At 43.2% G+C, this 60948-nt stretch overlaps 1 long non-coding RNA gene across 2 annotated transcripts; it reads left to right on the top strand.

Annotated features, from left to right (window-relative positions):
• The first annotated feature begins 23560 nt into the window (after nucleotides 1–23560).
• On the top strand, nucleotides 23561–26190 carry LOC131908406 (uncharacterized). 2 transcript variants are annotated; one of them, XR_009378581.1, is made up of 3 exons: nucleotides 23561–23865; nucleotides 24809–24991; nucleotides 25824–26190. It is a non-coding gene; the product is annotated as an uncharacterized LOC131908406 (long non-coding RNA). The 2 variants fall into 2 exon arrangements; XR_009378582.1 differs by lacking the exon at nucleotides 24809–24991.
• Nucleotides 26191–60948: the final 34758 nt, after the last annotated feature.

The raw sequence follows: 60948 nt of genomic DNA, 5'->3' as shown, positions 1-60948 counted from the left end.
GTTGCCACTGTGTTCATGCTTAGGCAGTTGAATCGATTTCTTTTTACTTCAGCTTCTTCGGTTTAGAAATGCTGTAATATTCTGCACAACGATGCTGTCATGGAACAGGTATGGTGATTCTTGTATCATGTCTCCCATACCTTCCCTAGTGTCTTAACATTTGATCTGTCCCACACATCATCCCATCTGTAAGTATCAGTTACAGTATTCTCCATCATCTGGGTCCTTCATGCCATGACCTTGTACAAATGATCTTGTCCCAGGAAACTTCCAGGGTGGACACTGCCCTTTGACCTCCCGTAGATGACGGGACTTAACAAGCACAGATCTTGCTTTTCCTTGTGACGGAATCTCATGGAGCTCCCCAGTCTGGCTTCAGACTTGCTACGTAGCCAAAATTGACCTTATTTTCTGACTCTCCTTCCTCCTCCTCCCAGGTACTGGGATTACAGGTATACACCACCATGCCAGGTAAACATAGCTCCTCGAGAGCTTGACGGTCAGTGCTGTCTCCTGAGTTTCTCCACGAATTGGCATCAAGTTTCAACCAATCTGCTCAGAGTCTTCCTATACTAGGATGTTGTTACTGAGGCCAAGAAGCAATGTAAGAGAGTATGTAAGATACTGTATCAGTGTAAGATAATGTAAGACAGGGACTCACAATCTTCCTTTAGTGCAGGGATTTGGTCCTTTTCAGCCACATACCATGCATTCTAGTTTGCTTTCTGTTGCTATGATAAACACCATGACCAAAAGTAACTTGGAAAAGGAATGGTCTTATTTCCACTCTACAGTTTACAGTCCATCATGAAGAGAAGTCAGGACAGGAACTCAAGTCAGGAACTGAAGCAGAAGCCATGAGAGCTGCCCATTGACCTGCTCCTCATGTCTTGCTCAGCCTGCCTTCTTATACCTCCCAGGACTACCTCTCTAAGGATGGTACTGCCCCCACCCCCGCCCAGTAGCTGGATCCTCCCACACCAATCAATAATCAAGAAACACCCTTTAAGTATATTCATAGGACAATGATGGAGGTTCCCTCTTCCCAGATGACTAGTTTGTACCAAAAATTGACAAAATTAACCAGCACACCATGCTATGATAGATCTCCAGTGTGTTTCTCCCTTTGGCTAGCTCCTTTCTACTTTAAGATAAACTTCAAATTTCTTTGGTCAAAGAGTAAAACCCTTCATGATCTGGCTTTGACACTTACTTACGACCCTCGGCTGCACTCACGTTAACCCATCCATTACTTGCCCTGTGCCCCAGCCCCAGGACTTCTACCTTTAGGTCCAGGTCAATTATGACCCCTTTTGGCTTTAGGGTGTTTTTTTCTGGCATCTTTCAGGTGGGACCAGACTCTCCTCTATACCTGTGACTAACTACCATGCTTACCTTTCTTCAGAGCAGTTGTGGCTGTGTTTAAGCATGACCTCTGTGTGTGTGTGTGTGTGTGTGTGTGTGTGTGTGTGTGTGTGTGTGTTGTACACATGTAAATGCACATGTTTATGTGTGCACATATGCATACAGGTGCATGTTTGTGGATGTGGAGATCAGAGGTCAACACCTTATTTATTTAAACAGGGTCCTACTGAACCTGGAACTTATTGATTGATTAGGTGGCTGACTGGCCAGTGAACTCAGTGATCCACCTGTCTCCGCCTCCCATAGCACTGTGATCACAGATGTGTTTTGTATTACAGATGCCTGGCTTATATATGGGTGCTGGGATTCAGACCCAGATCCTCATTCTTGCGTGGCAAGCACTTACTGACTGAGCCATTTTCCCACCCTCATAGCCTCTCTTATGTACCATGTGAGCTTCCTGAGAACACATCATGATTCATCATTCAGCATTTCCAGCACCCCGTGAATACCCGGAATGTGGTAGCTCCTGAACTGGGGTTTAAGTGGAATCTCTCACATTATTCTGTATTAAAATTAATGACCAAGAACTTGGATGGGCATTGTCTTTAAACTCCACTCCAAAAGACAGGAGAACATTGAGAGTGCCCACTGGCCCGTGAGAGAGAAGACAGGCAAGAAAACAGACCTCTTTTTTCTTGTGAAGGCTGAGTGCTAGGAATCTGACCAGGGGTGAGTCAGTTGTGAAAAAGGACAAACAGACAGGAAGTGTTCAAAGAAAAGCTACCACCAAACCAACAGAAAGGGAGTGCAGTCTGTCTTCAGAGAGAACCCACGGCCTGCCAATGCATCCAGTCCCAGAACAAATAAATCCACATAAAGAAGACATTATATGAAAAAAGAATTTGTTTTTTTTTTTAGGCTCAGAAACTAGGAGGGATGGTTCATAACTTTTGGATTGCAAAATAAAGTCAGAAAATCAATGGCATAGTAGCAAAGAATGTACAGCTTATTATGGAATGCTTTTAACCCAAAAAGCATGGTGGTTCAGTCAGTATAATAGTATATGGTTGGTAGGATCAAAGAAAATATTAATATCTGGAATTCTTTCTGAGTTATCAGCAGTATGTGTCAGTGCCTACCAGCAGCCTGGGCACTGGTGGCACTGCCTTGCTGTTTTTCCCAAAGATGGTGTTGACTTATAGGTGTGCTAGGTTGCATGAGGGCAACAACAACTGGAGTTTATACGGTGTTGTGCCCAGCAGCTCCACCCTGATGCCAAAGGATTAATGATAAAAAAAGCCCACGGGTATAGAACTGAATGACACTGAGCATTGTTTTTACAAAACTCCTCAATGGTAATGTGAGAATGGCAAAGAAGTCCCATTCAGGATGTGATCCTCATTGTCATGGACTCAGAATCCAGACAGCATTACAACTTCTCATCATTACCCTTTTGAAGGGCCTAGCAAGTCACTTTCCAAGCAGAGCTGTGTTTAGTTTGCTGATTCTCAATGGCCCTGGTTTTACAATGAGCAAGGATGTTGTTCTTCCTCTGCCAAGATCCTGCTCTGCTGGGATCAGGCTCAGTGAAAGGTGCCTGCTTCTAGGAGACTCAGGTTGGTGGTCAGGACAGTGGCTGTTTTGAGAACCCCCTGGAGAGCCTTTTTCTTTTCTAATTTCTTCTGGGTCATTCTTCCTCATCTGGTATATTCCCTCACCCAGTATCATCTGAGTATTTCCCACCGCAGAGCACCTCAGTACACAGATAGGTCAGTAGTTGACAAAGACATCCCAAGCTGATCATGTTATCTTTGAACACAAGCTATCCCAGTCTGTACCATTTCTCCAAAGAGCTTGTGGTTCTCGATGGTTCTGTTGTGCCCTGGATAATGTGAGGGAATCTGCTAAGAGGAGACAGGGAAACTGTAGCCTTGGTCGTGTTCTCCGGTTGCTAAACTGATTCTCACACAGTTCTCTAACCTTCTAAGTGTGCAAATGTCAAGAGCTTTATCCTGGGATATGCTAATTATTTTGTGTATTTGGTGGTTAGACATACATAGTCCAGCTCCAGCTAGATATGACACAGGTCATTAGTCTCTATGCCTTTTTCCTCATCTAAAGTGTAGAGGTCATAACTGTAATATCTACTTCATGGAGTTATTGAGGACATTAAATGAATCAATGCATGTAAAGTGTTTAAGTGTTAAGTAGTATCATTTTTAAGCCCTTTTGGCATCCACAAGTTCTCATATTGTTACACTTACAGGAAGGTGCAGAGCCTAGAGATACAGCTAGAAGAAGCACGATGGCTCGGTTGACCAGCTGCTCGTTTTTAAAGACAAGACAACTAAAGTACATGGGGGAGAGGTCTTTTCTCAAAGTCATTTGGCTGGTAGAAACAGAGGGAAACTATCTCATACAGACAGCTTACCACCTGCAGCAACCTTTCAGCAGTGCATGGTTGTTGGGCAATGCAGAGATGGTTTCTATAGACAAACATCCCTACTTCCTATGTTAGTCCAGCTTGCATACGTTTTATCAGTGGGTATAAATTGAAGGACTTTAAGAATATAATATGGGTCAGTCATGGTACCTCACATCTATAATATCAGCACTTGAGAAGCTGAGACAAGGGGATTACTGAGAGATCTAGACCAACATGGATTACATAGTGAGTTCTAGTCCAGCCTGAAATACATAGTGAATTCTAGGCCAGTCTGGGTTACAAAATGAGATCCTTTCTCAAAACAAAATACAGTAGAGCAAAACAAAAACTTTTATTACCAAATATGCAAGCATTTAGGAGGCTGAGGCACAAGGATCATGAGTTCAAATTCAGCCTGGGAAATGGAGAGAGACTCTGTCTCAAAAACAGCAGCAACCCTGTATTACTATTGTACTTAGAATGTAATTGGCCCCCATAAGCTCATAGGGAGTGGAACTATTAGGAAGTGTGGCTTTGTTGCAATAGGTGTGGCCTTGTTGGAGGAAGTGTGTCATTGTGGGGGTGGGCTTTGAGATCTCCTATGCTTAAGCTATGCCCAGTATCACAGTTCACTTCCTGTTGCCTATGGTTAAGATGCAGGACTCTCAGCTCCCTCTCCAGCACAGCAATAGAAACTCTAACTAAGAAAGAGACTGGTACCAGGGACTGGGATATTGCTGTGATAGGCTGGACCATGTTTTTGTTTGGAGGAATATAGACTGTGGGACTGTGGATTAGGAGAGCAATTTAGTGTTTTAAGTAGGGCATAATGAGCCAGCCTGGTAGGAACATGGAAGACAGTGGTGCTGAAGGTTATTTGAACTGGGGAGGGGGGGGGCTGACTCAAGAGGGGAAGAATGTAAGTATGTGGCCTAGATAACATTCTTGTGATATTTTGATGGAGAATATGGCTGCTTTTTACCATTGTCAAAAAAGTCTGCCTGAGGTTAAAGTGAAGAATTTGGAATTAGTTCCATTAGCAGAGGAAATCCCAAACAGCCTGGTACTGACTCTGTCGTGTGGTTATTAGTGGTAACTCTAATGAAGATTTATAATGAAAAGGAACAAGCTGAGAAAGGAAAAACACAAAATGTACAATTTGAAAAGAAAGGGAGCACCAGGGAGTGGAATGGAGCTAAATCCTGTGTTCAAGGAGTTAAACAGGTTAAGAAATGGAATAAGCCGGGTGGTGGTGGCGCACGCCTTTAATCCCAGCACTCGGAAGGCAGAGCCAGGCGGATCTCTGTGAGTTCGAGGCCAGCCTGGGCTACCAAGTGAGTTCCAGGAAAAGGCGCAAAGCTACACAGAGAAACCCTGTCTCAAAAAACCAAAAAAAAAAAAAAAAAAAAAAAAGGAATAAAGGGAGTAGTGACCCAACCAGCTAAAATTCCAACTTGTGGAAAGAGATTAAATAAAAACTGAGAGCTACATATGGTGGTGCATACCTTTAACCCCAACATCCAGGAGGCAGAGGCAGGAAGATCTTTGAATTTGAGGCCAGTGTCTGGTCTACAGAGCAAGTTTCAGAACAGCCAAGCTTAGGCAGTAAAGGAAATTGTTATTGGTTGGTTTTTACTCTTTTTTTTGGGGGGGGAACATGCCACCCAGCTCCCAAATAAATCATACATGGAGGCTTATTTTTAACTATGAATACCCAGCATTAGCTTGGCTTAGTTTCTAGCCAGCTTTTCTTAACTTAAATTATTCTGTCTACCTTTTGCCTCTGGGCTTTTCCCATTCTCTGACTTCTGTAAATCTTACTCTTACTTTGTGGCTGGCTGTGTAGCTGGGTGGCTGGCCCCTAGAGTCCTCCTCCTTCTCTAGCTACTTCTACCTGATCCCAGTTTTCTCCTTCTATATATTCTCTCTGCCTGCTAGCCCCGCCTATCATTTCTCCTGCCTCACCATTGGCCGTTCAGCTCTTTATTAGACCATCAGGTGTTTCACACAGGCACAGTAACACAGCTTCACAGAGTTAAGCAAATGAAACATAAACAAAAGTAATACACCTTAAAATAATATTCCCCAACAGGAAACCATCGAAAACTGAAAGTTGGTGAAGATGTAATTGAACAAGGGGGCCATGTTACAGCCCCAGCAAGCAGCAGAACGTGGCAGTTTTGATCACATGGTTCTAGCTTTGGAGTCAAGGATAGAAGACAGGGGCTATGGAATATTCCTCCACAATTAAGGAAAGCCAATGAGGCCAGGCATATGTCAGGGGTGTCCCTGAATCGAGGTTCAGAGAAGCCATTGTGCGAAGCTGTGAAGGAGAAGCCTCTATTGCCCTGGAGACCCCAAGGAGTTAGAGATGCCAAGGAAGACTGCTAACAGGAAGTGGAACCAGCTCAAGAGAAAAAAGTATATTGCAGTCATGCAAACCTGAAAGGAGTTAGAGATTTGAAGAGTGTTTTCATATCAGTTAAAAGAGCTAGTGCGACAAGCATAAGCTAAGGCTGAGCATTCGTAATTAATAATAAGTCTCCATATCTTTATTTGGGAGCTGGTTGGTGGCCCAAAGGAAAGTGGTCTGACTACAGTGGTCATAGTATGTCTTCACAGCAATAGAAACCCTAACTAAGACAATTATCAGCTTGTAAGTCCATGAATTCCAAAGTAAATAAGAATTTCAAAGGATAAAATTTTAGATAACCAATGGCCAGCACCGCCATGCTGCCTTTACTTTGATGGTGGCTGGTGGGTGGATAGTAATCCGGGGAGGCTTCCTAGGAGGAGGAAGATGTATTCACCATCTCAGATAGAACAATGATAATAGAAAGATCTGGAAAGGAGGATATCGATCTGTTTGTAGAGTGTTTGCTGAGCACGTTAAAAGCCCCAAGCTTGATCCATACTTCAGCGTAAACTGAGCATGGCGGTGCAGGCTCGTAGTCAGAACACTGGGGAGGTGAGGAGGTGCAGGTAGAAGGAACAATGTCAAGGTCAGCCTGCCTGGACTAAAGACTTCGTCTTAAAACAACAACAACAACAACAATATTTTGGAGGCTGGAGCAATGGTTTAGGAGTTAAGGGTTCTTGCTGCTCTTGCAGAGGACCCCTGTTTGGTTCCCAGCACCCAAGTGACAGTTCAGGACCACCTGTAGCACCAGCTCTAAGGATCTAACACGTTTTCTGCCCTCCTTGCTTCCAAGGGGCACTCTCACACTCACATGTATTCTCACACACAGGCCCTCACATACAGGCACACATGCATAAATAAAAAAATTAAAATGGCATCTTGTAAGGAACAAAAAGAAAGAAAGAAGAGAAGAGAGAAGAAGAGTGAAAGCGCCAGAGCAGGTGCATAGTCAGTGGCTCCGTCTGACAGTGATGCTGCCTTTGCCACACACGCAGTGAAGCAGATGCCTTTATTTCCAACCTCCAGTCATGTCTCCATATCATCTGCACAAAATTCCCACCCTCTGACCCCAGGATCGTGATGCTGTCAGCCAGACAAAGTTAAGCCTTATGGTCTCTCTTTGCTTCCTCCCACCCCCCACCCTGCTCCTCTTCTCCTTCGAACTACTCTTGAGTTCATTAAGTGTACCTTAATCTTCATGTAAAGGTTGATGAAGGCGGGAAGTGTCACTGTATGAACCATCAGGACAGGGATAAAGGAATTCAAAATCACCCTTAGGATAAAACCCATCTACAGGATCAAGTTTAGGCAGACAAGAGCCGGGCTTTTATCTGAATAACTGTTGACTTTACTGATAGATGGTTCCCAGGCTAGGGACAGCTGCCCATCCCCACCCTCCTGGGAAAATCTACAGACTGTATCTTTTTTTCTTTAGTTTTTCCCATAGGGGTCTCTTCTGGGCTGGCAAGGTGGCTCACTGGATAACTGTGCTGGCTACCAAGTCTGATGACCTGAGTTTGATCTGTGAACTCACATGGAGGAAGGAGAAAAACACTGCCAGTTGTTCTCCGAGACACAAACACACACACACAATCATGCACACACACACTTGTACATACACACACATATACAGTCATGCACACACACTCGTGCATAAACACATGTGCACACACACACTCATGCACACACACATACACACTCGTGCACACACACACTTTCTTTTTTTAAAGAGTCTCTTTTTTTCCCTTGACAATATCTTCTGCTTATTGGAAGTTACAAGATTTTACCAATTAGTTACTCTTTCTATGTTACTGAGCCCAGAAAGACTGGGAAATAAATGGTGTTTTCTTCCAACTCATCTATCTGCCCTTTCCTTTGAATTAGGATGTGGCTTTAAGCATGAATCACCTAAGAAAGCATTCAGAGATGTGAATGAGTTAAAGAATCAGGGGGTTTCCCTTGCTGTTTTAGACAGAGAGGAACCTACTGCTATAAAAAGTTGTGTGAAAAGTACCACCATGAGGAATGCAGGGCGAGTCTAATGTCAAGCCCATTTTAGTGTTAGGTAAGTCCGTGGAGGGAATTCCCTCCCTTAAAAAATAAAATGAAACAAATTACTAGAAACCATTGCTCCTGCTGTCCTTCCCACACTCGGGTCTCCAGGGCTTTGTGAGCAGGCTGCTGTTGGAGGCTGACCCAGGAGACCACCTCCCTTGCAGCAAATGGTGGTGAGAATGTGTCACTTGGGACTTGGTACCTCTTTCTAAAGAGGGAAATCCAAAGGCTGTGATTGACATGAGCCAAGGTGACAAAGGCAGGAAAGTACACTGCTATCTCAGTAATGAAGGTGGGATCCAGAGTTCTCAGTGGGAGTGGCCCAGCTTTGACATAGTCTGCCATGTGCACGAGACAACCTAACTATCCAGGCTGTTCTAGAGTGTGACCCGTGTGTGACTCCAGCCTAAGGGACAGGGCCAGTGTGGTCTCTTGGTTGCCCAAATTCCCCGTATCTGTTTGATGAAAGAAATCAACCAGGCTCATGGCCTGGGCTAGAAACAGATTATTAAGTTGAGTGGCCCTGAAATCCTTCTTACTTGTCTGATTTCTTGAGGCCCATTGAATGGAAAACTTGGCAGCAGAAGCCTAAAAGAAGGCCCAAATTCTACACACCATCAGAGTCACCATCTGGTTGGTGCAAGTTCCAAAGCATTGTCCACACAGAGAAAGCTACCTTACACTCCACTGTGGCCGGCTTGAGATCTGTGGCTTCTTGTATTGTCTTTGCTGTTAAACAGTTTCCTTTTATTTTCTTCTTGCCATGGAAACCATAATAAATAAAGAGAAGTATGATTTTGAAAAGGTCTCTAGCTGCAGATGCATGTGGTTTGTGAGATCAGTCAGTAAGCACGTGCCTGCCCCGCACCCGAGGCAAGTTATAACTCCTGGGGATAAAGCAGGAGAAGGGGGAGAGAAATTGGAAGCACTGGTGGAGGAAAATAGGGACTTCGTGTCAAGGTCTTTGGGTTCCAGTTTCTAATATGTGGTGGTGTTTGTTCACAAGACTTTGTAGTGTATGCATTATGTAATTTTTTTTTTCTGGAAAACTGAGTTAAACCCAATGGAAGTTTTTGTTGTTAGTGTTTGATGGGGTTATTGGCTCTCCTTCATCTAACTTCTTCAGGGAGATTGTTTACAATTATGTTGGCACGGTTTCACACAGACTCATTCCAATGGAATCCAGCTAGGTGGTCCTAATGCTCTTGTCCCAGCTGTGGACATGTGTTTTGATTTATACAGTGCTTGGCTGGACCCCGGTACACTTCATTCCTATGGAAGATGTAATTTTCAGCAGAAGACTTGGACTAGCATCATGCCACCTACAAAGTTACTCCTTTTGAACAGAAGACTTCCCACTTAATCCCCAAATATAAATCCTTACATCTTAAGATCCCAGCTCAAGTAGTTTATCCAGAGTGGTTCTCAATCCTAGGTTTATAAACCTGCCTTGGTAAAACTTTAGCCACCCCCTCCCACCTCTATACTGCTTACCCCATCACTTTCAGAGATCTAGAATGCCTTGGATGAATGAGGTCATGTGGTGGTGGTGGTGGTGATGGTGATGTGTGTGTGTGTGTGTGTGTGTGTGTGTATGTGTGTGTGTGTGTGTGTGTGTGTATGTGTGTGTGTGTGTGTGTGTGTGTGTGCATCTATAAATACCACATGTGATTTTTGAAGTTCAACTATTGTTGAGAGTTATGGAATTAAAAAGATATGATCTTTCAAAAGCAATTTGCTTTAATGATGAATAATAGATGAGCCTAAGGCTAGGAAAGAGAGAAGATACAGAACTAAAGATAGTCAAGTACTGTCTGTATCCCTTTTCTCCATGGAGGCTTTTCTTCATGGTTATGGCCACCCCTTCCCTTATCTCATGGATTCATTAGGCTCTGCATAAACTTGAGTGCTTTAAAACTATACAGTTCTGGGGCTGAAAGCTCAGTCGGTAAGTGTCTGCCTTGCAAACATAAAAACTTGAGTTTGATCCCCAGGGCCCACATAAATAAGCTGGGCATGGTGGCATGTGCTTGTAATCTCAACACTGGGGAGACAGCGACAGGCAGATCCCAGTCTAGCATAATGAGTGAGATCCAGGCCGATAAGAGACTTTGTCTCAAAAATAAGGTGGACAACTCCTCAGTAACAATAGTCCAGGTTGACCTCTAGCCTTACTTGTGAATATAAAATAACTGAACACATGAACACACACACCATACACACACACACACACACACACACACACACACACACACACACCATACACACACACCACCACTCACCAGCAGCAGCAGCAACAACAACAACAAACACTATAAAAATCTCATCCATTTTGAAAATCAGAGGCATGGAGAAAAGTTACCTGTACATTTAAAATAATAATAATAATAATAATAATAATAATAATAATAATAATAATAAAATTAACAACAGATTGCCATTTCACTAGGATAATATATTGGTGAATTCCAAGTAAAGGAACTGGTTCTTGACCAGTACAGCTCCAACTGGGCTGGCTAGGACTTTATGAGGAATGTCCACCTCATACAACAGACACACATGCTGATAACGACTACTCATCATGTGCTCCACACTGTCTAAGGCTTTGCTTACCTCATCCCTAATGTAAGAAACGAGGCATAGATACTTGTTTGCATTTTCTCAGCTAGAAAGCAGGGATTGGAGCTTGGGTCTGTGTTGCTCAAAGCCATGCTGCATATAAGGCTTGGCTCCATGCCCTGTCCTGTGGAGTGGGTCATACTGGAACAGAAAAGACCATTAGCTGACTGATAAAGTAATTACTTCAGGGAAATACCTGCCACACATACAAGAATTTGTACAGAAGACCGTATATTCTGGTAAATGTGCCAGAGGTGACTGAGGAGCTTTATTGAAAACTTACTGAGCAACCATGAAAGAGGGCTAACCTTTGTTAAATCTGGGTGGTTTTGTTTACCTCTCTATCATTCTGTGGGTTTGAAATATTTCATCGCTAATTATTCTTGAGCAATGGGATGTAGAAGAAAGATGATAAGCTGCTTGGCATAATGAATTATTCAGGTGATTTTTACATAAACTAGAGGGCAGATAATAGCTGATATGACCTCACCAGAGAGATAAGGTGGAGAAGGGGGTGTTGTCTAATTAACTACAAAGGAGAGGGGAATGTGAGAAATAATTAAATCACTGGCTCTCTGTGTTCTGTTGTATGCATTTCCCCCCCAAGCTTTCTCCCAGTGTGACTCTTCCTACTTAATGACTAAGAGCCATTAGCCAGTCATACGCTCAAGAAGAAAAGAGACTTTAGTGTTTCTCTTTGGTGATGGTTTTTCCAGCAAAATAATAGTGTTCATGACCAGAGTCACTGCACTTCCCAAATTTGATGCTTTAAGACCAGACACCACCAACCCTGATCTGGCTGGTTTTGTTGCTGTTGTTTAGTGTGTAATGCACAAGTGTGCACATTTGCACTTGAGTGTGGAAGCCGGAAATCCTTGTTGGCCATCTTCCTCTATTGCTCTCCACCTCAGGTTTTGAGACAGAATGTCTCACTGGACCCAGAGCTTGTTGATACAGGTAGACTGGCTCTCGAGCCCTGGGGATCCCTCTACCTTCAGCTCCCCGGCACTGGGACGCACACTGGCATACATGGCTTTTCACATGGGTGCTGGGATCTAGACTCAGTTCCTCACATTCCCACAGCCAGCACTTCACTGGCTGAGCCATCTTCCCAATCCCAGGTTGTCCAGGTTTTGAAAGAATCTCACAGGCAACCTATGGCTCTGAGAAGAACCTTCTAGAAGCCAGCAACTATTGTTCGAAGGAAGGTGAATCTTGTTGACTCTTTATTCTCCAGTTCACTGTGACCCAGAAGATTGTCCTTTGGTTTTTGACTCTTGGTTCCTGAAATGAATAAATGGCATTTATTTATTTCTCTAGTCTTGCAGTTGAGCCAGCATTTGTTGTGTGTATACTAAAGAAGGGAAATCCATTTATCTCATCATGTTCTTGCTGTGGGCCACGAACGCATATGTCCTGCTAGCAGGAGCTGTTGGCTGTGGTGAACTTACCTCTATAAATAAGTCTTAACAGAAGAGGCTCAGCCACATTTAAATGAGGCGCTATTCCTTCTCTAATAAGTTAAAGCAGCTACTGTGACACTTCAATTTCCAGGACAAGTGGCAATAGGAAGAACAGTTTAAAACAGAATTCATTTTTAGGAATTCAGCACCATTCATACAAATGGAATCCTACTTTTTAGAGACATACATAACTACATAAATGAGAGTGGGAGGTATTCACAGTTGCTAACTCTCCCTTAAAGGTAACAATTTATGTTTTATTTCATTCCCCCCTTTTCTCTATGTGTTAAGTTTCTCTATACCAAGCCCGTATGGCTTGTTTAGCAGGTGACAATGTAGCAGATGTCTAAAGGTCAGAGGAAAAAAGAAGAAAACAAAGTGAGCATGCTGGAGTACACACGCACTTGGTACACCAGGCCCGTCCTGGGGGCAATCATTTCCAGTATTGTTCCTCACCTGACAAATGAAACTCAATGTTGTCCATGACGTCAGTCACCATGGCAGTTGATAGTACTCTCCTGTCAGTCTCTTGTGGAGGAGATCTGGACCCCTCTTCCCAAAGAAGGGTGAGTGGAGGCTTCATTAGGAAGGGAAAACATGTTGATAGGTGAGGGTGGGGTGTCTCCTCTCGGCTACCACAAGCAACATGAAGTAGGACACAGCATGCACATCTTGGCATCTCACACAAAACAATGCATAGTAAAACTGAGTGACATCTCTGTAGGACACCAGTGAACACCATGTATGACATCCCAAAGGCATTCGAAGAAATTTCAGCAGTCACTTGGCTTAGCAGGCTCCCTAGTTGCAGGCAGAATGTCCCAGAAAAACCCTCATAGGTTGTCCAGTCTCAAGTGATCATCCCTAAACATGTAGACATATGAGCAACACTAAATGGACTCTGCAGGTTGTGTCTACAGATACATATTTGCAATGATTGTATGAAGTCTAGAGGATGGCATTTTATTAACTCTTTGCCCTGTCTTCTGGCCCTTCTATACTTCCAGTTCCTTCTTTAGAAATGTTCCCTGAGCCTTAGAGGGGATGAGTTAAACGTCTTGCTTAGGGCTGAACTCAGAGCTCTCACTCGTTCCCAGCATTTGGGGCAGTCATGAGTCTCTGCTCACTGTCCACTGTAAAGAGAGGCATCTCTGATGAAGGCTGGGAGTAGCATTAGTCTATAGGTATAAGCATAGATATTTAAAAGTCCATGTGACACTATGCCAGCGTAATTAAGCAACAGTAATAAGTTCTCACCTATGCCTCCAACCTCCCCAGACCTTAAGGTGTTGGCCAGACTTACAGTATCTGGTAGCCATCCCTCCCAGCATGGAGCAGGCTTCAAATTCAATCAGAGGGCTATCAGTAACACCAACAACTGTCAAATTGCTATCGTAAATGTTGGCCTCGTGGTCTTTAGGGTGCACAGCTGGAGAAGAGCAACAATGCCTATGATAATGCCTTTTCTTCTCCAGCCAGCCACCCAGCACCCTCCTGTGTGTTAAATCTCTTTACATTGTCTTTCTCTTTCTTTCTTCCTTTCTTTTTAAGATAGGATCTTTTACTGGGATCTACAGCTTATTAATTAAACTAGTCTTGCAGACCACTGAGCCCCAAATAGTCCCTTATCTTCATCTCCCTAGCTCTTGGATCACGAACATGTGCCACTTTGTCTGGCTTTCTGTATGTCCTAGAATTAATACTCAGGTTCTCACACTTGTGAATCAAGCACTTCACTGGGTGAGTCATATTCCCAGCCCCTATAAAAAATGCAAACACACAAAATAAAATCATAAGTAGGGGGACTAAGGTTTAGAAAGTTTGGCAGACTTGGGGCTGAGATTTGAAAGCCCATAATCTTCTTGAATCCAGACCCAGGACACTATAGAATAAAACCAAAATTTTAGGTCTCTGTTGGAAAGCAAGTAAAGGGCCTAAATTAGCAACCATCTCACCCTGAGAAAAATTACAGAGAAAGTATTTGTGGTAAAGAAAAATAAATTCTTTTTCTGGTGAAAGTTTGAACTTCTTGTGCCAGAGGTGTCTTCATTGTAAGTGTGAATGCCCATGGCTTGGTTACTTCCTTCTCTACAAATTCCCATAGTCCTTGTAAAAGGCTAGATCCCAATTCCTGGGACAAAGCTCAGCAAGTGTCAGGCCAGGGCTGTATGTGATAAGTGAGTTCCTGAGCTAGCTCCCTTGAGCTGCCTCATTGGATGTCTCATTATAACTTGTCTCCATTGTTTATATCTAGTTCAGTGGCTTCTAGGGACAGATTAGATCAGTCCTGTATTCTGGGGACCTTCAGTGTTTAGCAAATGTGTGTTGCTGCCATGGGAATATGGAGGAGTCTGACACACAGTCAAGAATTTGAGTGGTGTCTCTAGGACTTTTCACAGCCTTTTACAGCCTCCAAGCCTCCTTGGGTCCTGGCTACTCTGGCAGTTTGCCTATCCTGCCTCTGGCTTTAGACTAAGCTGTGTAACTCCTACAAAGCACTACAAAGCACACCATGAAGATGTTGTTGCCCTATGGCTGGGGATGGGGAAGGGAGAGTGGAGAAAGATGTTAGACCCACTGACTCAACTCTCCTGGGCCCCCAGTAGCAGTGGGCAAAAGAGGAAACCGCGGCAGAAAGGGAATGATAGATTCATATAATGTATGGAAACTAAAGGCACCTCAGCAAGTCCCTGTGTGGTACTGCCAGTGACTACCAGACTGCAGATATAGACAGGGTTCCTCAAATAAGAGTAAACTTGACCCAGAGTGTTGGGACTGTTGAGGACCAGAAGTCTTAAATTAACCGATATCTTTTACAGACCAACCATAGTCAAGGTCAAATGACTTTCCAGCATTGTACTGTCAGTAACACCTCACTTATCCTCAACCCCCCAACCCATTGTCTTCATTACACATTCTGGTTCCCTTCCAAAATTCAAAGAATTTCTGTGTTGCAAATTCAGTTGTCTGAAATGGAGGTGTCCTTTGTTTTCTCCCATTTTAAGAGACATCTTAGTATCATTAGGTAGTGTGTTTCCAACCAAGGTCTTTAGAATGTGAGGCCATGCCTGATGTTCTGCTGCTACACCGTCCACACTGAAGATCTTACTGATAGCTCACAGCTTAGGACTCTGAGATGAAACAGGTTATTAGTTGACACTAGATCACTGAGCTGGCTTGTGATGGGGAAGGATAGATGAAGAGGAGACTGGGAAAGGGAGAAAGGGTCTGGGACTAAGTTTCAGCCCATATCAAACTTGCAATAGACCAAGATTATCTTCCCAGTGTAGAGGGCCAGAATCAAAGTTGAACTGGTCTCTGTAGTTAAGCAGAGACACAGGTCACAGAGAGCCGAGAAAACAAAGGAAATGAAAGTCTAGGGCATGAACAGCAGAGAGACTTCCTCTCTATTGTCAACACTGATCAACCGGTAGGAGCTCCCAGAGCAATGGATTTGTAACTAAATTCTGTTGGACTGTTCGATGACAGTCCAGTAATGTCTGCTCTGGAGGAGGGAACAATAAATGTATATGTGCTGTATACTTGAAGCATATGGCCATGTGACAATGGCTAAGTGTACAAGCTCAACAGATTGTCTCTGTCCCCTATGGATGATGACTGTGGAAAGGTCACTTCCTCTTCAGTGTCTCATTTTATTCCATTTGTAATTCTGGTGATATTCCTGATTTGGACACTTGCCAGGAATGCCTTGAGAGCATCTGTGTTGTGTAAGGATGTGTGTCAGATTTGAAGGCCATAGTAGTCAACTTTGGGTTAGTTGGACATCCTCCTTTACTGATAAAAACATGTAGTGTTTTGAGCTCATAGTATTTAAGACAAAACTTAAATGTGTGTTTTTAAAGCAGTGTGCTGGAGGTTCCAGAGTACTTTCAGAAAAATGTGCGTTCCATAAAAGCAGACTTCACCTAATCCACACGGGCACTAAGATTGGGCTTCCATTGAAATCACTCGAACCACTTAATTAGCCTGCTCTGTGGTTATTTTGTCTGCAAACTTCTGAAAATACTCCCTTCTCACTGGAAGTGAGGAGCAGGGTGAGAAAGAAGGAGCAAGAGAGGCTTGGAGCAAGCAGGCCCAGGCCTCGAGTTGTGTAATTGCCTTGTACAGATGAGGGCCAAGGAGTCAGTGAGTCCCCTCTGAACCCCACTCATCTCCCTAACAGGGACTCCGTGGCTGGAGTCCAGCACCTTGTCCTCTGGTCTCTGAATTGGTGGTTTCCCTGATCACACCTCTCGGACTTCAGGGTCAGGCTGTGGAAGAAGCGGCTTCTTGTGTCTCAGTTCTTGCCCACCTGTCTCTTCTCTGTCTAAAGTCCCCTCCCTGTTAGTCACATCTTAAGGACTTCAACCTCTATTTTCCCCTGTTGGCCAGACACCACTGTCACTCTCAATGACTCCACCTTCTGGTAGACAACCAGCCAAGTTCAGTTCAAGCTTTTCAGTTCCGTGACCCATCAACAATAACAGTTATTCCTCCATGCCACTCCACTCCCCAGCTCATCTGGCCATACTGTGGCTGCATCTCTTTAGGCATAACCTCTGAAATATAGATGTAGAGGCCACTCTCTCTGGTATCTTACCCTTCTTCTCACCTCCTCCATCACTCCAGATCTAACACAAGACAGATCCCCTGCACATCAGCCCTGTATTCACATCTCATCTTAGATTCCATGGCCCACTGGTATAAGCACTGTTTTGCAAACACCTTCAGCCTTATGGTGTCATCCTGTGTCCTATTGACATAGCATAACTCCAACTCCTCAATGAGTCCAATGGGAATTCTCCTTTCTGAACAATTAGTCATTGCAGGAGAAAACCAGAGACCAATTACCCTAATCTGATATATAATACATATATATAATACAATATATAATACATATACACATTGTGTGTATATATATATATATATTGCAATGTCACTCATGCCCCATAAATACATAATTGAAAATAAAAAATAATGAAGTTCACTGTATTTCCTTAAAATTCATAATTATAACTTTCAAAAGACATCTAGCAATTCTACCATTTATAGCTAGCATTCCCAATTTCCAAAGTGAATGTCTGTATTCAAACACATAAATGCATTTTTTTACTTACATCCAACAATACCTCACTCCACACTTCAGTATGAAAATAACAATGGTAAGACACACCCTCCTGTGACTTTTTAAAGATAAAAACCAAGGGAATTCGTGGCTGATATGTAGAACTGAATTGTATTGCAAAATAAAAATAAATAAAAAAAAGAAAAGAAAATGAAAAAAAAACTACAAGTCAATGTGCACAGCTTTGCTAGCCTAGCAAAGCTTTACTAGCCTTACTAGCCTTACTAGCTTTACTAGCCTCCTGTTGTAAAGTGCAGTCCCCCAACAAATGCCTGGCCATCTCTCCTATCTACTCTGATCTTCCAAAGTACTTTGGTACCTTACTCACTCTCTCTTCCTCCTGGATCTCTATTTCTTCTTTCTATTATAGTATTCCCAACTGTATACACACAGTACATAATAACATTACCTTGAAAAAACAAAACAGAAAGAAATACCATCCCTCTTATCAGTCTTTGACAAGTTTCCTCATCTCAGCCAAATTCATTTTTTTTAAATTCCCATACTTTCTTTGTATGAGAATTACATCTATCACCCACTATCATCACCCACTAATTTTTGTTTTTTTTTCTAAATTAGTTTTATATTCCCATCTCTTAACTGGAATGAGAAAAGTTACCAGTGATCTTGAAATTCAAGGGAAATGTTCCATTTTCTTTCTGCCCAGCCCTATACAGCACCTCCTCTTAGACACCCACTTTTGGGTACCTAATGTTCTTTGGAAATTTCCTCCTTTCTTCACTACTTGCTCCCCCTCAGTCCCCTTGTTGTTCGTTCTCATTCTTTTGATTTGCTAATAGAATACACAAGGTTCAAGTCTGGATGTCTCTCTGCTGTTTATGCCTGAATGCGAAAGCTTTAAATCCTATCTGTCACCTTTATGCTCACGGCTTTCAAGCCAAGTTCATGTGTCTGAACTATCTGATAGTTGTTAAGAGACTTGCTCAACTAATAACAGCAACAATAAGAAGAAAAAGAATCAAGAAAAGTAACCAGGTACATACTGCATGCCCTATTTGACATGATTGCATAATTGATCTTGTATTATTTATTTATTTATTTATTTATTTATTTATTTATTTATTTATGTGTGTGTGTGTGTGTGTGTGTGTGTGTGTGTGTGTGTGTGTGTGTGTGTTGACCACAGGTGCACAGCTGTCACAGAGCATGGGTAAAGGTCAAGAGACAACTTTTGAGAGTTGTTGGTTCTTTCTCCCCATTGCTGTGAGTTCTGGGAATTGAACTCAGGCCACTGGGCTTTGAAGGAAAGCACTTGTACCTGATGATCCATCTCATCAGCCCCTATATCAGTGTTGATCCCTATTTTGTGGATGATGTATCAGAGTCATAGCAGGATTCTCCTCTCCCACACCCTCAATGATCTTTCTATACAGCCCAGTCTAACCTCAGTCTTGTGATTCTCCTGCTTCAGCATCAGCCTGGCTTTTGTGGTGCTCTGCCTTGAAACCCACAATTGATAAATAGATCTAGAATTTGAGACTAAGCAATTGACTAAGCAACCGATTCGGTGTATCAGATGGCAAATGAGGGTATAGTCCTGCTTTCCTGCCCGTTCCTCAAGACGGAAATCAGAACATCAGCCTTTGTTTGCCTCCCAACCCCACTGTCCTCATTTAAGCTCTCTGGATTTCCTGACCATTTCAGCCGCCCAATGCACCTTTAATTCAATGTTCCTTCCATTTCTTCTGTCATTCCTCAGTCCAGAGTTCTCCAACCTTAACATGATTGGCATTTTAGGTCAGTTAAGTATTTGAGAGGGACCCTGTTGTGTATAACCTCTACATAGTAGATGCCAATAGTACCTGCCAGCTATGCCCATCAACGTTTTGGGTTTTTTGTTTTGTTTGGTTTTGTTTGGGTTTTTTATTTGTTTGTTTGTTTGTTTGTTTTGTCTCCAGACATTGCCAAAGATCACCTGGAGAATTGAGACTTACTAACTGTTGTGATTTAAATAAAGAATCATCAAGGAATGGTACTACTTGAGAAAGATTAGGAGGTGTGGCCTTGTCGGCTCTCTCTTCTCCTGCTACAGTGTGGATCCAGCACCATGTCTGCCTGTGTGTTGCCATGTTCCCAGATATGACAATGATCTAAACCTCTGATACTGTATAAGCAAGGACCCATTAGTTGTTTACTATAAGAGTTGCCTTGGTTATGGTGTCTCTTCACAGCATAGAACACAGACTAAGACCTATCCAAGCCTCCATCATCGCTTCCCTGACTTACACTCTGGTTCTCTACCCAACCTTCCACACTTATTCCAATTGTTACTTTATTGTCCATAAAATAAATAGAAAATAGAAATAAGACTATATTGCTGCCCTGTGATGGTATTGTGTTCCTCAAAATATTGTGCACCCTAATAAACTTATCTGGGGTCAGAGAACAGAACAGCCCCTAGATATAGAGGCCAGAAAATAGTGGCACATATGCGTTTAATCCTAGCATTCCAGAGGCAGAGATTCATCTGGATCTCTGTGAATTCAAAGCCATACTGGAAACAGCCAGGCATGGTGACTCACACCTTTAATCCCAGGAAGTGATGGCAGAAAGCAGAAAGGTATATAAGGCGTGAGGACCAGGAACTAGAGCTGGTTAAGCTTTTAGGCTTTTGAGCAGCATAGTTCAGCTGAGAGGCATCCAGTCTGAGGAAACAGGATCAGCTGAGGAATTGGCAAGGTAAGGTGGCTGTGGTTTGTTCTGCCTCTCTGCTCTTCCAGCATTCACCCCAATACCCAGCTCCAGGTTTGTTTTTATTAAGACCTGTTTGAAATGCTTAATGTTTTCCTATTGAACTTAGGAGGAAAATGTCTATGGGAAAACGAGATTTCCACTAATTTTGTGTGATTCTGTCAGATTTGCCTCTCTCATTCCACTTTTTTGCTTCACTGAGAGAGGACTTTATTCAGCTCTTGGAATCAGTTGAGCTTTCTACCAACCTGTCTCCTCTCATCTAGGAAACAGGCTGCCTCCTGTTCTGTACAAATAGGCACTGTGGATGCTATAACTGTCCCAGCTTCATTTTGTAAACCTGGCTCCTGGCCAGCTTCAGGTCTCAGCTTTAGCGTCAGGGCCATGGGCAAACTTTTTCTAATCACCACACAAAAATGTTTCCCTTTGCACCTATCTCTTTATTCTCCATCAACAGTGCATCCTATTTATTCTTATACCCTCTCCATTAGAGTTAATAGTTGCATTTGCTTTTACTTATATGTATTTAGTCTCCCATACTAGACTATGAAGTCCCATAGGGCTTGATCATGTTCAGTCTTGTTTAGATATGGGGTTTCAGACTCATTGCACAGAGCCGGTGCATAGATGCTCAGAAGGTCACTCATCAAAGGATCTGAAGATTGTATGGCACTTAGAACTTTGAGTGGGAAATTTTTCAGAGATTTATGAAAAGTCCACTTGTTGATGGAATGCAGTCTTGGGAAGAAGGATGTGAGTAGAGGGGAAGCTAGCCACAGCCAAGATTTCATCAGCGCTAGCATAGTTTATCCTGGGAAAATTGGAAATCCTTGCTGGGTAACTCCATGCATCCCTAAGCCAGAGCTGTAAACCCGCCAGCTACAGACAGGCTTCTTGTTTCTGGCCACAGTTACCTTCTGCTGGAAAGGTCTTGGGTAGTGTGGTTTTCCCCTTTTCAGTTTGTGGTTGGAATCTGGGGGAAGTACCCCCATTATCAGTCCTGCTGGGCTCCCGAGGCAGGAGGTTAGGAAACAGGAATTAACTGTCAGCCCCTTGGAGTAGTTTCAACAGTTGTGGTTTCTGAGGAAATGTTCCCTCCCCATAGCCAGCTCAAGAAGAAGAGAGGGCCATGGCCATTGTTACTGTAACTTTGCTCTTACAATAGATACAGCATCATCCTGATGTGTGTTCATGTAGATATTCCTATGTGCTAATAATCTGGGCATTTCTGAAGTTCAAAATCCTCTGGAAATATGTAGCCCAACCTTCTCAGTTTTTTGGAAAGACATTGAGGCCCTGAAAAATTTGGCTTGTCCACTGTCACGCCATTAGTTAATGGATGAGTTGGATTCACACAGAAATCAGGCTTCTGCACCAACCTTATTGTTTTAAAGGCTCATTTGAAAACATAGCTTCTGCCAGTGCTTTCTTTGTAGGTGAGGATCCAGGGCTTTTCTTTGGGGTGTTCTGGGTTCTATGAAATGTAGAAAGACTATTCTTGCTTCCCTCCCAAAAGGCCATTGTCAGCAGAAGTCATAGCTACAGGTGAAAGCCCAACTTGGTCCCCTGACCTCAGCCCAACCCTGTATCACCAAGTGTGGTTTCTCTGATGTTGTTTTGAACTTACCAACCAGCAGACAGCTGCCAGGGTCCTTCCTGGGATCTGCCCATTGTGGACCTGCCTCAGCCACCTGCCACCCTCTGACTGCAGGCCCCTTTCCTGACTGGTTCTTGCTTGTTAGAAATATACATTAACCATGCTTAAGGTCTGGATATCAGCTAACATATTGGAGTGTTTCCAAAATGTTCACTTGTTTGCAGAAGACTCCCTTGACCCACCAAGAAAATACAAGATGCCAGGCTGATTTATCTTGCTTTGTCTGCCTCCCCTACCATGTTCTGAGAGTTCTGGCCATCCGATTGTTTTCCACTTGTGACATCTTTTGGCCCAAGCAATTTTTGTGTAAGGCCAGGTGTATAGGTATATAAAACAGGTATATAAATCACTTACTGACAGTAAATCATAAAGAAATGTGTATTAAAAGCAATTGTTTCAGATGCATAAAATTTTACCATTTACTAAAGATGAATGAAAATGTATGTGCTAATGAGATGGACATGCTTGTTTATTTTTGCATAAAGAATTATATCTTGGATGAAATTTGATGCTGCAGGACATAGAGCAGTATCAGTGTTCTTCACAGTTGATTCATATTTTGGTTGTACAATTACAACCTGATAATGTACGAGCTGGTAATGTAGCTCCATGAATGTGTGGTATAAACTGGCAGAAAAATACTCAGAGTCATTTTAGAAATTGTTGAAAATCCTATCCTAATCCCAATCAAAATTAATTTAATGATTTCTTTTTTTTATAAAATAAATCTCAAGTTAGAGATTCAAACAGAAATCCTTAAGAAGCCAAACATCCGAATTCAATTATATGAATCTGATATTATATGCTGAGGAATAATGGGAGGACAGCATGAAGTCTTTGTTTTTCGTGTCTAAACTATTGCATTTCTATAAGAGCAGAAATGATATTAGGAGAAGCCTTCATTACGTACAAACATCTTGAATCTGTGCCAGGGCTTTTCAGTGCCTGTTTGGCATTGTGTGGTGTGATGGCCTACACACTATAAAGTGTGCACGTTGGGTGTTCAGAACCAAGAGAAGTCACAGGATGCACTGTGGGTCAGCATTGTCAGAAACACCACAGATTCACAGTGTGTTTGGTTTTGAATTAACTTTTGTTTGTGGCATGTTCAGAAACCTTTGACTCCTGCAAGATTTTTCACAACCTCCTACATTCAGTTACATGACTTCATATAAAGTCATAACCCATGGTTTAAGAAGAGTGGCATAGAAAATAAGGGCACTTCAGGTGGCCAAAAATTCTTTTTTATTATAGTTTTTAAAATACATTGTGTTTTGTGAGCCACTTTTTTTTCTTGAAAGAAATATACAAACGCCTATTTATTGAGAAACACATAGATGTAAGCAGAAACGGTATATTTACTGTGACAGAGTTGGCCAAAGAAGACCAAATCATGGATGAAGTGAGGACTATCTAACTCAAAACCACATCCTTTGAGCTAAGGCCGCTTTTTATGCGCAACACTTGACTTTTAAGAAGAGGGTAGGAGTTAGACAAGTTACACAGGGAATGGAGAGTGGAGTTGGCTTTGGGGGGCAAGATTGTAATATGTGGTGGGTACTTTCATTTTTTTTTTTTTTTTTGGCTCTCCATCATCCAACCCCCTCTTTGGAAGGATTTCTTCAAATTGTTGAGCTTTTTGTAGGTAGAACCTCCTGGTCCACCTCCTCTTGTGAAGTCATAAAAGGGGAGCTCCTTCCTTCAGAGTTCTGGCAGCCTGGGCTTATGAGCTTGTCCAGTAAGACGCTTCTGTACGGGACCTGAAACTTTTTGCATGGGACCCAGGCTGGGAGTGTGCATCGAGACGGGCCCGTCATAACAACAGTCTGGGCAGTGATGGTGGTGACAGCAGCAGAGGCCATGGCCGCAGCCATGGAGACACCTGTAGCAGGCCTTAGATGAGGCCTTCCTGAGAAACGACGTTGCTCTTGCATGTTGTCCCTCACAGCTCCGAATCGCTCTGCATGCACACACATCTGCTTCACTCGTCTGGTTTAGTGTCGATTCTGTGTGTTTCCCTAAGTTAGTCCAATAATTTTCCTTTCAAAAGTTATTGTATTTATTTGTGTGTCTGTGTGTGTGTGTTCCGTGACCCATGTGTGGAAGTCAGAGGATAACTTGTGGGAGTCATTTCTCTCCCTCAACCATATATGTCCTAGGGATTACACAGGTCTCCAGGCTTGTCAGCAAGTGCCTTTGCCTGCTGAACCATCTCTCTGGCCCTTTTTATTTTATTTTTATTTACTTAAGCTACAGTTGATTTCTCTGGCTGGTGAATGAGGTGAACAAGGTGAATTAATCCTCCCTAGGATTCCACTTGGGCCACTAGATATACTCAATGGTATATGGCATGCGAGTAACTTTTGTGAAGAGTGGGTTAGTGAAGAGCCCTGAGATCTATGTTCTCTAAGGAGAGAAGAGGAGTATGGACAACAAGGATTGTGTATCTACAGACTTGCATGGCCACGGAAATAATGCTAATTGAGTAAATGAATGAAATTCCTCTTCCCCCTCCTTTCTCCCCTTGATGCAGGTTCTTGCTCTGTAGCTCGGAGGGGCCTCTATTTGCTGTGTAGCCCAGGTTGGCTCCAAAGTTTCAGTGATTTTCCTGTTTCCTGTTTCTGCCTCTTGAATGCTGGTATGATAGAGATGTGCCAGCATACTCTGCCAGAAAATGTTTCTTGAGAAAAATTTGATTCATTTTTGAGTTTCCTGCCCAGGTACATGCATATATTGGTAGTGATGTTAGGCATTATTTGTGTATTTCATATTCCATTTAAGTAAGAGCCTATGATCTTATTTAACATAAGAAATTCTGCATTATCTGAGATATGTCTTGCTATATGGAGGGGAACAGGGTCCTGGATATTTTGATTTTCTAAGCTCTGTCTCATTTGAATGTTCTGGAAGAAAGGCATCAGAAGAAGGGTTTGTCTCTGATTACCCAATCATTGTGATTGTCTAGACAGGGCTTACACAATGTTTATGGGTCACTCTTGGAATGCCCCTGTACTGCTGAGAAACTGCCTGGAATCAGAAGCTCATTTTTTGAATGGGATTGAATGCTTGGGAAGACCTGAGGTGACCTTCAGGGCACCATTCAGAAATCACACAGAAGGCAAGCAGAAGGCAGGTTCTTTGAGACCTGGTTGGTATCCATATAAGCATCATTTCAGATAAACCTATTTCAGTTAAAAGGGGACCACTCCATGTGCTCTTGTTCTGCTTATTCTATTTCAGTGGTCTTGTGATAGGTATGAATAGGAATCCTTTACTAAATCCTACAGAGAATGTTTTCACTAAAAACAAAACCTCACCATGAATTGGCTCCAGAAGAGTAGAAAGCATCCTCTCCCCTGAAAAGTCAGGTGTGATCAACTGAAGTTCCCAATGCGTTCCTTATGGAAGGCTGCGGCAGAACGGCTCACCACCTTCCGTAGAGTTGTGAAGACAGTATACTCCCTGCTGCATTCAAATTCAAGGGCCACATACATAAGGCTAGGCAGAGGTGAAAGTTGAGAGCATGCAGGGGTCCTCACTGGAAATCACAGAGAGCTGGTTGGGTCTTGAACAGAGACACATGGATGCAGGAGAGTATTCGAAGCTCATTCCAAGTCACCAGGAGATTGATTTACCAGTCTGGGAAGTCCCTGAAGAATCAGACCAGAGAAAAGAGTGTCTGGGGGCTGGAAGACCCAACTAGAGCAAACACAGATAAGAATTTGGGAACAGTTAAGGAAAGAACCTGATTGATCTTGCTGAAAAACATTCTCCTCATTCACAAGGCATCAGCATCAAATTGGTGACCCTTACTTTGTTGGATCTTGAAGAGTAGATCTTGGATGGATTTGATGAGAGAAGGCATACATCTATTTACATTTAACATGATGGTTTGACTATCTTCATGTCCTCTCCATTCAAAATATGAATTTTCCCTCCCTTTATACTTCTCACATTTAAATCTCTTCTCTTTTTCATAGGGAAAAGACTAGACCTCAGCTACCTGACTTAGAGAAAGCCTCAGCTCATCTTTCAGAAACATTTCCCCTGCTTGCGTGGTGAAGAGAAGATGGAATTCATGGCACATTGTCTTTTTTTATGCCATTTCTCTAAGGAACTTGAAGCCTCAATTTAGTGGCAAAAGTGCTTTTTCCTTTGCAGGCCGAAAGTTTAAGATGCAGAAAAGAACAGAAGGATTCCTTAAGCTCTGCTTTTTTCAGAGGATTGGAGCATAAGAATTAGAAGAGGGCCACTCTGTAAACCCCACCAACAGCCTATGGCTAGGAAGGTCACAGGTCCTAGGAGGCATATACTTCTGATGTTTCATTAAGAGGACATCTCATCAAATTGTCTTCCAAATATGTATGTTTATACCTATACACTAATGCTGCCTTCAGCCAGAGTCAAAGAAGCTGCCCCCACCTCCCAGGGGACAGTCACTAATTCAGAGACTCATAACTGGTCAAAGTGCTGAGACTAAGTAACTGATGAGTGCTCAGCTCTACATGGAACTTCCGTATCATCCACTCCAGGGCCCAGGGAATGTTGCAGAATTTGCCATGAAAAAATTGTAAGAGCTGGAGGATGAGGAGGAGTGCTATAAAGCATTCTGGGTGTGACATGGCCGTTGTACATCATGAGCTTACAGCAGGATGGCTACCTCCATGAGACCTGCACAAACAACAAAGAGGAGCAAGTAGGGAAGGGATTAGTTGGGCAGATAAGAGTCAGCTGGAGTGGGAAAGAGACAAGAGAGGACGGTGTGTATGTGTGGGTGAACACGATCACACCGCAGTATATACATGCTGTATACATGTATGAAATTCCCAATTAAAAAATAAGAGAGTGTTTGGCAGACACGGAGGGATTTCCCAGGAAGAGCTGTTTGCATACATGGTGGCCCAGGCTGCCTGAGAGCTGCATAGAGACAAGGGTGCAATAACAGTGTTTTGGAAACTGTGGTGGGAAGGAGGCAGTGAGTCAGTGCTTACTGCCCCCAGAAAAAGATATCACTCACGGGGAGGCTTTGGACAAAGTCTATACATGCATGTGGGGTGGGGTTGGAAAGACAGATTGGCCTATGGGAACTTAGAAGAAGAAAGTGGGGGAGAAAGAAGTGAGTGAAGGAAAGGTTGGGGAAACACACTGGGGAAATAGTTCTGAAAGTGGGTTTCTTGAGGCAGGAAGAGCTGTCGAAACAAAGAACTCTGGGTCATTCCGAGAGCAGAGGGCCATTTGTGAGATGTGTGGGAAGCCCATGGGTGTTCATCCCCTGTTGTCATGCTTCCAATTTTCATTTCTTTTTTTTCTTTCTTTCTTTCCAACACATGCGAAATGATTGTGGCTTAGAGCGATGCTGTTTTGGTAGCCTTAGGGCTATACTTAATGTCCGAGTTTAGGGCTTAACCAAACATAGCTTACCTGGAAACTGTTCTTTATTTATCAGCTGTCAGAATAGAAGCTGAGTCACAGCTTCACAGTGACACCAACACGTCTGGTTTCTGTCTCAGACTTCCTTATTTCCTGGCTGTTGGCGATCTTCACTTTTGCTTGTTCGGAACTTGAAATAACTGTTCACCCTGCTTGAGAGTGATGCCCTTGGACAGGTCCCTCACTAGTTCTTTTCCCAGACAGCAATGGCTTTGTTTTAATGACTATTTTTCAACATTGAACTGTGTAGCATTTCCTCAACCAACTGTCAGCAAGTCTCCTGGGTAATTTCAAACATTGGCAAGTAATTTGGATTTAGCTTGGAAATTTCACCTATCTGTAAACTGGATTTCATTTGTGTTTAAAAGGAAGCTGGGGAAAGAACCCATCTGTTTTGGGAGAAGGCCTTTATTCCTTCTCTTTCCAGCTTAGCAATCAACTACAATCTACTCACTCTATCCCCATGCCTCATCCTCTGTTTACAGGTGAGGTGGGGAACACCACCATCTTAGAGGGTCTGAAGCTGGAAAAAATTGGTGAGATGGATTCATAATGTACAAGATGGGAGGTAATTCCTTCATTTGCTAACATCCTTTTTATCACAAGAAAGACTGCGAGAACCCACCAATGGAGGAGTGGCCAATCACAAAGGATAAGTCAAGATGACCCTTTGACCCCAGAAAAAGAACCTGAGCTTTTTAAAAATTACACGTAGTTTATCTTATCCTTTTCTATTATCTATCTGTATAGATGTTGTAGTGTGCATCGTATATCAGTGTATTGATAAATGTATGTTATCTATCCTCTCTCTTCCTCTCCCCCTCCCCTCTGTCATCCACCTGTCCTCACACTGAGTAGTAGCTCTCCTAGAAGCATAAGCTCCTGTGAGATTCTTAGTCGGGTCCAGATGTGAACCAGGAACTGGATTTATCCCTTCATCTGGCCCTCACCAAAGAGCCTTTCTCCGGTGTAGTTTTACCTAAACTCTGATGTGAGAGACAAATGAAGAGGCTGAGTGTGGGGGTAAGGATGGGCCTGCCTCTGTGTTTCCTTTGTTCTCTCCTCTGCTGTTTGGAAACCACTGTGGTCGCTTCCCCAAGACGCATCTTTGGAGAGTAACTGGTTCCATGTTTGAAATCAGAAAATGAGATATGGCCTGGTTTGGCCAGGCGGTGGTGGTGCACGCCCTTAATCCCAGCACTCGGGAGGAACAGGTGGATCTGTGAGTTCAAGGCCATCCTGGTCTACAGAGTGAATTCCAGGATAGCCAGGGCTACACAGAGACATCATGTCTTTTTTTTTTTTTTTTTTTTTTTTGGTTTTTGGTTTTTGGAGACAGGGTTTCTCTGTGTAGCTTTGCGCCTTTCCTGGAACTCGCTTTGGAGACCAGGCTGGCCTCGAACTCACAGAGATCTGCCTGACTCTGCCTCTCGAGTGCTGGGATTAAAGGCTGTGCCACCACCGCCTGGCAGAGACATCGTGTCTTAAAAAACAACAAAAGCGAAACAAAACAACAAACACAAACATAACAAAACAACAATAAAAAGATACGGCCTGGTTCTCAGATTAGATTTCTCAGACATCTGTCACCAGCTAGATCCATCCCAGCCTCTTATGTGTGTCATGTGCTTAACACACTCTCACTGCCTAGACTAAGAGAAGGGCTCAGCAGCTCAAGCATGACTTGGGGCAGCTCGTCTCCCTCCATGCCATCTTCCCCAGGCCTTTTTTTGCTTTCTACTGCTTTGGTTTTTCTTTTCTTTTCTTTTCTTTTCTTTTCTTTTCTTTTCTTTTCTTTTCTTTTCTTTTCTTTTCTTTTCTTTTCTTTTCTTTTCTCTTCTTTTTTCAGCACAGTTGGCTGCCCCAATGGAGCCATCAGTACTCAAGACTATATAGAACAGGTTACAGAACGTAGCTAGCCTCCTGCAGCAAGCCCTTCTCTGATCTTGTTTCAGATGTGCTCTTAGATCCCTCTGTAGAGGGAGATTCTACTCAAAGTAAACACAGTGCCATAGCCTGGGACCACCTCCCATTAGTCAATTCAATTATGTTTCCATCTGGATCGAGGATAGCCTATTTCTCAAGGAAATTTATAGGGTATAATGTCTTCATAACCTTAGTGGGACAAATTGCCTTATGGAATTAGGAGGAAATGTGGGTGTGGCAAATGGAGACATTACTCAGATCCTTGAGATGAGGTAGTCAGGGAGCCTCCTTTGTTACCAGCCCTTGATCTCAAAACACCCCACTCAGAAAGGCCCCAGCCAATGGTCTCTTATGTCTGATGAAGACTTACCTCCAGTACAATCCTATTGGGCTAACAGACTATATCATGATTGCACAGCTCCTCCACCCCCAATCCAGTGTGTATTTTTTCAAAGATGTTTCTCTACTCCAGTATTTTTTTTGTACTCCTAATTGTGTTTTAGCATCTGCTTCCTGGAAATCAAGAGGTTGGATATAAAGGGGAGGAAATGGAAACAAAATGTAGGATTCGATGGGTTTTCATTTTGTTTTTAATTAGATTTCTTAAGTTCACTCTCCTAGCTGGTGGCTATGAATAGGCTCTGGGATAACTGAGGGTTACTGTTAGGAGATAAACAAATATATATATTTATTTACACACACACACACACACACACACACACACACACACACATCCCCAATATTGCCTACAGCCTGCATACATAACATATCTAAACACATTGAATAATTTATGTGCCGTTTAAAAATATATGAAACACAATTCACCTACTTTTTAAGTAGTGTATCTTTAAACAGTAGACACTGGTATAACACACACACACACACACACACACACACACACACACACACACGGAAGGAACTCTCAATTTAAGAGAATTGTAAACCACTAATTTAGATGATGCCACTTCTTGTCTTCATATAGTAACTGAAGATTTCCCAAAAACATAATAAATAAGGAAGTAAATAAATAACCAATAACTTTGAGAAACAACTGCCTGATTCCCATACTGAATAGCTCTTATTTGACCATTTCAAAGCTGAGAGGTACTAGAATGACCAATTATAGAATACAATGAGATGTCACATGTCCCTTTAATACAAACTCAAATGTAAAATGTGTGCATATTAACTGGAAATGTGCAATCTTGATCCTTCTGTGCAGAGGGAGAATTAGGTAATAGATGTTTAGCTTGTGTCAAATAGTCCCATTTGTTTTGGGGAAAGTGCTTTTTTCTAAGCATACAATAGCTTTCTAGAAAGCAGGTACCTATAGGTTTGGGTTGCTGCTATATAGAATCATGGAAGAGATCAATGAACTTGTTCAACAGAGGAAGACACTGGAAAAGTCAATCTGGAAAAGCCTAAAAACTTTTTCAAAGCCATATAACAAATACGTGGCACATTTTATTATGGTTTGATGAGGTCAAAGGTTGCTAGGTGTTTCTGTTGCTGTGATAAACATGACCAAAAACAAGTAGGGGAGGAAAGGGCTCATTTGGCTTACACTTCCAGGTAAACAGTCCATCACTAAGGGATGTCAGGGCAGGAACTCAAGCAGGAACCTGGACACAGGAATTGATGCAGAGACCATGGAAGAGTACTACTTACTGGCTTCCTCCCCTGGAGTTGCTCAGTCTGTTTTCTTATTTGCCTAAGACTATTTGCCTAGGGGTCGTGCTGCCACCAGTGGGCTGGGCCACCCACATCAATCGCTAATCAAGAAAATGCCCCCCACGGATTTGTCTGGAGGACAATCTGAGGGAAGCATTTTCACAATTGAGCTTCTCTCCCCAGATGATGCTAGCCGTTGTCAAGTTGAGAAAGACTAACCAGCACACTAGGTTTACATGTCAAGATATGCTAGACTGTGTTTCTATGAGAACTATCACAAATGTTAGTGGGTTAACGTAAAGGAATTTTATTACTGTGTCACCCAGATTTTACTGAGGCTCTGGATGATCTCTAGAACACCTGTTCCCCGCTTGGTACACCATCAGTCCAGGCTCTTTTGATTCCATGACATGTCTACTTCAAGAAACGACTACATCATTGCCAGAGCTTGTGTGGGGAACTACAAAAGCATCACTCACTAGTAGCTAAATGCCAAAGAGACACTTGGGTCACAGTCACAGGGTGCTCTGTAAGAGTTGAGGAGACTGGGATAAAGATGAGCATTACACATCTCCATCTTTCCAGGCTCCCCAGAGTGCCACAAAATCCCATTTACTATTGGGGCAAACTGCAAAGTTCTCTGAGAATGCTGGTTTATTAAGCCATTTACGATCAGTAGCATCTAAGTTATGAATCAGTTCATTTTTATCAGTCACTAAAACATGGGGGAAATATAAGATCCTGTGCCAGTGAGGCCTCTATTGCTGTGATAAACACCATGACCAAAATACTTGGGGAGGAAAAGGTTAATTCAGCTTACAGCTACAGTCCTTAATGAAGAGAAGTCAAGGCAGGAACCTAGAAGCAGGAACTCAAGCAGAGGTCATAAAGGAACACTGTTGATTGGTTTGCTCCTCCTGGCTTGCTCAGCCTGCTTTCTTATACAACCCAGGACCTTCAGCCCAGTGGTGGCACCACCCATAGTGGGCTGGGCCCTCCCAAATTAATCTTAGTTAAGAAAATGCCCCCACAGACTTGCCTGCAGACCAATCTAATGGAGACATTTTCACAACTGAGTTCCCCTCTTCCCAGATGAGCCTAGCTTATGTCAAGTTGACAAGAAACTAAGCAGCATAGATCCCTTTTAAATAAAAACAAAATAGCCCAGTGACTTGGTCAGACAGGACAGAGTTTACGTGGAACTCCTGGAAGACCCAGCAGTAGAAATGTGTAATGGTGGAGGGTTGTGCATCTGAAGGGAGAAAGGTGCTGAAGGAGGCAAATGCTGTCCTTGACCATGGTCTTTAAATTTACCACTCAGTCTCATGTTCTTCATGAGCAAAGCCCTTTTCAGATGTCTGTGGTGTCATTCAAATGATGCCAAGTTTTATCAAACCTCTGACCTTCTGTTTGTCTGCCTTCTCTCCCCAGCTGTCTCATACTACTTTGAAAATAAGTTGCAAGCCTCAACTCTTGGGTTTCCTGTCCCATTCTCGTATCTGCAGTGTTGGGGGACTGTGCTGGCAGGACGAACAGGGCAGGAGGAAGTCAGGCCGAGTTTCAGCAGGTTTCTTAGCTCCTTGTCATTTCCCAGGCTGCTGCTTTTGCTGTCTGCATGCACTCAGGGGAGGTCACCCACCCAGTCTAGGGTTTCTGTTAGTCTCTCAGGGCTGGGTGTTTATTCAAGTCCTTAAGCCATCTAGACCTGTGGGCTGGACTTGGACGCCCTCTTTCGTGGAGTCTTTCCCCCTTTCCCTTCCAAGATGGGAAGGTAAGTGAGGAACCACTTTCACCCTTAGTGGAGCTGAGACATTTACTCTCAGATGAAAACAAGTTGCAGGTAGGGAGTCAGATGAGAGCCAGAATGAGGCCTGAGAGTTTTGTTAATTTATTTCAGTGAAGTTTTTCTTCCAAATTTTCTGATGGAGATCGCAAGTTCTAGTCTAGTCTAGACTCTGGAGGCAGACTGGCTTCACATCCTGGCTCTGCTAATTGCACTTATGAGGTAAAGTTTCTTAACCATTTTGACACTCAAACCTTTTCTTTTTCTTTTGAACTTTAAAATATGCACAGTTGCATCTACTTCAGTAAATTTGATGCTTTTAAGGGAAGATTCAATAAAGATTATTTTTGTTGTGACCTGAGGTGATTCTGGGAGACAGCTATATGATAAGTTCACACTGTGATTATCATTGTTACTCAGGTAACCATACCACAGGACTTAAGATACTCCTACTGATATGCATGACTGTTTCCACATCCCCAAATAGAACTAATGTGATCAGGCCTTCCTGCCTTTCTAGATTCTGGTATGTATCAAAACAAGTAAGCGATGTCTTGAAAATAAATGTATATTGTAAAGATATGACATACTATCCATTCTCTTAGTATATTTGAGATACTATAATGGAATATCACAGACTGGGCAGTTTATGAACAACAGAAACTTAGTTCTCTCAGTCTTGGGGGTTGGGAAGAAGCTCAAGATCAAGGCATCAATTGGTTCAGGATCTGGTGAGCCCCCACTTTCTCGTAGATGGTACCTTCTCACTGTAGCCTCACGTGATAGGAGCAGTAAGGCAGCTCTCTGGAGCCTCTTTTATAAGGTCACTGTCGTACTTTCATTTCTGTTGCTGTGACAAACACCCTGACCAAAACCAATGTAGGAGCGGGAAAGGTTTGTGTAGCTTGCAATTCCAGATCCATTGTCCTGGCTAGTTTTATGTCAACTTGACATTAATTGAAGTCATTTGAGAGGAGGGAACCTCAATTAAGGAAATGCCCCCATAAGATGGGGCTGTAGGTAGAGGTGGTGGTGGTGCACACCTTTAATCCCAACACTCAGGAGGTAGAGGCCAGCCTGATCTACAGAGTGAGTTCCAGGACAGTCAGGGCTGCATAAAGAAACCCTGTCTTGAAAAACAAACAAACCAAAACAAACAAAAAGCAATGGGGCTATAGGCAAGCCCATAGGGCATTTTCTTAATTAGTGTTTGATGGGAGAGAGCCCAGCACATTGTGGGTGGCGCCACCCCTGGGCTGGTGGTCCTGGGTTCTATAAGAAAGCAGGCTGAGCAAGCCAGTAAGCAGCACCCCTATGGCTTCTGCATCAGCCTCCAGGTTCTGTGGTGATATATTGTGTACCCTAACAAACTTGCCAGAGGATCAGTGGACAGAGCCAGCCACTAGAGTAGACATAGAGGTCAGGCAGTGGTGGCACCCTTAATCCTATCATTCTGGAGCAGAGATCTATCTGGATCTCTGTGAGTTCAAGGCCACACTGGAAACAGAGCCAGGCTATGGTGGCAGACACCTTTAATCCCAGTACTGGGAAGTACACATGCCTTTAATCCCAGGAAGTGATGTCAGGGCAGAGAAAGTTATATAAGGCGTGAGGAGACAGGAACTTGCTCTCTTTAGACTGAGGATTTCGTAGAGGTAAGAACTTGTGGCTGGCTTACTCTGCTTTCACCCCAATATCTGGCTCTGGGTATTTTATTACAATACCTTTTAAGATTAGTGTTACAAGGTTCCTGCCCTGCCTGAGTTCCTATCCTCACTGCTTTTGATGATAAACTGTTATATGGAACTGTGAGTGAAAGAAATCCTTTCCGCCCATGTTGCTTTGGTGTTTCAGTAAAGCAACTGTAACCCTATCTAAGACATCCATCACTGAGGGGAAGTCTACATAAGAACTCAAGCAGTAGTCACATCGCATCTAGAGTCAAGAGCAGAAAGAGACAAATGCACCGTGCTGACTGCTTGCTTATGCTCAACTCGTTTTCTTCGCTGAGTCTACCTGCCCGAGAACAGTGCCAGGCACAGTGGAGTGGACACACCCAGATCAGTCAACAAGCAAGACAATCCCCCACAGGCACGTCCACAGGCCAACCTGATCTAGGCAGTTCCTCAGTTGAGACTCTCTTCCCACATTATTCCAGGCTGTGGCAAGTTGACAAAACCAACCAGCACTTTCGCTAATCCCATTCACTAAAACAAGCCCTCGTGGCTCAATCACCTTCCCCAAATCACCACTTCCTAATGCCATCACCTTGGTTGGGTTACAAAATATGAGTCTGGTGAGGATCCAAACACAGCATTTTATGAAGTACCAGGAACGGTGACAGTGGGGCGGTAATGTCATCCTCCATCCTCTTAGCATTTAGGTTTCTGCTATTTTCGTGGGACTGGCCTAAGGGACCATGTTGTGTTGTATGCAGCTAGCTCTTACAATACTGCCTTTGACAAAACCTAGTCCCATTGAGAATGTTGCTTTTTACATGGAATACCTCATGGAGACTGGGGCTCCTCTGTCAGGGGTTGTGAGTCTTTTGAGGGGCCATTGACAGAGGCTAGTTCATAGCTGGGAAATCTTGGGATGAGCAGATCCTGGATCCACAGGGGCCTGAGGCAGTGGATCAGCATTTGATCCTTCTTCTTCTGGGGTGTGCCTCTGAGGTTGGTGCTGCCTGGATACTTCTAGTTAGTAAATAGTTGGCATTCATGGAAAAGAGAAGGAAAAAAATCACCAGTGATGTCATCCAACCCACTGGGCCACAGTTCTTGTTTCAGAAGGAAAACTCTATTTCCCCTTAGTAGACAATGTCTGAGGAGGAGGAGAACCCATTTGTCTAGAGCAGGCATCTACTGAATTACATAGTGAAATATGTTGACTCGTTTCAGGCAGTGCCTTGTTATTGTTCTGTTGCTGTGAAGAGACACCATGACCAAGGCAATTCTTAGAAAAAGAACGTATTTTTAATTTGGAGGTTGCTTACAGTTTTAGAAGGTTAGTCCATGATCATCATGGCAGGAAGCAGGCCAGCATGGAGCAGTAGCTGAGAGCTTTACATTCTGATCCACAGTCAGCAAGCCGAGAGAGAGAGAGAGAGAGAGAGAGAGAGAGAGAGAGAGAGAGAGAGAGAGACAGGCAGACAGACAGACAGACAGAGAAAGGACTGGGCCTGCTATGGGCTTTTGAAACCTTGCAGCCCACTCCCAGTGAATCACCTCCTCCAACAAGGCCATATCTACTCCAACATGACCATACATCCTAATCCTTTCCGAACAGTTCCACTAACTGGGGGCCAAGCATTCAAATATATGAGTCTATTGGGGGCATCCTCATTCAAACCACCACACATGGGTTCTTTGATTCTAAGTAAAGCTTTGGTGAATTTTTGTAAATAAATAAAAATTACACACACCATACAGTATATACATAAATGTTAGAAAACTAGAGGGTAGCTCAAATATAATCAAATAAGAATCTGAAGACCCTGGTTTTGCATAGGACATGAATTAGGAGGTCTTGGTAGGTGAAACCTGTTAGCCAGACTCCATGGGTCAAGCCACTCAGGATTGCATCCCTGGGAAGCATGAGTTAGTGCGATGCCAATGATCTGTGCAGCAGAAGGGAACATGCTTGGTAGCCCATGTGTGGCAAGGAGAAGCTGCTAATGAACTACACAGGCTGTGCCAGCTGAAGGGGAGCAGGCAGCTGAACAGGCCTTGGTAACAGGTGTCTGCTCCAGTGGCTGTGGATGTCATCTGCCTCATTGTTACAGTTTCTCCCTGCGGCTGTTAGGGCCCACATAGATCCAAATGGACTCCACATGCCTTTGTTTGTAAAGCATGTGTGTAACAGCATGAAGCTGTGTAGAAGGGACACCACAGTCTTCTCACTCAACATCAGAGCTCCATGTCTGTGGCTGTCTGGAGAAAACCTGGCAGTCGTCCCCAGAGACCTCTCTGCTAGTCTCACCTTTCCTGTGAAAGGTCCATGCTTAGATTCAGGCATGTTGGGCTTCCCGAGGTCCCTGAACACACCGTCCGGCACTTGCTTAGACCATAAACTAAAAATAAGTGTTCCCAGGACTCTTCCTGTTGGCGGTGACAGTTGAACCATCACCTCACCACAAAGACACTTGTCATTTGGGGGTTTAGAAAAGGGAAACACTTAAGTGCTAGTTTATCAGACTAAAAGAGTTACAACAACAGCCCCAAGGACAACACTCTGCCCACCCACAGCCTTCTGGTCAGAGGTGAGAGTCTCAGCTTACAGGGAACACTGAGCCTTATGACCCACGCTCTTACCCCGCTGAGAGGGAGGGCGTGATGATGCGAGGCCACAGCAGCTGCCTTTCAAAGTTCCCAGGGAAACTTTAGAAGAAACAACAGTGTTATTTAAAAGGCATCAGAAACAGTCTAAAAAGATGATCAGAGAGAGAGCCTGCAGTTCTGTGCATTATTAATATTTTGGGGGTGTTTCTCATCCTGGACTTTTTTGATCAATAGGAAGACCTTAGGGTTCAGGGGCATTGTGCCATAGATCAGAGCTTTGCCTCGACCTTCTCCTGTCCCTCAACTGGGAACGATGCTGGCCTGAGGCAAGAGTTTAATGAGCACTAGTGTGAGGAACATTTTAATGCATGTCATTCATAAGCTTCCTTGACTGCCCCCTTAATTTTCTAACATAAGGCTTTAACATTGTTAAACATGTTTTAACATTTCTTAGCTAGTTTTATTTTAATGACTTTGTGATGCTCCATAAAATGGATATTGTATAACATAGTGAATCAGGATCCTGGCATTAGACAAGAAATTCTGTGATGGATATTTCTAGGTACCATTTTTCAAAGAAGAGTGCAGCCTTGAACCCCATTGGACCTGAAGTTTTGGGGCTGATACATGTGAAGAGGTAGATTTAATGGGATCAAGTCTAATGATCCAGTTTCTAGGTCATTTATCCAGTGACCAATTTATCATTGTTCTTTTTCTTCTCATATCTTTGGAAGTTCTTCTTCACTGGTTAAAAAAAGACTTGAAAATTTAAATAAACACCAACTGCCTTTAAATACTTGTTGCTAAGTCATAGAAAAAACTTAAGGGGCCAAGAAACCAGACAGGCCTACCTTCTACTTTTAACAACATATATCAAGCTTTTAAGCCTTTTCTTTTATATGTGAGAAATATATTTTGCATTGTAATTGTAATACTTATTTCCATTCGACACTTAGCCTGTTGGTGTGGCAATAATAGTAACAACATTTATTTTTAAGGCAGAAAAGAGGTTCTGTAAACCCACTTTACTTTTCCTGTGAAAATATCTAACCTTCCTTTCTAGAAGTTTCTTGGGATCCAGACATTGATATGAGGCCTCTTTCCTGTTCCATTTACCTCGTCAGAAAGCATGCATTTTTAGAGTATTGACTGGAGCAACAAAAAAGACTTATAACAAAGGCTATCACCGAGACACTGTGCTTAATGTGTGTCAGGTGCTTGTCCAAGACTGAAGGGATGAACTGCTCTATCTAATTTTAACAGAGGGGGATGTCCTATTAAGATTCAGTGGGCCACTTGAAGAGGTTGACAAATACTGGAAGAGCCACTGAGATGGTTGAGTATGGAAGAGTGCGACCTGATCTTCTGGTCTTTGGAATTAGTGACAGAGTTGGAGCATGGCATCACTTCCAGCCAGAAGACTCTTTTAACACAGAGGAAAGATGACAATCATGTCCTAATGTAGCATACACCTTCCAAATGGAGGTGGACAGTGGCATGAGATGGAACGCACATAGGAAGGCACTGTCAGATGGGGAGGAGCAGAAGTAATCGTCTCATGATGTGTTTTAGAGAATCTGCAAGACTTTGCAAATTGTAAAAAAAAGAGATGGGATAATAAAAACAAAGGTTAAATCCTAGGTTGTTAATCAGGGTACTTAGACAAAACGTGGCCCCACACAGTTGAAGATGATAAAGTCTAGGGGAATAGCTGACTCATGGGGGAGGAAATGGAAGATTCTTTTCCTACTTTGCCATTTGCAGAACTGATGGTCTGGCTCAGAATAAAGAAGACAAAACTGGAAGCATTGACCTTTCTTTATCCAATGTTGTTAGGCAGGAAGAGACCAAATGTTGGGTAAAGAGCAAGTTGGGGCTTGACTGTTTCCAAGTCACATGACTTAAAAAGTTATTTAGTTACTTTCCACTGTTACTTTATTTTCCTACTCTCTAAAGGGAGAGTTAATATTGCCTGTTCTGCAGTATTGCTGATAGGATGTATGTCCAGCCCTTCACACAACATCAAGCACAGAGTAATTCCTTTACCTAAAAGTTACTTGTAGTCCTTTGAGTGGTCTTCTCAAGTTAGAGCTGTTTGACACACTAACCCTTGCCCGTGTGTGTCTTCTGCATCCTTTGTCTTGGTGACAGGGTCTGATGTGGCTAGAGAACTTACAGAAGATAGTGGCACTGCCACTGTATATGCCACCTGTCACCTGTGAGTGAGCGTTCTGTTCCTTCACCCAAAGGCATTGTTTCTTCCTAAAACACTCAGGACCCTGTGGATCATAAACACTCAAGGTATGCTTGTCAATGATGGAAAGTTACAATGTGGTGATTGAGAGCACTGATTCTACATGGCTGCTTGGGTTGGATTCTCATCTCTGTCCTTTATGAGCTGTATAACCGTGGAGGAGGTAACCTGATGGGACTTTGATTAAGTCCCTACAATTCTGAGACTCCTTAGAAATTCCTGCATCATAGGATTTTCTGTGAGTTTTAATGGAAGACACACATACACACAAACAACGCAAACACAAATACACATGCAAACACATACACACACACAAACACATACACACAAACTCACACACAATACATACAAACACACACATAAACTCACAACACACACACACACACCTAGGAACTTGTAACTACTATATAAACGTGTGTCCAATAAAACAAAAATATCTAAAGTGTTAGAAAACGGATGGCTTTGAGGTTAGCAAATGGCTACATAGGAGGAGAGGGAGGGCGGGGGAGTCCGGAGCTCTGGGTGGAGTGGAAGCAGACTCAGGATGGTGGTCAGTTGTGAAAGGAGCTGAGGACAACTCTACTGCTTCTCTCTTTTGTCTTGTTCAGCCCCCAGGGAACAAAGATTCCAGGGACAAACATTAAAGCCAAGTTGTTCTTTCCTCTTAGAAGCAGCTTTTAGTCCAGCTGAGGCCCAGGAAACATACTGTATCCTATGGCAGGTGTCTCTGCGGCTGCCGCATTCAACTGCAGAATAATCCCTCCAGCTGGGGATCAAGAAGACACAGTGAAGGCACCTCCCACCTACCTGCTTTGGCCTGAGTGTGGGGTTCCTTGTCAACATATCCAAAACAAGAAATAAAGAGTGTCAGAAGAGGGGTAGTGACTTTTGACAGAGAAGACAGGAAAAGCCTTTCCTAGGGGACAGCTAAGAGATGGACAGAGCCCCAGAGTTACGGGAAGTCCACGTTTGCTTTTGCCCTGTTGCGTGAAGAATGCATCAAAGGAAGCCAAGATGGAGAGCACGGGAACCAGTTTACAGGCTGTCACCGTGGTTTCCTTGGCTACGGGCTAGCGCTGGCAGCAGTAGTACCATTTCCTTAGATGCGGCAGTCTTTGGTGGTAGTGGTGGAGCAGATCAGGGTGGCTGGAAGCAAGGAGTGGAGGGTTCTGCTTGCCATGCTCATTTTCACAGGCCGAAGGAACACCTGCATGGGGCCACAGACTGCCCCCTGTCCACTCTCCTGCCAGGCCACTGCTACAGCAGCTCCAGTCTTCTTCCATTTTCAGATTTCCAGGAGGCATTGCCACAAGGTGGCCCCCTGAGAGGCAGTGCAGGGATGGTTGTCCATATAGGAAGTATAAAGTTAGCTCTCAGTAAGAGTCCTGAACAAGGAGACACGAGCTGAGGGAGAGTCGGACAGGTAAGTTCATTACTTTCCCCTCTCCCAAGGACTACTCTAAGGACTAATGTCTCAAAAAACAAACAAAACCCCTCCAAGCTTCTGGTGACCTGCGGGGTCTCCTAGCAGCTGGACGGTGATGTAGGTGATGATGGTGAAGGGTCAGCTGGACGGTGATGTAGGTGATGACGGTGAAGGGTCGGCTGGATGGTGATGTAGGTGATACATGGTGAAGGGTCAGCTGAATGGTGATGTAGGTGATAATGGTGAAGGGTCGGTTGGACGGTGATGGTGAAGGGTCAGCTGGATGGTGATGTAGGTGATGATGGTGAAGGGTCAGCTGGACAGTGATGTAGGTGATACATGGTGAAGGGTCAGCTGAATGGTGATGTAGGTGATAATGGTGAAGGGTCAGCTGGACGGTGATGTAGCTTAATGCCTTCTCCTTCACGTCCCATCCTTAATACTTTGGACTTAATTCTCCCATCCATACTGAGTGCTTCAATCCACGGCTGAGACTCTGTTTTGTAGAGAATTAACAAAGAAAACATCCAAAAGGAGGGGTCAAGGAGGAAGTTAGAAGTCTGCAGCTGAGGAGAGAAGTCAACTTCAGAACTATTCACTTTGGAAACTTGGGAAAACACATGAGATGCAAGGCCCTGGGGCTGTGTCATCACTTCACGACGTGTGGGTCGATGGAAATACAGGTCAAGGAGCAGACCTTAGGTTGCTCAACCCTCCCCCCACCCCACCCCGTTCAGATAGAAGGGCTGAAGCCAGCATAGAGGAAATGAGACAGAGTCGTATAGGATGTAGAAGAAAATTCAAAGGCATGTAAGGACAGATACAAAAGAAAGGAGCAACTAAAAACATGGTTTCCTCAGAGGTGGGGTGGGGGCTATCTGAGATGCTAGAGAAGAGGAACAGGAAACTATAGGTGTGCTATATTTTATATTAGCTTTTAGGTGCTGTGACCAAAAAAATCTGAGATTATCAAGTTATATATGTGCATTGATTCAGAGTTTCAGAGGTTGTGGTGCCTGGTTACACAGCCGCATCCCTTTAGACAGTACATTGTGGCAGTGAGAGCGTAATCATTGTGGAGGGAACTGCTCACCTCGGGGAGGTGGTCTAAAAGCATAAAGTAGGGTCTGGGTCCCTATGTTTTCTTCAGCATCACACCCCCATGACCTAATTTTCTTCTATTCTATCTAATCCTAAAGATTCCAGCACCTTCCAGTGGTGCCACAGACTGGCTACCAACCCATATTATCATATTAGTCTTTAGGAGACATTTAGGAGTCAAGCTATCAGAAATGGCAGGATGCAAGTGGTAGGTGGCATATAGAGAGCCATTTTAGTGAGGAAGTAAGACTGGGTTGGATCAGGGAGGGAAGGGGAAGGGGAAGTAGAAGCAGCTAGCATCATAGATGAGCCTGTGAAGAAACTTATTGGAAACAGGAAGGAAACAAACTAAGCAACAGGAAGATTAACTAGCATTCACTATGCACTAGAACTGAAGTGTGTGTAAGAGAAGCATGGACTTTGAGAGATGTGAGTTCTTATCCTTGCCTTGCCCTTCCCCAGCTGAAGAGGGAACACCACTTCCCTCTCTAGGCATTCCCTCTTGTTAAGGGTCTCTTAAGCTCAATGAGAGAACTGTTGGTTACCAGCACAGCGTGTGCGCCACAATGGCACCCTTAGAAATGTCCTGCCATGCTGGTTGTGTTGTGGTTCATAGGAATCATAGCTGGAGAAAAGTACTGGTGGCCCCGCTCTTTTGGAAGCTTGCATATCACCTTCTGGGGATGAAAACCAGTGAAAACCAGTCTTTAGGGAGGAGACTTTCAGATCAGATCAAGTTTGGATCCTCCAAGTCCTATGTCAAAATGAAACAGTCCTTAAGGTGAATAAAAGGCACCTACTTCTTAGAGTACTGGCAATATTAAGTAAGGCAGCGCATGCAAAGAACTTAACACAGTACCTAAAGCAATAGTAAGATTACATATACTTTATCCTTTGAAGTAATAGAGGTTATTAGTGAGAAAAACCTGCAGGATATTGTGGTCTGCTGTACACGGAAAGTGACATCTGGAGATAAAGAAGGAAGGCTTAGAAGAACTGTAGGTGTACCAGATACAGGCAGGGCTTGGGGTGCTTATGAGGACTACACTTCAGGCAGCTTAGAGAAAGACATGTAGGAAAGATGTCATGATGTCAGCCAGAGTGGTATAAAATCACACTCAAATAGGAAGACATTTGATTTTTCAAACTTTATTGTGTGTAGGCATGTGTGTCACAGTGGGCTTGTGGAGGTCAGAGGAAAGTTTGTAGGAAACAGTTCTCTCCTTCCATTATATGGATCCTGGGGATCAAACTCAGGTCATCAGGCTTGGCAACAAGCCTTTACCTGCTGAGCCATCTTGCTGGCTCAAAATATCCAAGATCTCCTTAAAGTAGAACAAAGTTGTAGTATTCATTCAACCAGATATCAATATATACCATAAGCCACAATAATTAAGACAATGAGGCATTGGTATAACAAAGAAACCTATGAAGGACACTAGAATCCAAACAAACTTGGGTATTTATTTTTGACAAATGCAGTATTTCAGAGAGGTTCAGAAAAGATGATCTTATCAGCAAATGGTGCTGAGCTAAATGGGGATCTACATGAGCAAAACTCAACCCCTGCCTCACACAAGAACAAAAGCAAAACTTCTGTGTGGTTTGTAAATTTTTTTGTAGACTTTGAAATTATAGAATGTTCCAGATCTCAGAAACTGAGCAACATCAGGCCTGCATGGCAACAGATGCTTGGATAAGAGACTTTCTAGAACACTGGGTGCCATAGCCTCTGAAAAGGAGAAAGAAATGAAAAGGAAAGGGAAGAGGGAGAGGAAGAGGAGGCAAGAAAATGGGTATGTTTGTGGGAGTGAGAGTTCTTGCCCTTTAGGTAGGTAACACTATAAATCAGACAAAATCTACTAAGATAAAGAATGTTTATAAGTTCAATTTTATCAAAACTTTTAGTTCATCAAAAGATTAAGGTTAAGTAAAAAGGACAGTTACAGAGTGTCATGGTTAATGTTCATTGTCCACCTGACAGAGTTTAGCCTTACCACGGGAAGAGCTATGTAGTGTGTTGATGAGGGTGTTTCCTGAGAGGCTTAACTGAGGTAGCAAGTTCTATCCTGGATGACGGCGGTGCCAGTCCCTGGACTGGAATCCTGGGTTGAATGAAAAGAAGAAAGTGAGCTGAGCACCAGCATTCATCCCCTGCTTCCTGACTGCCCGCTCAACGTGACCAGACATTTCACGTTCCTGTGGCCATGCCGTCCCTGCCACGAAGGACTGTACTTCCTGACTGTGAGCCCAAACAAATGCTCCTTCCCTGAAGTTGCTTTTGTCAGATATTTTATCACAGCTATGAGAAAAGTAAGTAATACACACAGTAGGAAAGTAGAGTCATAGCTCATGTAGCTATAAAGGGAGAAACCTGGTACTAGGGAAGTTGCCAGGAATCCACAAGGATGACCACAGCTTAGACTAATAGCAATAGTGGAGAGGGTGCCTGAGCTGGCTTATTCCGGCAATCAGATAGGTGAACATCCTAACTGTCATCATAGAGGCTTCATCCAGTAACTGATAGAAGCAGATGCAGAGATCCACAGCCAAGCACCAAGCCGAGCTCCAGGAGTCCAGTTGAAGAGAGAGAAGAGGGATTATATGAGCAGTGAGGGTCAAGATCATGATGGGGAAATCTACAGAAACAACTGAACCAAACTCATGGGAACTCATGAACTTTAGACTGACAGCTGTGGAACCTGCATGGGACTGGACTAGGCCCTCTGCATAATTGAGACAGTTGTGTAGCTTGATCTGCTTAAGGGGCCCCTGGCAGTGGGATCAGGATCTATCCCTGGTGCATGAGCTGGCTTTTTGGAGCCCACTACCTATGGTGGGACACCTTGCTCAGCCTTGATGACTGGGGAGGGGTTTGGACCTGCCTCAGCTGAATGTATCAGGCTTTGCTGACTCCCCATGGGAAGCCTTACTTTCAGAGGAGGGGTGGGATGGGTGGGGAAGGCTTGGGGGGGCGGGGAGTGGGAGGAGAGAAGAGAGGGAGATCTAAGGTTGGTATGTAAAGTGAAGAAAAATTTCTTAATAAAGACAAAAAAAAGAATTACACAAGTAAAAACAGGTAGCCCAATTGAACATACACGAGTAAAGTCCTGAACAGGTAGGTTCCTTGTGATGGTATAGTGGTATCTTACTTTACTTTCTATTTCTGTGATAAACCACCACCCAAAGCAGGCTGGGGGAGGAGAGAGTTTATTTCAGATTACAGCTGTAGTCTATCATAAATAGGCAGGAACTCAAGGCAGGAACTGAAGCAGAAGCCATAGCAAATCCGCTTACCAGTTTGCTTATGTTTTCTTTCCCCTGCTTTCTTATATACCCAGGACCACTTGCCCAGGGATGGCACCACCCACAGTGGGCTGGGCCTTCTCACATCAATCATTGATCAAGGAGATGTCCTCACAGACTAGCCTGCAAACTAGTCTGATGGAGGCATCCTCTCAATTAAGGTTCCTTCTTCCCTGGACAAAAACTACAGCACAAGCAATCAGTGGACACATGAGAAGGTGTTCATTTCTGTCAGCCTTCAAGGACACAAATGGAGATCATAATGAGATTTGACTCCGTTCTCTCAAGAACAAGAAGGGATGCTGTCAGGCCATACTAAGTGCTGGTGAGCATGTGGAAGCCAGACCTCTTACATAGACACTACTGACGGGAGTGAAAACGGAGAGCCATGGGGAGGAGAAGACTGCCACATCTACTAAACTTAGAGTTTGTACAAAGTCCATTCCTGGCAGAAATGAGGACACGAGTTCATTAAAGACAAACACAAAATACATCCATCGCACCACTGTTCATTTGTGACAATTCCAAACAAAAACAGTTCAGCTGGCCCTCAAGAGTGGAGCAGAGTTATAAATGGTTGTTTGCTCATAGAATGGAATGCTCTACTCCATGGAAATAAACTAACCACTATTACACATGACACTGGTGATTCTCTTCAATATAATGTAAAATAAATGAAGCCAATTACCAAAAAGTACATGTCGATCTGTGTACTGGCTGGTTTTGTGTGTCAACTTGACTCAAGCTAGAGTCATCAGAGAGGAAGGGGCCTCAGTTGAGGGAATGCCTCCGTAAGATCCAGCTGTAAGGCATTTTCTCAATTAGTGTTCAATGGGGGAGGGTCCAGCCCATGGTGGGTTGTACCATCCCTGGGCTGTTGGTCCTGGCTTCTATAAGCAAACAGGCTGAGCAAACCATGTGAAGCAAGCCAGTAAGCAGCACCCCTTGCATGGCCTCTGCATCAGCTCCTGCCTCCAGGATCCTGCCCTGTTTGACTTGTGCTGACTTCTTTTGGTGATGAACAGCAATGTGGAAGTGTAAGCTGAATAAACCCTTTCCTCCCCAACTTGCTTTTTTGTCACGGTGTTTTGTTTGCAGCAACAGAAACCCTAACTAAGACAATTTGGTTCTATGCATATAAAATTCAAAGCCCAGCAAAACTGATCTATGGTGTTCCATTTCACAGTGGTGGCCCCTTTAAGGGGGAAGGAGGAAGCAGAAGTGTGGAAAGAAAGCAAGAGAGCTCTGGCTGCTGGCAATATTTCACTTCTTGACCTGGTAATGCACACATAGCTGTGTTTACTTAGTAATGATTAATCAGTAGTTTACTTAAAGTTTCTACACGTTTCTGTGTGTCTTCTCTGCTCAATAGGTGAAAATGTTTAAGAAATTTGGTGAGTGCTGGTGGTAGTATGAACTTAAACAAACACTGTGGAAATCAGTGTGGTGGTTCCTCAGGAAGATGGGTATCGATCTACCTCAAGATTTAGCTATACCATTCTTGGGCATATACCCAAAAGATGTTTCATCCTACCTCAGAGACACTTGCTCAACCGTGTTCGTTGCTGCTCTATTAATAATAGCCAGAAATTGGAAACAATCTAGATACCAATCAATAGATGGATAAAGAAAATGTGCATATTTATTCAATGGACTATAACTCAGTCATTAAAAAAATGAAATCATGAAATTCACAAGTGATAGATGGAACTAGAAAAAAGTAATCTTGAATGAGGTAACTCAGACCTAGAAATACAAATCTGGTATGTATTCGCATTCCTATGTTGATTCTAGCTGTAAAGTCTTTGATAAGCAAGCTATAATCCATGTAACTACAGAGGTTAGGTAGACAGTAAGGGACTCGGGGGAGTGATGGATCTCCTTAGGAAGGCAACACAGAAGAGATAGTTATGCTTGGATGAGGAGGGGGACTGAAATGGGAGGATCAAGCAGAGAAGGGGAGAGAAGAGGGGGTGAGGAAGGGCATACAGGGAGAGGCAGCTAAAACTAAGTGCTGTTTAAGGAGTCATATGGAAACCTAATACAGTAGAAGCTTCCTATAATATATACATATATGAAGGCAATCTAAATGAAATCACCAAATAATGGGGGAGACAGAGCCCCAATTAGACATCTATTGTCACCAAATGAAGCTTCTACTACCAGGAATGGGTTACATCTAATCGAGTTCTCAGCCAAAGGAGTCCCATGGGGAACCCTCAAATAACCCAGGATATTGTTGTCAAGGCTATTTGTGGCTCTTCACAAACTGATGGTAAAGTCTTATTGCCCAAAACAATACCTACCCAACTTAGTGAACACAGAGAGATCTAGTTGGTGCCTACCTAAAGCTTTCACCTTTGTGGACTAGTATTCATGGTACTAGAAGGTACTCTGCACACTGCCAAAGGAGAAACATCAACCCAGCTACAAACGCTTCAGTCTACAAGAATGAACTGCCTACAAGCTATGTTGGTATAATAGTGGCAACAAAGCTTTTGGGAATAACCAGCCAATATCTGATTTGAATTAAAGCCCACTCCATGAGATGGAATTCATATCCAACATTGCTTGGGTGACCAAAAAAATGAAAGTAGATAGTTCAGGGTCCTATGGGTAAACCAAATACTACTGTTCTGGCAAAGAAACACAGCAATAAACTGACTCCTAATGACATTTGGCTATACTCATAGATCCGTGCCTCACTTAGCCACCATCATGGAAGCTTCCTCCTGTAGCAGATGGGAACAAATACAAAGACCCACAACCAGATAATGTGCAGAGAGTAAGAGACCTTGGAACACTCAGTCCTAACAGGGATGTCTTCATAAAATTCCCCATCCCCCCAGAGCTCAGGGAAATCTGGAAGAGGAGGCAGATAGAGTGCAAGAGCCAGAGGGAGTGGAGGACACAAAGGAATCAGCAAGGCCTTCTATACACACCAATGCACATATGAACTCAGACTGTGGCAACATGCACACAGCCTACGTGGGTTTACACTAAATAGGGTTCTAGAGCTGGAAGGAAACATGGACACACACACACACACACACCCCAACCCTAACTGAGAAGCTATCTTCAATTGATAGCCACTTGCAAATGAAAATTAATTTTCTTCAAGGGAGTCTCACAGGGAAAACAAACCACTGTTAGGGTAGGCCGATGGCCAGCTCTAGAAGGCCAACACAAAATGAACTCAGTGGTTTCTTTGGAGGTTCTTTGTCTTATAATGTTAAGTCAGGATGGTTTTCATTCATTTGTTTGTTTTGTTGTTTTGTCCCATATAGGTCCTTTGAGTATATAGCATGGCTTCCGCTTTAGGTTTGTTTTTTTGTTTGTTTGTTTGTTCGTTCGTTTGTTTGTTTTATGGGAATATGTGCGTCTCTGCATCGATCTGCACTTCTTTGGTGTAGCACGAATCTTAAAAGGTCTTATTAATAAAAAACAAACCTGAAGCCAGGTATTGGGGTGAATGCTGGAAGATCTGAGAAGCAGAACAAGCCACAGCCACACCACCTTGCCAGTTCCTCAGCTGATCCTGTTTCCTCAGACTGGAAGCCTCTGAGTTCTCATCCAAATGGATCTCAGCTGAACTGCTGCTCAAAAGCCTAAAAGCTTAACCAGGCCAAAAGCTTCTAGTTCCTGGTTTTCACGCCTTATATACCTTTCTGCTTCCTGCCATCACTTCCTGGGATTAAAGACTCACTTCCTGGGATTAAAGGCGTGAGTCACCATGCCTGGCTGTTTCCAGTGTGGCTTTAAACTCACAGAGATCCGGATGGATCTCTGCCTCCTAAGTGATAGGATTAAAGGCGTGTGTGCCACCATTTTCTGGCCTCTATATCTAGTGGGTGTTCTGTTCTCTGACCCCAGATAAGTTTATTAGGATGCACAATATTTTGAGGAACACAATATCACCACAGTTTGGGTTTTTTATGGGATTCCTCCCAAGTGCGTGAATGTGTGTATCTCTGCATCGATCTGTATTTCTTGTGCTTTTTCTTTGGCTCTTTTTCTTGGTTGGTTGTTTTGTCATACTCTGATTTGATTTGTTTTTTATTTATAATCTCATTTTATTTTATTATTATTCCTTAAATGTCTGTCTGTTTTCTAAGGAGAGACAGAAAGGATGTGGATCCTGATGGGAGAGGAGATGGGGAGCAGCAGGGGAAGGGAAAACTGTAATCGGAATGTATTGTATGAAAAAAATCTATTTTCAATGGAAAAAACTTAAAAAAAATTGATGGGTGACTCATATTTAAATAAATAAAATGTTTTATCTTCTTTCCTTTGACATAATTCCTTCACTCGAATTCTCTACTGTGTGTGAACTTGTTCTCACAAAATGTGTCAGTCAAGATGGGGTGGGTTAAAACTGGGATTACAATAAACCTTTTTTTTTTTTAAGTTTAAAATATTCCTAGCAACAGTGTTAAAAACAAAACAAAACAGGCTGTGTGGTGGTGGTGGTGGTGATGGTGGTGTACACCTTTAATCCCAGCACTTGGGAGGCAGAGGCAGGTGGAGCTCAGTGAGTTCCAGGACAGCTTGGTCTACAAAGTGAGTTCCAGGACAGCCAGGACTGTTACACAGAGAAACCCTGTCTCGAAAAACAAACAGACAAGCAAACAAAAAAACCCTACCAGGTATGGTGGTCCATACCTTTAATCCTACCTAACACTCAGGGGGCTGAGGCAGGTGAATTTTTGTGAGTTCAAGGCCAGCCAGAGTTATACAGCAAGACTCTATCTCAAGAAATATAATAAAAATGAAAAGAAAAAACAAAACAATTTTCTCTTTTCTGATAAAATCAGCAGACCTCACTCTCCTCTTTATTGCTGAAGAAAGTGAAATAGTGGATCCAGCAGTAATCCTGGGATCAGAGAGCAGAGAGATTCAAATTCGTTCCGTCACTCACCTGTCAAACGTCTCTTCAACAGCCATTGTAGCTCTGGCTCCGTTCCAGGCACCGCATCTAGAGCAGCGCAAAGCCCCAAGGCTCCTCTTCTCATGGAGTTTATGTTTTGGTAGAAACTACAGGGACCGTAAATATTTAAAACTGTTTTAGACATCATGATGTCTTGACATTTTCAAAAGCCTCTTCCAGCCTGGAAGGCAGCACAAAGGTCCAGCCTGGAGCAGGTCTTTAATATGCAAATCAGCTAACTTAGAGCCATACCTCCTCAGTTTGGCCCCAGCACCCCAAAAGACTGAATGTTTAATCATCCCAGAGTCAGACACCAGGGCAATGAGGAACAATCCAACAACTCAGAGCTTGATGAGTTAAGCAGCCTTGTCTATCTTGAACTCTTCACCCTGCCAGCCTGCTTTTCCTCATAGGAATGCCCATAAAGCGTGGTTCCCTAAGGCTTTGCCAGGCTTATCTTCTGCCCCCTGACCACCTACAGGCCCCAGGTAGTGTGCTGAGCCTATGACTACAGTAAATCTATTTTTCTGAACTTGATGTGTGTTTCTTCCTGTGGTTGAACCTGATTGACCATCACAGAGAAGGTGTCTTGTCTCAACATACGCTGAAAAGTACCCACTAAGAGCCTTGTCACACTGGGAGTGTGAGGAACTGGGGTCCAGGGGCAATATTTTGCTCTGTATAGATGGCAGCTGGGAACATGTCACCCAAAGGTGAAGCCTGAAGGGAAAGATGAATAAACAGAAGAGCACCTGGGAGGGCAGCCAGGAAGCAGGTGTGGCAGGAGGGCTAGCCCAGAAGACGTTGGTGGGGAGTGAAGTCAGAGGGAATGGCCCGGGCAGGTCAGCGGAGGCTGTGAGGCCTGGCTTTTCCTCAGAGTACTGTGGAAGGCCCTGGGGGTGGGGGTTAATGGAAAGAATGACATGCTCTGACTTCAGTTTATGTCATATAGGCTGCGTGGAGAGAATTCACCAGAAGGTAGATGAACATGGGAGAGGGAGGGCCAATTAGAAAGTCAAATGAGGAGAGACTCTGCTGTCTTGACAACTGTTGTGGGGATGGTGAGAACCGGATGTATCTTATGTCAGTGACAAAAACAAGCCTTACTGTTTGGAAGTGGCCTGTGAATCAAAGTGATGTGGCAAGGGTTGGCCTGAGCAGCTGAAAGAATGGAGTCCTTGTCAACCGAGACGTGGGAGAGCAGGTGCTGTCGAAGCTTCTGAAATGTCGTTTGCACAGGTTAGGGTGGATGTCTATCAGATATCCAAATGGGAACGATAAGGAGGCAGGCGGAGCTAGTGGAGCTGGAGTTTGACAGAAGTCAAGCCGCAGATATGAATTTGGGAGCTGCTGTTGAATGTCTTGAGACTGGATGAGGTCACCTTGGGAGAAGATAAACGCAGATAAGAGAAGCTTTCTAATGAGGGAATCCTCTGAGATCAGCCCTGCCCTCGATCCTGCTTCCACAGCAGGAAGGGGATAGACAGATGGCGGAGGAGCTGGCCTCAAGGCTAGCTTTGCTCCAGATGGCTGGTTTGTTACAGGTGTGTAGATGACTGAGGCAGTATCCTGTCCCTGAAGTTGGACCTCAATGGAGACTAACTCTTCTGTGAATACCATAAGCAAACCTCCTTAGTCACTCTCTTCTTATCTGCCCCCTAGCTCAGTTGGGATTTGAACTAGGGACCAGCAAGGGGCCACCCTTGGACCGGCTGTGCTAGAGGTAGACTTCCTCCTGTGGTTTCCCTTCAACTTTTGGTCCATTGCAGGGCATTCCGCTTTCCCTGTAGAATACTCAGTCTCTGGACAGGCAGGGCATCCTTTCCACAGTAAGCAGTGGTTGAGAGCTGGAACCTGGAGAGGCATTGTCCCACACATTTTATTCATTAGCTGAAAATCTCTTGACATCTTCCATTCTCCTTCTAATTAGTCATCAGATGAATATGGTCCCTGCTCAAAAGTGAATCAGAACCACACAGGATTTTCTGGTTTGAACAAAGAGAAGAAATGTAAGGACAGGCTCCAAGGTTGATCTTTATCTTTATAGCTAGATGACAAGGGAGAATGAAGAGCTTGAAAGCCTTCCCAAGTTTTCCTCTTCTTCAGCTTTTCTGCCAGGCCACCGAAAGCACACAGACACACACAGAGAAACACTAGAAAATGACAGCAGCAGAGCTGGGATAATGACTCTAAACTCTCCCGTTCCTCAGTCCACTTTTCAGGGACGCCATTCTTTTCCCAGCTAAGTGATCATCATTTTCATTCCTTCACGTGAGCTTTCCATACCCACTCTCAGTTCCATCCTGTTCCCTTTGTGGAATGGAAGCTGTCTCACACAACTCCCCCATGACCTCCAATCCTGGGACCCGTCTGAAGGTCTTCTACACCCCCTCCCACAGTCCTTAGGAATCTACTCCGGTTTCCCACCTAGATGTGAAAGTGGTCCAAGAATCTCACACTAAAAGGCAGTATCCATTTACTTCGGGACAGGATTCCTTCCAAGTTACCAATGGGATAGTAGCAAAACATAGGGAGCATGAGGCTGGGGAGGTGGTTTAGTTGGTTAAATGCCTGATGCACAGGAATGAAGACCTGAATTCAGATCCCCAGCACCCACCTAAAAGCTAGCCATTGTGGCCCTTGTGTGGTAGGTCCGTAACCCTAGTGCTAGGTGAGCGGGCAGATCTCTGGCGCTCGCTGGCCAGTCCGTCTAGCCAATTGAGTTGAGAGAGCCAATCTCAACAAATAAGAGGAGAGATTGAAGGAAACTCCTATAGCTATTCTCTTTCTTTTGTATACAGAGAGAGAGAGAGAAAGAGAGAGAGAGAGAGAGAGAGAGAGAGAGAGAGAGAGAGAGAGAGAGAGAGGAGAGAGATATTAAGATTCCTGGAGAGATGGAAAAGAGAAAACTTCCCTGTCAACCAAGTCCAGGAGCACTGGAGAACAAATCACAACCCGGTCTCTGTTTCTTGTGGCTGCCCTGACACCTACTGCAGTTGTCGATACCACAATAAACAGAGACGGGAATGAACAGACACAACGCCTTTCTTGCCCTCCCCGTGACGATGTCATCAAGACACTTCAATAAGACTCTTCACAGGCCATTATTAAAAGCAACGTTTTCGCTTGACAAATATTGAGTGTTGACACTGCCAGCTCTAGGTGTCTTTTCTATGCTAGATATTTGCTTCATCTACTTAAGACAGGAAGCTTACTCAGTCAGGATTTTAATTCATTCACTCACTCATTTGTTAAACACCTACATTAGTTATTTTTCTCGGTGCCAGGACAAAATGCCTGACAAAAGCAACTTGCTCAGGCTCCCAGTTTAAGGTTCTGCTCCACTGTGGTGGGGAAGGCATGGCAGAAGATTAGGACCGCCAGTCAGGATGCAGAGAGAGAGAGATGAACGCTGATGCTTAGCTCGCTTTCTCCTTTTTCCTCAGCCTCGGATCCTAGCCCACCACAGACCGGGTGGGTCTTCTCTGTTCAACTAACATAGTCTTGAAACCACCTCACAAACATACCTAGGAGTTTGTAACCATGGAGATTGTATATCCTGCCAGGTTGACAATCATCATGAATCACAGCACCTTTTTATCAAATGACTCCTAGATCCCAGGGCTGCTGTTTCATACTTCAGACAAAGCGGTGAACAAGGCACATGAGTCTTGCAGTAGCAGCAATGGGAAGGGCAAACAAGACGATCCATCAGGTCATGGGAAACGTATGAAGTGCTCTGAGGTCTCGTCGGGCTACCAGCCCAGAGGGTGTGTCTTCATGAAGCACAGGCTAAACATAGAAATAAAAGCAAGTTACATCTTTTATGACTTACTTTTATTTGTGACTTAGAAAATGGTTTTTGGGGGAGTCACAGCAGGATTTGTAGAACTGGGATTGTTTGCCCCTGAGGTAGGACATTAGCAACATCCATGACCTCATGAAGGCAGCTCACATCTTCTAAAATGCTTTTCAAATGATGTAGCTTCGCCTCTCTAAAAAAATCAATCAAAGGAATAGCCCAATCGCCCCAGCACGACTGGTTTTCCATCCAACAGCTGTTTTCACTTGTGCTGGCCCCTTTTCCAGGGCTTGTAATGTCTTTGTGACATCAACTATGAGAAAACAGTTTTAAAAATCACCATGGGGCTCTTCTTTGTGGGACAAGTAGATCACACCATCTCCTCAAGAGGAATGATGTATGGAGGTCTGCAGACAACGTGGGCTGACACTTGTCCTTCTTAAGCAGCTTCCACGGGCTGAGAGAATGCAGCCCGTACCAGAATCCTAGGGTTGGACAGTGTGTCTTAATCGGATCATAAGCAAAAGTCTTACATGGCAACTCAGACATGTGGTCATTTTCCTGGCTTTTGGTAATTTGCTATTGATGCTCTTACAGCACATACCCATATATTTGCACAGTTTCTCAACCTGACCTCACATGGTCAGAATCTTAATGTGTGAAACAAAAAAAGACTACTTTTCATTGTAGCTGTGCCAGTGGGACCGGGCATCCCATGGTCACTTAATTCTCCACATTTTGAACAGTTGTGGATCTTGGTAGTAGCCTCCATATGCTTCAAAAAGAACCAAAACACTTCTTTGATTAGGAGTGGTAGTTACAATTATTTGTGTGTACATAAAAGCCTCACTAAATGGGCTCAGTAGGTTGTGATCACACACACACACACACACACACACACACACACACTCATTTATACACACACACACATTTAATAATAATTACAGAAGAGGTCACAGACTTAGGAGTTGGGGGACACAGGAAGAGTTGCAGGGGGAGGAAGAAGTAGATATGAAGTAAATACAGAAGTTAGGCAGGAAAGTCTCACAAAAGAAAATCTAAAAATCTCTTCAAAGACTTCATCTGAACTTACCCTCACTTAGATTGACAGCAAATGTATACATCCCTGCTGTGGAAATTTTAAGCTGATTTCATGGTAAACCAGGGTAAGAAAGCCAAGCAACCCAAACCGAAGCTTTCCACTGCTTGAGTAGGAGGCTGGTGTCTAAGTACATCTCAACCCCTCCCTGCCACAGGCCTGGTCCTGGTCCTTAAACTGCCCCACACTTCTTCCTCCTTTTCCACAGACCAACAGCAGCATCTCCTGATGCTGGAATGATCTGATCATGACCCAAATTGAGTGTTTTCCACTGGCCTCTAATTGAACTGTATATCTACTTGGTTCTACAGCCACAGGTTGTAGATGTCTTTGTTTCTTCCGGCTCGGCTGGTCTGCTCTGACTCATGGTCCCTTGCTTGGGCTTCTCACTTTCTCAGTGAAAGTTTGACACCCCGTCTTGACCTGCCTGACTCGTATCTCAGGGACTTGCTGACCTGCTGTAACTTTTTGCCTTCCTCTGAGTCACCTCTGGCAACCCTGAATTCACGCAGTAGTACTTCCTCATACAAACGCATCACTCAGAGGATGATAGTGGTACCACGATGGCTGTGTGATTTTTGAAAGCTAGGCCCTGTCTTAGTGTGTTTTCTTTTGCTACCTTAGTGTGTTTTCTGTGGACACCTGGCAAAGGGAAGTCTCTAAAGAAAAGATGTTTACTTATGAAAGTTCCAGAGATTGAAAAAACTTAATGCTGAGGGCCCATATCTGTTGAGAGCCTTCTTACTAGTGGGCAACCTCTACTGAATTCCAAAATGATACAGGGTATTACAGAGCAAGACAGAGTAATCAATCAGAGAGCTCACTTTGACAACAAAGCCACTCCTGCAATAATCCATTAATCTGCTAATCCACTAATCCATGGATGGATTAATCTCCATGGCAGGGTCCTCGTGACTCATTCACCTCCCAAACGCAATGAGCAAGTGAGGCTGGTAACTGACTTTCAGCAAACCGATGTTCAGTTCCCAGAAGCCACATTGAGCAGCTCTGAACGACCTGTAACTGCAGTTCAGGGGATACAGTGCTCTCTCTGACCCCTATGGACACCTGCATGCATGTGGTGCACATAAAATCATACAGGCTCCCACATGTATACATAAATTAAAAAGATTTTTTTTTTAAAAAAAAGAACTCTCTGCTTTTGGACAAAGGTATGTGATTTCAAGAGAGTGTGGAAGTCCCCCCCCACCTCCACCCAGGGGGAAAAGGATAAGAAAACTAAGAAATAACTATCAAAAAGAATGAACTACATAATTAACTTTAAACCTGACACAAAAACATCTTCTGGGACATGATGTTTCTTATAATAGAGTCTCAGAATAACTTCAGAGAACCAAATGTGCAATTATGTTTTCAAAAGGTATGGTGGATGTACTTCTCTCCACTCATCCTATGTACAACTGAAGACCATGGCTATTACCTATAGAACAGAAAGCAGGAGATTCCAAAGGGAACAGATAGATTGGGGACTTTGGAACCCATGGAACAAAACAGCAGTGCAGCCTCACATTTTGCTTTTTGCCTCAAGCATTCTAAACTTGGAAATGAAGATGCTGGAAACCTCTGAGCACAGACTAAGATAGCCACAGTCAAAGTCTCTTTCTTTAGCCAAGAAACCAGGAATTCAGTGGCCTAGCAAGACAGGGAACTTTTAGACCATAACTTCTTAACTCTCTCAAAAGATCACAGAAAAAAATGTTGTGGTCCCACCCCTAACCAATGCCAGAGAAGGCCTAGTGGAGGGAGCTGGAGGTAGAGATACAAGGCTGTTTTAATGGTTGACAATGAGTCCTTGTAATCTACACCATCAACAGTCTAGTGAAGAAAAACCATGTGTAGATACAACTGATACAATAAAGCAATTGGGAGAAACTACCATCTACTCATGGTCAACAACTCTCAGAGAAAGAATAGCAGGGAACATCTTCAACTTGGTAAATGAGCATTTATGGGGAGAACCTATAGCTAATATTTCAGTTGCTGACAAAAGACCAAATGCTTTCATTTTTAATTTGGGAACAAAGAATGGTGCCCCCTTTTACTCAACACTATCCATATTTAACATAAACACCATATGTGCACTAAAACAAGAAGAAAAACCATGGCATACTTATTGGAGAGGGAGATCTAGTCTTCTTTGTTTCTTATGACATAAACATCTGTAAAAAATGTTAAGGAATCTATAAAAGTCTTAGGATAGATGAATCCAAGCAACCCATAGACAATAGGATCAATATAGAAAATTACAGTCTGTTTATCAAAGTCAAAATATAATATTATTTACAGTCATTCAGAAATGAAGTATTCAGATATGAATCTAATGAACTGTATCCAGAATTTATGTATTTAAAACTACAAAATACTGATAAAAACCCCCAAGAAAGACAAATCATTACAGCAACAGATTGACTGTGGATTAGAATGTAAAACACAGTAAATATGTCAGTTCTTTGCAAATTAACATACAGGTTTTAACAGAAAGCCAGTCAAATTTATATTGTAAATATAGACAAAATCTTTCTAAAATTATATTGAAACCCAAAGAAAATTTTAAAAAGATACTTAAAAAGAAGAAAAAGTGGCTGAAATCATTCTGCCTCATTTCAAGATGTGCTATACTACAGTAGTAAAGGCTAATACTAGCAGAGGGACAGACACAGAAGAAACAAACAGAACACAGAACTCATGTGGAGAACTACACAGGTGTGTGTCCAACTGATGTTTTTAAGATTTATTTACTTTTGTTCCATGCATACGAGGGCTTTGCCTGTATATATGTATGTGTATCACATGCATGCAAGGTACCTGCAGAGGTCAGAAGAGGGTGCCAGATAACCTGGAACTGGAGTTATCTATGGTTGCAAGCTGCCATAGAGGTGGTAGGAACCCAAGCCAGGTCCTCTACAAGAACTGCTAAGTGTCTTGTAATTTTTCAGATGTTTTCTTCTTAAGCAAGTACAGAGTTTCAGTTTAGAGTTACAATGACTACTGAAAATTATATTATAAAGCAGAAAAATAAATATAAAACAAATTTCTAAAAGGGAGAAAAGGCTCTAAAATTAGAATGAGATGTACTTAAAGTAATATTTAGCTCCTAAAATTTTGAATTGCACTTAACTCTTGAGAGAACTACTTATCCCATTAAATAAAAGGATATGTGGGATGTAGTGGTCAAGGTGACCCAGAGCAAAAGCCAGTGTCAATCAACATTTTTAAAGGTTTGAATTGTGCAGTTTCCAAAATTGTTTTCTTTTTCTAATTTAAATTTTTATTTTGGAAATTTATTCATTAGGATCCCAACCAAGCTTTGCCCTTGTGAACAAATGTATACGGCTACATGTTTTTGTGGTTTTTTTTGCATGTGTATGTATGTATGTATGTATGTATGTATGTATGTATGTGTGAAATCTGCTTGGCATTTTCACACCATAACAAAGACTTTCATATAATTACTGTTAAAAAAAAGTCTTTTCGATTCATGTTAATTTTCCTGCTGCTAAAACACTCCAATGGTAGCCCTGAAGCCATGTACTAGCTGCCTTTTGCTTGGTTCTGCACGTTATTTTAGTCATCTGAGAAGGATTTTCTCTCAATTTGTAGCTGTTACAAGGCAAACCATCCCTCACACAGGTAGGTGCTGCAAAGGGAATCACATCAGTTGTGATAGAAACAAGGATCCTATGTACAGACATTCAAAGCAGAGGCAACTTCTGACCTAAGTATTAGCACTAAGTCTGGACCCAAGGCAATGTCTGTGGAAAAAAAGGGGGTGGAATCCAGTGACAAGGATGGAAACAAAGGCGTGTATTACCTCACTTGGGGGTGATATGCTTCAAGCCATTGATGGTCCTTCTGCCTCAGAGGTTGGGACTGCCAAGCTCGAGACCAAACTGTCAAGACTGCAAAACAGAATTGAAAGCATGAAGAACCTGTCAACATTATATCGAATAAAAAAAATGTGGCTCCTGTTCACCATGAAGCTCCCATTTAAGTCTAAGTGGAATTGTTTGGCAGAAAAGGTTAGGTTACAGAATCATTTAGAACATGAGGTAGTAAATTATGGCCTATTTAGCCATGAATATATATGTCTTGTATTGGTTACTTTTATACTGCCATGATAAAACACCATGATCAAGGCAACTTAAAGAAGGAAGATTTTATTTGGGACTTACGGTTTCAGAGGGATAAAAGTCCGTCACCACCAGGGTGGGGGGCATAGCAGCAGGCAAGCAGACAGGCATGCCACTGGAGCAGTAGCTGAGAGCACACATTTCGATCCAGGAACAGGAAGCAAAGATGGCACACTGGGAATGGTGTGAGTCTAGCTCAAGTCTTTTGAAATCTCAAAGCCCACTTCTAATGACATACCTCCTCCAATAAGACCACACCTCCTAATCCTTCCCAAATGGTCCTACAAACTGGGACTGTTTATAGGAGCCATTCTCATTCAATCATCACGTGTCTTCATATACTCCAAGTGGCAGAATTGAGTGCTTGCGACAGATACTGCAGACTTCCAAAGCCAAAAATAGAGCTTATCTGGCACCATACAGATAATGCTTGGAGATCACCCTTCTGGAAGATGATGAGTTCAGGATCAGCATCACAGTTTCAGGTGTGTGTCTGTATTATAGACACACCCATGGCATGAACTTAGAGAAACTTCGAGGCAAAGAGAGAAGTAGGAAGATCCAGGTAGGATGTCAATACTACAGTTGACTAGCATAGAGTCGAGTCCCAGGTATAGTCAGAGACCAAACAAGAGTCGCTGTATTGAAAGGAAAAAGATCTCATGGATTAAAGGGAGACAAAGACTCCATGTGTTTGTGGGGGTCACACTCATCGTGTCATGGACAGTGCTAAGGCAAGGACAGCAAGTCCAATTTCAGTGATTTTTCTGGTGAGTTTGAGCCAGTGGTCTGTTTCAAGAATGCAGTGATGTGCCAGTTCTCTACCAAGAGAGTTCAAATAACTTGTGTTTTTCTGTAAAATCAGAGGCAGATGGGTATATACACTCTAACTCGTGTTTGATGTAGTCACTTATCACCCCCATCAACCATAGATGATGAGATTAAATATTTTCCAGGTGGGGAGACGTTACCAGATTTAACAAAGAAAAATACTGAACACCTAGGAAAAGTTAAATTTCAGATAAACAAAGAAAAAATACCTGAAATGTTTCATTGGATGTTATTATACTAAAAATTATTTGTTACATGAAATTCAAATCTCACTGGAAGCTCTGCTTTTTGTCTCCCAACAATGTTTCCAGGTAATTATGACTAAATCAACCAATGTTTTAACTTCTGGGGAAGCAGGGAATTTCTAGACCTCTAGGACTTTTTATTCGTCTTTCCCGCTACATACCACAATTTTAACCTATTCCTTGTGTTTGTACAAGCATGCATTTGTACAGCTGCAAGTCTGAGTGTGAGTGTACATGTCCCTGTTCTTGGGGAGGCCAGAGGACAACCTTAAGTGTTGTTGCTCAGTAGCCTCCTACTTATTTTTTGAGGCAGGATCTCTCAGTGGTCTGGAGTTCACTGAGTAGGTTAGGATGGCATGGCCTGAAATCCTCGAGGACCTGCCTGTCTCCATCTTCCCAGGGTTGGGATTACAAGTGTGCCCTCTTGGCCAGCATTTTAAATGTGGATTTGGGGCTATAACACAAGTTCTCCTGTTTGTGGGGCAAGCAGTTTACTAACTGAGCTATCTCATTGCTCCTCACCTACTTTTCTCTCTCTGTTCTCCTACTTCCGTTCTGAGAGCTGGCCTGGAGAGACCCAGTCTTATCTATTAATACTTCCCAGAATTATAATGTGGGTTGAGCAGTCACTGATTGGAGCAAAGGAAGTCTGAAAACAGAAAGAAGAAGCTGAGTTTCTTAGAGTGACTCACAGGAAGGAAACCCGGTGAGCAGGCAGTTGGACGACCAGCCTCTGACTCACTGGAGATTTCTTTGCTAGAGAGTTGCAGCCGTCTGTCACCATTAGTGATGGTGACGTTAGTGTGTTATCGACAAACCACTGACTTGCCTTGGCAGCACATAGCATACTTGCTTGGTTAAAACTTAGGTTTA

Source organism: Peromyscus eremicus, chromosome 4 (assembly GCF_949786415.1).
Source record: "Peromyscus eremicus chromosome 4, PerEre_H2_v1, whole genome shotgun sequence".
NCBI classification, from domain to species: domain Eukaryota; kingdom Metazoa; phylum Chordata; class Mammalia; order Rodentia; family Cricetidae; genus Peromyscus; species Peromyscus eremicus.
The sequence above is the reverse complement of the archived record's forward strand: the minus strand, read 5'-3'. Positions and strand labels throughout refer to the sequence as shown.